Consider the following 59330-nt stretch of genomic DNA (forward strand, 5'->3'; position numbering starts at 1 on the left):
CGTTTGTCTGGCCTCACAAGAGATAGATCTCCACTGTGGTTGCACCTACGATATGGCTATGTGCGTCGCCATGGCACGCAAGCTACACCACCCACGGCAAGGTCCATGGTTCATGGGAGGAATTATCGCTATACTCATTTATAAATCTGACTGTAATATGAAAGGCCACGCCATCATAAATCCGGTTTTACTCGACTGTCGTAGTTTTCAGTACTGTTTCATTAGAGTGCTGTGGTAGATTTTGTGTATAAGATCTTTGTAACAACTACTGAAAAACGACGTGATCTCACAGTAACAGAACAAATATTTACAAGTTGTTTAAGAGAAATTAAATGCAGTCATATTTACACAAATGATGAACGATAATTAAATATAATTGAGAAATGAAATGATCATAGGTATTGTTGGCCGGAACGCTCCATCCGGGGAAGTTCGGCCGCCGGTTGCAAGTCTTGTTTCAGTCGACGCCACTCTGGGCGACTTGCTCGTCGGTGATGATGATGCAAGGACGATGATGATAACACAACACACAATTTATGAGCGGAGAAAATCTCCAGTCCGGTCGGGAATCGAACCCGGGCCTGCTGCATGGTTAGGAAACACGTTACCATTCAGCTAAGCATGCGGACATAATTGAGAAAAAAGACATGTATGCTCATTTAACAAATGTCTGTGAAATAATTACAATCTTCCTAGTGTTAAGTACGATAAAATTTTCGACCTTATATTTAAGGCTTTGCAAATGCTCGAAGACAATAAGCTCCTAAAATAAAGAAAAACTATTTCTATTTAGTGATAATTACACGCAGTCGTGGAAGTAAGGACGTACATGGCGTAATTTCCCATTAAAGAATCGTATATAAAGTATGTCATAATCAGTCTAGTATTTACTGAGATATGACTTATTCCTGTGTTAAAGCTGTAAGTGGTGCTAATGCATCCAATGTATAATGCTGACCTTTTAGATACCTAAGGCTGAAATTACACAATCCTACATGAAATAAAAGAGAATGGCAGTTGGAGGCATCACGAAATCACTCAAAAAATTCATCGCAGTTGCAGACCCTATCGCAGTAAAGATTATAGGACGAAATATTGTTTACTATAAATACTCGTATATTCCGATGTCTTCCTGATCATAGCCCAAATCTATGTGAGGGCTTGCTATTTATACTGCCTCTAGCTATCAGTTAACGAGGATAGGTCCATAAATGTTTTTGGTGATCTGAAAAATGCTCCAAAATTGATCACTTCCGGCTACCTACTGTTACCGTTCGCCTTTCATGTTGATGTTCTGAATATGTCTTCACAATTCTACTCTGAGATGGTGGATATAATCTGACTTGTGCCGAAGACAGCTGAAGAAATACACTTAAAATCCAAATAAATTGCCCTTTGTTTTGACGTACGAGAGACACACTCGAAGAACAGAAGTTTCACAATTAGTTCCTAATTGTTCACAAATGAACATAACAATTCATAAATACTCGAAGAACGAACACTTTGCAACTAGTTCCTAATTGTTCACAAATCAAAATAACAGTTCATACATGTGATATTATACAGTCTATCACAAAATTGTAGTTACACATCGAAAGTTACGGTTATGTTGATGAATGTATTTGCTCGCCTTAAAAAAAGGGGAACTTAGATGAAAATCTTCGACTAACAGAGACAACAAAATTATTTGACTTCGTTGCGGATTCTTATGGACGACACAGGACATACCTGAAAGCGTCTAGTTTCCTAAGAGGTAAGATCACATTCTCAATACGTTTAAGTTATTACCACCGCTCTACATGAAAACTTTTAAAATCCAATTATATATTCATTGCCTGAAAATTTAGCTCCACTTCACGAATAATTGCGGAAAAAAGGACACAGACATCCTAAAAAAGCATTCGCCAAAAAAAGACGGTAGAAGACGTACGTTGGGCGACTAAATAATGCTATACAGAGGTGGCGAAACTTACCCCACATGTGCAAGAATATGTTGGTCGTAGGCTATGAATATTGTATGTTTTCCAATGTTTCAAATTATTCGATTCTTACTGATATGAATGTGTATGGCGCTTGTCATTTGCGCTTGAAAAACTGTTGTTTGTATGATTTTGGTGGAACACTCGTGTGTAATCGTTTCTTCTGTTATCAACATATTATTGCAAACTGAGCGTGAGAGACATTACTCGTATAGTACACATTATATAAGACAATGTCTCAAAGATACATAAACAATTACAACCCTGAGTATAAGGTCACTATTCTTTTTTGCACTCATATGACGTGATAAATACCTAACGAAGAAAAAGGTATCCAGGATTAAGAAGATCAAAATTTTATCAGTAGTCTGTTTTGAACAAGAGCTACTGCTATATAATATTCTATCCATGACCCGAAGCCTGTGTACTCTTTCAGAATAAACAGAATTACTGCTTTTTAATTCCGAAATCAGTTGTTTGCACCACATAGTTTCAGCGAAATGTAAAATTTTTAATTTTTGTGGGTAATAGATAATTCCTGCAGTATTTTGTATTGTCGCCAAACGCAATCGTGTAGTTATCTCCCCGTGACACTTGACTGATTACTCACCAAGAAGTATGCTCAAATCTGGATGCTGGGCAATTATTAATTGCTGTTAGAACCAACTGTTAGCTACACCAATAAAGATTTAAGTTCGTACTGTTATGCGCTCTACGCTAACAGAAGGATAAAAAAAAAATTGTTGTTCACATCTAAGCTGTATGAAATTAAACGTTTGAAGTACTGTACAGTGAAAGCGCAAAGTGATGGTTGTAAAATAACGAAACATATTATTACAATAAAGAAACAAGGAGCTTTGATCTGCTGTTTCAGCTCTGATCTGATGAACGTGTCTCTTATAGGGATATTTAGAAAAAGAAATGACATCATACGTTCTATTGGTTTTATTAATAAGCTTTTTCTGCTGTACATAATGTACACTGCTTGAACATAATTTGTTGGATTTGTGTAATTTCAAGTTAATGTTTACAGGTTGCCGTATCACATAGAAACAGCGTACTTCAAATATCTTTTCTTCGTATCAAAGATTCATTTTTCTAGTTCCATTGGCTATAAGCTGTCCAAAACTAATGTACTGCACATCTTCCTTAAGCGATTCTCAGGTAACTTACAGTAATTAATAGTAACAGGCAGATGCTAATTTTGTTAAATGATTAACATCGTTAATTCATTGTTTGTAAATGTTCCTACAGAGGTGTTCACAGATTTATTGCATGTTAATTTCGTAATTAACTTAATGTTCAACTAATGAAACATACAGAAGTATCTTACAGTTCTGCCAGTTAAAATACATCGCCGCATCAAGTTTATATAAAGAAAACAGTGGGTGACGACCACTGTCGAATGCCCGTGAAGAACCTACAGATGGTTTAAAAACAAGTTGTATTGGGTCTAAACCGCTCTAATCAATACCGTTTTTTTTAAGAGACCAAGTTCAATGAATGAATTTCACGTCTGGTTTTGTAGATCTTCGGCGGTAATTTATTAATTATTATTACTGTAAGCACTACAAAACTAAGAGATTACCTGCACACAGACTTCGGGCACTGTCGAAGTTCTTCGTTTTGTGTTCGCTACAGGAACATCGTTTACACTACGAGCATTGAGGAGATGTTTGGCTGTGCATCCACGAAGTTTGAGTCTCTTTTTAACTTCTTGGGCACCGACGCACTTATGTGGAGCTCAGAGCCTATCAGCACCCGATGTCAATTCATACGGCTTCCGCAGTTGAGTCGCTGATGGGCGTTACGACACGTGCGCCGAGCAGGTACCAGAGCACCACACGAATTGTCCTCTGAGAGGGGCAGTGCAACGTGTGGTTGTACTTGTAAAATGCCAGCGTCGTGGCGCTAATCGTAGATGGGGAGATCGGTGACAGAGGCGATCCAGTCGAGGTTCTGGTAGACGTTGGTGAAGACGGACCGGTTACCAGAGAGATCGGTGCCGATGGCGACGCCCACCACCTTATAGCTGCCCACTCCAACGCCCGCCACCGTTAGGGGGCCACCGTAGTCACCCTGGAAACACACGTGTACAATACGTACCACTAAAGCCGTGGGCACAAAATGAAAAACTATACACAACTACGACAAAAAATGAAATTGCGACATTGAACGCATCGTGCTTTACAACGTATTTCAGATGTTTACAATCATCCTTTAAGACGCCTGGGAAAAGCTACGTGTATCGTTTTCATCTTTACAGTAATTCCAATGCCAAAGAATGCGGATGTTGATCGCTATGAAATACAGAACTATCCGTTTAATAGGTCATCGTTGCAAAATAATGAGACAATTTATTTGTGGAAGACTGGAAAGATTGGTAGAAGTAAACCTTGGGGAACATCAGTTTGAATTGCAGAGAAATGTAGGAATACGCGAGGAATTACTCACACTACGATTTACATTATGTGATCAAAAGTATCCGGACACTCCCAAAAACATACGTTTTTCATATAAGGTGCATTGTGCTGCCACCTGCTGCCGGGCGGTCCATATCAGCGACCTCAGTAGTCATTAGACATCGTGAGAAAGCAGAATGGGGCGCTCAGCGGAACTTACGGACTTCGAACGTGGTCAGGTGATTTGGTGTCACTTGCGTCATAGTGTGTATGCGAGATTTCCACACTTCTAAACATTCCTAGGTCCAGTGTTTCCGATGTGATAGTGAAGTGGAAAGGTGAAGGGACACGTACAGCGCAAAAGCGTACAGGCCAAACTTGTCTGTTGACTGACGGACACCGCCGAAAGTTGAAGAGGGTCTTAATGTGTAATAGGCAGACGTCTATCCAGACCATCAGACAGGAATTCCAAACTTCATCAGGATCCACTGCAAGTACTAAGATAGTTAGGCGGGACATGAGGAAACTTGGATTTCATGGTCGGACCGCTGATCATAAGCCACACATCACGCCGGTAAATGCCAAACTACGCCTCGCTTGGTGTAAGGAGCGTAAACATTGGACTATTGAACAGTGGAAAAACGTCGTGTGGAGTGACGAATCGCGGTACACAATATGGCGATCCGATGGCAGGGTGTGGGTATGGCGAATTCCCGGCGAACGTCATCTGCCAGCGTGTGTAGTGGCAACAGTAAAATTCGGAGGCTGTGGTGTTACGGTGTGGTCGTGTTTTTCATGGATGGGACTTGTACCCGTTGTCGTTTTGCGTGGCACTATCACAGTACAGTCATACATTGATGTTTAACCACCTTCTTGATTCCCACTGTTGAAGAGCAATTAGGGGATGGCGATTGCATCTCTCAACACTTTTGGGCACCTGTTCATAATGCACGGCCGGTGGCGGAGTTGTTACACGGCCTGAATCCTACAGAACACCTTTGGGATGTTTTGGAACGCCGACTTCGTGCCAGGCCTCACCGACCGACATCGATACCTCTCCTCAGTGCAGCACTCCGTGAAGAATGGGCTGCCATTTCCCAAGAAACCTTCCAGCACCTGACTGAACGTATGCCTGCGAGAGTGGAACTTGTCATCAAGGCTAAGAGTGGGCCAACACCATGTTGAATTCTAACATTAGCAATAGAGGGCGCCACGAACTTGTAAGTCATTTTCAGCGAGATGTCCGGATACCTTTGATCACATGGTGTATCTTAGAAGACAGGTTGAAGAAAACCTATATTCACAACATTTATAGTTTTTGAGAAGGCATTTGACAATGTTCCTCGATGAACGTTCACTGGACAGTGGACTGTGCGTTTATTTGAAACATCCTGGAAGATTAAAACTATATGCCCTTCCGGGACTCGGACTGTTTGCCAAAGGCAAAGAATTTGGGTTTGAGACCAAGTCTGGCACACAGGTTTCGTGCGGCAGGACGTTCTGGTGACATTGATGGAACACATTCTTTGAACTTCTGAAAGTAACAGAAATGAAATACACTTACAACTTGTGTAGAGGCCAAAAAACAGCTGAATAGTTGAAGAACATGAAACAGAAGCGGTAGTTGAAAAGGGAACGAGGTTTGAAGCGTATCTCCCATGTTATACAATCTGCTCGTCGAACAAGCAGTAAAGGAAACAAGGAGAATTGTGGAATCAGAATTGGAGTTGATGGCGGAGAAACAAAAACTTTGGAATTTTCAGATGACAGCGTAATTCAGTCACAGTCGGAATGGAATGGGCTGTGTCTTGAAAAGAGGATAGCCCTATATGGTGAGTATCAACAAAAGCAAAACTTGGATGATGACATGAAATGGTTGTATGGCACTGATGGTGGGGAGGCACCACCTGGGGAAGTTCGACCACCCCGCTGCAAATCTTTTTTAGTTGACGCCAGACTGGGCAACTTGTGTGACGATGGTAATGAAATTATGGTGAGCCCAGCATAACACCCAGATCCAAGTGGAGAAAATCTCCAACCCAGTCGGGAATCGAACCAGAATCCGCTGCGTCGCAACCCGACGTGCTGACCACTCAGCTGAGGGGGCGGACATGAAGGTAGTTTCTCTGGTGTTGTCTGAGAAAATTAGATTAGGAAACGAGACATTAAAAATAGTAGATGGATTTTGCTATTTGGGCATCAAAATAGCTGACGATGTTCGAGGTAAAGAAAGCAGACAATTAGACTGGCAGTAGTTCTCTGCTCAAGAGAGGTGTGGTAGATAAATGTAAAAAATGGTTTTAATTGGCTTGGAAATCTGTATAGAACTCGGCAGAAATCCAGTCTTGGGGTCTTAATAGGTTTTAACGATTTCACCCACTTTTCAGTACCATTATTTATATCAGTATCACTGTAGTAAAGGAGTGACAGAGCGTAGAAAAACATGTTCCTCTCTCGCGCAAGTACCGGATAACACTTAATACCAGAGACTGCAATAATTAATAATTTTGTCGTTTTAGTCAAATGGACACAGATTTATCCGGAAAGAGTAGTCTGTCCCTATGAATCGAACCACGCTAACTCTTTCATGTGTGTGTTCAAGACTTAGAAAGTATTATCTCAAGGCATTTGTATGGAGTTTAATCTTGTACGGACGTGAAGGTGTACGATAAACAGTTGAGAGAAGAAGAGAATAGAAACTTTTTAAATGCGGTGATGCAGAAGAATGGTGAAGGTCACTTGGGTAGATGAAATAAGTAACCGATAGGTAGTGAATCGAATTTGGTGAAAAACGTTGTGGGACTGCTTGACTTTGAGGAGGGATTGATTGATAGGACACATCACACTGTCAGTAGCTCAGAATGCAGATCCGAAAGCAGTAACGAAATTTTTTGATCGTATGCCCAGTAACATGCAATGGCTGACAGGTAGCAAAACAAGTTTAAAATTTAACCTCACATCATTTGTCCTGGACAACTCCTTCCATTCCATGGACGGATTTCTGTTTAAAAACTGGTAGCCTGTAGAAATAAATATAATAAAAATCTCTAGTTTTTCCGTAGAGTTGCATGAGTAGGGCAACAAAATAATGTGTTCGGTAATGTTGACAATGAACAGGCCCTGTAAAGTGGTTCGTTGCAAATCATGTCGATAAAAGAATCGCTAAGATGATCTGTGGAACATGTAACTAGCTTGATGTTGGGGCATCAAGGAATCGTCAGTTTCGTAACAGAAGGAAGTGTGTGTGTAATTTGGGGGTTTGGGGGGAGGGGGGTTAAAATTATATAGAGAGATCAAGGCTTGAGTATAGTAACTACGTTCATACCATGTAGGCAGCAGTAACTATGCAGAGATGAAGAGGCTTGCGGAAAATAGACTTGCATGCAAAGTTGTATGACATCAGTCGGAGATAACAGCAACACAATCGATGAAACTTCTTGGCAGATTAAAACTGTGTGCCGGGCCGAGACTCGAACTCGGGACCTTTGCCATTCGCGAGCAAGCGCTCTACCAACTGAGCTACCCAAGCACGACTCACGCCTCGTCCTCACAGCTTTACTTCTGCCAGTACCTCGTCTCCTACCTTCCAAACTTTACAGAAGCTCTCCTGCGAACCATGCAGAACTAGCACCCCTGAAAGAAAGGATATTGCGGAGACATGGCTTAGCCACAGCCTGGGGGATGTTTCGAGAATGAGATTTTCACTCTGCAGCGGAGTGTGCGCTGATATGAAACTTCCTGGCAGATTAAAACAGTTTTACTCTGCCAGTAAGTTTCATATCAGCGCACACTTCGCTGCAGAGTGAAAATCTCATTCTGGAAACACAATCGATGTCTTACTGGGTAAACTCTTGTGGTCAGCTGCAAAATTATGATTGACTTGCCCCTTATTTCAGGATTGTTTACATTACTTAATATGGGACTGCAGAGATGGACCACTTGGCACTTCAACATCTACGCTTCTAATGCATACATCGACAATGGCCCCTGCCTACAAGGGATTTCCCGCTGGTGTTCAGTCTTTGTGGTCAAGTCTTTCAACTTGCACAGCTTTATTTGCAACTGTCTCTCGGACCCTCTTGGTGTACCTCAGTTCCTTCGTGGCTGCGGCCAGCTACTCACCGTGGTGACGTCCACCTGGTTGTACGTGTAGATGCACACGTGGTAGCCAGCCCCGCACTCCCCGGCGAAGCTGCCGTTGGCGGTCTTCAGAGTCGTCTCTGTCGGCCCTCCTGCAACAGGCGACGCCTAGGCTAGCGGCAACTGGCTTCTGACTCACTGCAGCGGTGCTGCTGCTCCACGTGCAAACATTCATGGGGAGAAATACTGCCGCACCTCTCCTCTACGCAGAATTTTAACTACGATGAAAGCGTTGGCCTCCTCACTCCTAGTGGACAAACGCTTTAGTCTGCACGGAGAAGGCTCTAGTCAGCCCTTCGGACTTATTGCACATATGAGGAGCAGTAAACTTACACAACTCGACAAAGGCGAGCAGTTTCAGATTATTGATTAACTAAAGAAACAAGGCCACCGGAGTAGACAACATTCCATTAGAACTACTGACAGCCTGGGGAGAGCCAGTCCTGACAAAACTCTACCATCTGGTGAGCAAGATGTAAGAGACAGATTTCAAGAAGAATATAATAATTCCAATCCCAAAGAAAGCAGGTGTTGACAGATGTGAAAATTACCGAACTATCAGTTATATAAGTCACAGCTGCAAAATACTAACGCGAATTCTTTACAGACGAATGGAAAAACTGATAGAAGCTGACCTCGCGGAAGATTAGTTTGGATTCCGTAAAAATGTTGGAACACGCGAGGCAATACTGACCCTACGACTTATCTTAGAAGAACGATTAAGGAAAGGCAAACCTACGTTTCTAGCATATGCAGACTTAGAGAAAGCTTTTGACAATGTTGACGGGAATAAACTCTTGCAAATTCTAAAGATGGCAGGGGTAAAATACAGGGAGCGAAAGGCTATTTAAAATTTGTACAGAAATCAGATGGCAGTTATAAGAGTCGAGGGGTATGAAAGGGAAGCGGTGGTTGGGAAGGGAGTGAGACAGGGTTGTAGCCTATCCCCGATGTTATTTAATCTGCATATTGAGCAAGCAATAAAGGAAACAAAAGAAAAGTTCGGAGTAGGTATTAAAATCCATGGAGAAGAAATAAAAACTTTGAGGTTCACCGATGACATTGTAATTCTGTCAGAGACAGCAAAGGACCTGGAAGACCAGTTGAACGGAATGGACAGTGTCTTGAAAGGAGGATATAAGATGAACATCAACAAAAGCAAAACGAGGATAATGGAATGTACTCGAATTAAGTCGGGTGGTGCTGAGGGAATTAGATTAGGAAATGAGACACTTAAAGTAGTAAATGAGTTTTGCTATTTGGGGAGCAAAATAACTGATGATGGTCGAAGTAGAGAGGATATAAAATGTAGACTGGCAATGGGAAGGAAAGCGTTTCTGAAGAAGAGAAATTTGTTAACATCGAGTATAGATTTAAGTGTCAGGAAGTCGTTTCTGAAAGTATTTGTATGGAGTGTAGCCATGTATGGAAGTGAAACGTGGACGATAAATAGCTTAGACAAGAAGAAAATAGAACCTTTTGAAATGTGGTGCTACAGAAGAATGCTGAAGATTAGATGGGTAGATCACATAACTAATGAGGAGGTATTGAATAAAATTGGGGAGAGGAGGAGCTTGTGGCACAACTTGACTAGAAGAAGGGATCGGTTGGTAAGACATGTTCTGAGGCTTCAAGGGATCACCAGTTTAGTATTGGAGGGCAGCGTGGAGGGTAAAAATCGTAGAGGGAGACCAAGAGATGAATACACTAAGCAGATTCAGAAGGATGTAGGCTGCAGTAGGTACTGGGAGATGAAGAAGCTTGCACAGGATAGATTAGCATGGAGAGCTGCATCAAACCAGTCTCACGACTGAAGACCACAACAACAACAACAAAGAAACCATAGATGCGTAATCTTTTGTGTACTGTCATTCATAGGCTGAATGATAGCACAAAGAACGAAGTACAGCTAAAGGTATAAGCTGTCGTGCGACTTTTTACCTAGAAATGTAGTGAGATGAAGTATATAAAAAGGCAAAAGATATGATTGATTGAATAACTATCTTCACTTGTGATTTCGTCCTTCTGCCGGACCTGGACCATCAAGGCCAATTATAAAAATCGCATCGACTCTTCGTGGCGTTGTGTTGATGCGGAATGCTGTGCTTGTCTGAAACCGAAAGGAAAAATAATATTTCAATCACACAGTGATCGAACATAAGAAGATCTTTTTCTGCGTGTAGTACCAGCAGTCGTTTGGTCACGTGTTAATGGGACTTTGAGAGAAAATGAAAAAATTACTCAGCTGAAAGTTAATAGCAAAATATCGCGACGAAAAACGGAAAGAAAAATGTATAGCTCATTAAGTACTCGGAGAGTTTAATTCCACTTCTACTCTTGCGCACAGTGCTGTAGCTGAAATCTCAAGCAATATGCCTATTTATTACACACTTGAGATTAGGATAGCTTATCAAGTGATCCCGCACAGCTTTGCCCTTCACCAATCCCAAATGGTATAACAATATGCAGGATGTATTCTGAGGTGATAAAAGTAACAGTGTAGCGATTTGAACGTATGCAGAGGGTGCTAGTGTCCCGTAAGTAAGGCATAAAAGGGCAGTGCGTTGACGGAGTTGTCATTTGTACTTGGGCGATTCATGTAAAGTGTTTTCAATGCGATTACGACCGCACGGCGGGAATTAACAGACTTTGAACAAGGAATAGTAGTTGGAGCTAGATGCATGGGACATTCGATTCCGGAAATCGTTCAAGAACTCGATATTGCGAGATCCATAGCGCGAAGGGTGTGCCGAGAATAGCAAACTCCAGGCGTTAACTCTCACAACGGACAACGCATTGTCCGACGGTCTTCACTTAATGACCGAGAGCATCGACGATGACGTACGGTTGTCAGTGCTAACAGACAAGCAACTCGACGTGAAATAACCGCAGAAATCAATGTGTGAGGCACGACGAACATATCCGTTAGGACAGTTTGGCGAAATTTGGTGTTAACATGTAGACGCCCAACGCGAGTGTCTTTGCTAACAGCACGACATCGTCTGCAGCCATTCGACTGGGCTAGTCACTCTATGTGTTGTACCCTAGACTACTGAAAAACCGCGGCTTGCGTCAGACGAGCCCCGATTTTAGTATGTAAGAGCTGATGGTAGAACTCGAGTAAGGCGCAGACCCCACGAAGCGATGGGCCCTTGTCGTCAACAAGGCACCGTGCAATGTGGTGGTGGCCTCATATTGATGTGCGCTGAGTTTACATGGAATGGACTGGGTCCTCCGGTCCAGCTGAACCGATCGTTGACTGGAAATGGATATGTTCGGCTGCTTGGAGACCATTTGTAGCCGTTCATGGACTTCGTGTCCCAAACAACGATGGAATTTTTATGGATGACTATGAGTCATGTCATCAGGCCACTATTGTTCGCGATTGGTTTGAAGAACATTTTGGACAGTTCGAGTGAATGATTTGCTCACCCATCGAACACTTTTGGGACATAATAGAGAGGTCAGTTCGTGTACAAACTCCTGCACCGTCATCAATTTCGCAGTTATGGATGAATAGAGAGGGAGCGTGGTTCAATATTCTGCAAGGGATTTCCAACGACTTGCTGAAGCCATTCCAGGTCGAGTTGCTGCTCTATGTCGGCAAAATGTGGCCCGACACGACATTAGGAGATATTCAATAATTTTTGTTATCTCAGTGTATTTAATTTCTTTTTTCCTCCCATCCCTTAAATAGCCGCAATTGTCTGATCCCTCTCCATAAGTCGAAGGTATGTTATACACTACCTGTCGAAACGATATTTTTTGCGCGCATTTGTGTGTGTGTGTGTGTGTGTGTGTGTGTGTGTCAACGTAGTCTTCCTGTAAATTAAATGCCTTTGTTAACTTATTGCGTTGGGTACATAGTGTAATAAGACACAAAAATCTGCTACACTTCGATTTAAATGCCACTCTATAGCCTCTCAGCATATTTCTCCATGTGGATTCGCATGCATGATCTGTTCAATCGGTCCTTTCACTATATACCGGTCCATACATCGAGTTCTTTGTACGAATCCTTCCATTAACAATGTGGTCAATCAATGCATCCCGGAGTACAAGGCTAGTTGGTCAGTAGCACGACGTACTTCATGTGTTAACACTGCCGAGCGGTCTGCTATTTTCGACACATACAACACACATCACAAACTTTCACCATGTATTTTAAATGTGTAGCGTACACTGTCTCTCCAAAAAGCCCCGATACTGATTTTATTCCTGGAGTAGAAGCAACGTCGGCGCAGTAACTATGGTGACAGCTTAAACTACCAACTGTAAACAAAATATGTACGTTCGACTAGACGGTTGTGAGCAACTAGTGTCAAGTTGCGGGAGTGCGGCTGTAGTACGTTATCATTGTTGTGTCGATCGCAGCTCAGCAACATCTGTAAATGAAGTGCTCAAGACACTCTCCAGAATATCATCAAGAAACAAAAAGTGTGTGCAAAGTTTGTGTCGCATGCCTTGTCTTCTGAACAAAAACAACGACCTATGGGCACCTGCCACGACTTGATTAAAATGCAAACCCTTCGCCAACTTAACCGATATTCTAATCAATGTGATGCGCTTGTTGCACACTGTCCCAAAGAAGGATTCTTCTGACAGTTTCACATGGTTTTATGAATTTCTGCGCGTTGTATTCAAGTGGGGGAAGACTATATAACACACAGTTTTCTCTATTTCTTACGAATCCAATCTCGAAACGTTTCGGACCGATGGTGTATGTGTCAATAGACGTAAGTCAGCGCCCGCCTCGGCAGCTGCGCAATCAGCCCGGCGGATTGTTAACCGAAGGGGACTGGGTTAGATTCCTGGCCTCCAGGTATACGATTATCGCTTGCATTTTTAAGTCACCAGTCTTCTGACTCGCTTGATTTCAGCGTTCACTTACTGCTGCCTTGTACTAATTTCTGCTTATTTGCACACGTGTTACACTCAAAGTAGTCGATGATGAATTTGAATTTCGCGGTCTTATTTCGTGTTGTGCACCTTGTAGCATCAAGTTTAGAACTATCTTCCTCCAGAACGAATTTTCGCTCTGCAGCGGGTTGTTTGCTGATTTGAAACTTCCTGGCAGATTGAAACAGTGCCGGGCCAGGATTCGAACCTACAGCGTTTGCATTTCGAAGGCAATTGCTCTTGCCGACAGAGCTCAGCAAGCACGAATCACAACGCCCCCTCTCTCCCCTTCCGCCAGTACAAACAATAGCTCGCTGCAAACCTTGCTGGACTAGTACTCCTGGACGAAAGGATACTGCGAAGAAATGGTTCAGCCACAATCTAAGGGATTGTTTCGAGAATGAATTACCACTCTGCAGAGGTGTGTACGCTGATATTAAACTTCCTCCCGATCCAGAACACAGATTTAATCTTACAGAAAGTTTCAATATCTTCCTCAAATGCAAGTCTTTACTAAATTGCAGAAGAGTTCTTCTGTTGAAGCAATCTTTCTTTCTCTGTTACAGTCAGCTTCTTGTGTCCCTTACATCCGTTGTACTATGTAATTTAGCTTCATTAGAAAATATTTTTTTTCTGGTTTTGTATTGTCCTCCTCAGTTTTTACGTTTGAAAAGCTGCTGTAACGCTGTTTAATATCCGTCGTTAGAACGTCTGTTGCAGTTGTTAGTTGTACGACTTAGGTACCCCCTTTGCATTTTGTTGTCCGTATGACCTTACTAAATGGAACTTTTTTAACGGCACCGGAGATTAAAAAATTCACCTTCCTCCTGTGTTGCCTGTAATTTTCTATTTGAGATGAGAGAGTAGTACCCTGCACTTTTACGCAAGAGAATTTTTACGGTCACATGAGGTTATTTCTTGAATTGCCAATAAAAGAGCATCAAGAGACAGGAGAACATTAAAACTACAACGAGCACAAATAACTACTTAGCCAACTTACAAAAAACGATCTCTTTCAATAAATACTAGACTTCGGCATTACTCCTCTGTCGTTAAACCGGAGGTAAAGAACGCAAGTGAAACAAAATCTAAACTAAACACTCAAGCAATAACTGATAAATTGTAGAAAGTTGGTAGAAGAATACTCTGAACTATTATCAATATAAAACACGAAGTTAATGGTCGATGGAGATTCTTGCCCAGTACGGTGGTTTACCAAGAAAGCGAATCCACTGTTGATACGATGTGAAAAAGTAAGGTTGCAATTTTTGACCAAATTTCTTGCCTATTGAATACTAGACTCTTGAAACACCTTTTCGATTACAAGAAATAGCTGGTTTAAAGAAATAAAAATGGATCTAAATGAATTGAACATTACTAAACATCAAATTAAACATAGGGAAGAGAAGATACTGCTGAAGAACAAGTGCATACACTGATGATCCAGACAATTATGACCACCTGCTTAATACCTTGTTTGTCCGTCTTTGGAAGAAAATACGCCAGTGATTCTGTGTATCAAGGAACCGACAGTTTGCTGGTAGGTTTGTGGGGTGTTGGTATTAGATGCCTACGTGCAGGTCAAATAATTCGCTTAAATAACGGACCTCTGGTTTGCGTACGTGATGATGGCACCTAATAGCGATACAGATGGGTTCCATAGGATTTGCAACAGTGAGTTCACTACAGTGCTCCTCAAACCACTGCAGCATAATACTGGCACCGAGATACGGAAAACTGTACTGCTGAAAATGACATCGCCGTCGGGGGGGACACCAAGCATGGAGGGTGCATGTGGTTCGCAGCTGTCAGTGTGTCTTCGATTACTACCACAGGTCCCATGCAAGAGCAGGAGAATGTCTCCCATAGCGTAGTCTCAGCATTCTGCGTACTTGGCGCACTGCACGATTCGAGCCGCCGTTCACCTCGTTTACAGCGTTTGCCGAAACGACCATCGACCTAGTGTAGCAAAAATGTGATTCACCCGAAGAACCCAAACGTTTCCATTGATCGACAGTCGAATCCTATGGTCCCATGCCCACTGCAGTCGCAATTTACGATGTCGTTAGGTCAACATGTGACCACGTAGAGGCGGTCTGATGCGAATCTCGATGTTCAACAATGTACAATGAACAATGTGCTCTGAAACACTTGTGCGAGCACCAGCATTCTGCTCTTTCGTCAGAGACGCCACAGATACCACAGATCTATCTTATTTTACAGAGTAGACAAGCCTCCGAATGTTCTGTGGGCCGGCCGTTGCTCCGGTCGCAGGTTCGAATCCTGCCTCGGGCATGGATGTGTGTGATGTCCTTAGGTTAGTTAGGTTTAAGTAGCTCTAAGTCTAGGGGACTGATGACCTCAGATGTTAAGTCCTATAGTGCTTAGAGCCATTTGAACCACGTTCTGTGAAGAGTCGTGGACGACCAACCCTTTAGCACCTAGTGGTTGTTTCACTGTCCGTCCACCTCTTTCTGTAGATGCTCACTACAGTAGCATGTGGACATTTGACCAGCTTCTCCGTTTTCGAGATGCTCGTTCACAGGCTCTGCGTAATAATAATCTGCCTTTTGTTAAAATCGCTTATCTCAATGGATTCCCCCGTTTCCAGCCCATATCTTCGCTGTCCGTGCTGTTCCACTTACATACGTTAGTTACTGCGTCACGTGCTCGTAACACCACCACACAGCATCTAATCTCGCCGTGGGCAGTGGTCGTAATGTTTTGGCTTACCAGTATATGTCATACCCGCAGAAGACCGAGCCACCAGATCAATCCGAAAGGAAAAGTTTTGTGAAAGGAAGAAATTATTGAGTGCTAAACTTATTCATTGTAGGCGCTGTTGTATAATGTTTGATTCTAGTGCTCCAACGTGGGCGTAATCTATTTAAATAATTAATTAATTAATTAAATGCACGTAAGCGAATTGCATCTCATGCTCATAGGGGCAGTTTAATATGTTGTTAGTTTTGCAGCGTCAGTTTTGTGACCTGGAGGCACATACCTGCCACAGTGGCTCCCCAGCCCGTCATGACGGCCACCTCTCCGATGAGGCTGGCCGGCGTGTCAGAGCGAAACGGCAGGTCCGCTGGCGCGAGGTCTGCAACAAGAGACGACGACGACGGCGACGAGCAGCCGTTAGCTGCAGTCTCACTTTCTGGCTTTTCTCGGCATTCTCAAATTATTATTAGGCCTACTTAACAGTGATGTAGCAATATCATGCAGTATTACATCATCTGATTATGCAGGGGTGCTTCATTATTTCTGTTACGGGGTTCAACAGGTTGTCGAGGGAATATAGTAGATAAAGAATCCATATGTGGGAATGCACCGTTTGATTATAAAAAAAAAATGTATGAAGATCGGGCCACTTTCAAATCTCACGCTTCGCGGTACGGTGTGTAATGGCAGATCTGCACTTCGCGTATATCCGTAACGTTTTCCAGATCGCCTCAGTCCCTCACATACCATATTCGTCCGAATTCAACAGCGGCTGTGACAAATTGGTACGTTCGCAGCTAAGACTGTGGTGCTCCACAAGATTTAGGTTTTCCGTAATTTTACTAAGTCGTTCCAAGCAAATGTCGTGATATTTGAGTGTGGCGCTACGCAAGATTTAGGTTTCCCGTAATTTTCTGAAATCGTTCCAGGCAAGATTTAGGTTCTCCGTAGTCTACCTGAGTCGTTCCAGGCGAATATCGAGATGGCTGACTGTAGTGCTCCGTAAGCTTTTCCGTAATCCGTAATGTTCTTAAATCGTACCAGGCAAATGTCGTGATGGGTTTCTTTGAAAAGGGCATGGCTGATTTCCTTCCCAGTCCTTGAAACGCTCCGCGCCTCGCTCTCGACGGGGCGTTAAACTCTAATCTTCGTCCTGCACGTTTTTTTGTTGTTTTTTTTTTGTGCTGATCCAGCGACGTGCACTAGGGTTTGTGCAGCGTGTGTATGAAAATAGACACCACAGATAGACTTCCACAATGAACACATATGGCGCCACTGGAACACCCCCTGTAGGGCACACAACTCAGAGCTCACCGTCTCTGCTGTGTGAAGCGGGAGATTAGAAAGTAATCAGATGTTCAAACCCATTTTACATCCAAACGGTACATTTACGGACATGGGTTCCTGATCACAACTTTACAAGTGCCCTCTACAACCCCTAGAAGCCTGAAATAGGAATCTTAAAGCACCCTGTATGTATCGGCTGTAATTTTTTGAAATAAGCATGAAAAGTCTGAAGCCGGGGTGCGAGTTCGGAAACTTAGATACAAAATTATTAAAATTACAGCGACATTGGTATTCTTTACATTAAACGTATATTTATAGTTCATTTACTGTTCTGCAAAAAAGCAGTAAGTCTTTACTGATAATTCAGCTTTACGGTACAAGTAAAACACAACATCAGCTACAGTTATGAAATGCTTTTAGTTTCACTATCGGTTATGTGATAACACATCTGCAGGTAATAGGTGTTACCGAGTTTGATTAAGCATCTAGTGTGACTATTCTTCTCGCCGAACCCCACGATTTACTGACAAAAAGGCACTTTTAACGACCTGTTGTCAAAAATCGTAGAAGAGAAGATTCATTTAGTCCGTTTGGATTCATTCATACGTGAAGTGTTAAGAAAATTACGAGAATTTTTGTTTTTTATGAAGAACGTAATACATCTACATCAGTGTTGTCACCTCCAAAGCTTTGTTTTGAGTCCTCAGTCTTCTGACTAGTTTGATACGGCCCGCTACGAATTCCTCTCCTGTGCCAGCTTCTTCACTTCAGAGCAGCACTTGCAACTTACGTCCTTCAAAATAGGATCCATAAAATATCATACATTTATGTCAGCGTTTTTTTCAATATATACTATTTAGCTATATATAGTATTTAGGTCTCTCACAAACGCGTTTTTAATCTCATTTACGCTTGTAAATGGACGGCCTTTCAGGGCTTTGTTTATTTTTGGGAACAAGAAAATTACATTCGGCCATGTCTTTCGAACATGGAGACTTGGTCATCATTAAAGTATTGCTTTTGCCCAAAAAATTAACGAACAGAAACCGAAGTGTGAAGAGGTGCATTATCGTAGTGCAAAATCCAGGAATTGTTTCGCCAGAAGTCTGCGTGATTTTCCGCGTTGCTTCACGCAGATGAGGTTGAACTTGTAAGTAGTGCTCCTTGTTGATGTCTGACATTATGACAACGATTCCGTTCACGTTTTCCTTGATTTCATCAGTTGTCGATGTGCTAGGGAGTCCAGGAAGCTTGTCGTTTTCAGCTTTTTCAAGACTCTTGGTTTATTCATAGCAGATTCATCAAAAGTAATATACTGAGGTGACAAAATTTGTGGTATCGAGATACACACATATACAGATGGCGGCAGTATGGCGTACGCAAGGTACAAGAGCGCAGTGCATTGCTGGAGCAGCCGTTTGTAGTCACGTGACTCACTGAAAAGATTTCCGGCGTGATTATGGTCGCACAACAGACTCTGAACAGAGAATGGTAATTGGAGACAGACGATGGCACATTCCATTTAGGAAATCGGTGGGGCATTCAATATTCCGAGATCCACAGTGTGAAGAATGTGCCAAGAATAACAGAGTTCAGGCATTAACTCTCAACACGGTTAACGCAGTGGCCGACGGTCTTCATTTGACGACCGAGAGCAGCGAGTTGTCAGTGCTAACAGAGAGTAACTCTGCTTGAAATAACCGCAGAAATCAGTGTGGGACGCACGACGAACGTATCCGTTAGGACAATGCGGCAAAATGTGGCGTTAATGGCTATGACAGCAGGCGACCGACGCGAGTGCCTTTGCACGACATCGCCTGCAGCGCCTCTCCTGGGCTCATCACCAGATCGGTTGGCCCCTAGACACTAGAAAACCGCTGCCCGGTCAGATAAGTCCCAATTTCAGTTGAAAAGAGCTGATGGTAGGGTTCGAGTGTGGTGCAGACCCACCGAGCCATGGATCCAAGTTGTTAAATATGCACTGTGCATCTTGGTGGTGGCTCCAAAATGGAGTGGGTTGTGTTTACGTGCAATAGATTGGGTCCTCTGGTCCCACCGAAACTATAATTGACTGTAAAAGTTTATGTTCGGCTACCTGGAGACCATTTGTACCAATTCATGGACTTCTTGCTCCCAAACAACGATAGAATTTTTATGTATGACAATGCGCCATGTCACCGGGCCACAATTGTTCGCAGTTGGTTTGAAGAACATTCTGGACAGTTACAGCGGATGATTTGGCCACCCAGATGGCCCGAACTTTTACGAGACATAATCGAGAGGTCAGTCCCTACTCAAAATTCTGCACCGGCAGCACTTTTGCAATTACGGACGGCTATAGAGTCCCAAAAATTCTGTCACTTCAATGTATTCAGTTTTTCTAAGAGTTTGCAACAATTTATTCTGTTCTTATAGCACAAGCTTTTCTTTTTAAATGCCAAATACTACAGTGTGCCACATTGTGTCTTCTGACGTATGTAATAACAGTGATCTGACTAAGATTATGGTTGAAGAGAGATGCGGGTACTTACAGACTGCCTCGACGACGATGGTGTTGATAACGGCGATGTCGTAGTTGTTGCCGCTGTAGCTGGGGTTGGCGGTGGCGTTGTCGGACACGATGGTGATGCGACCAGGATCACCTCCCGCCAGACTCGTCACTCCCAGCCACACCTCCCAAATGGTGAATCTGCGACAGCAACACGCATATTAGTACGGGAACCAACACCGCAATCTCAGGGAAGCACGCACTTTTGTGGCTCTCTTCGTCAACGGTGTACAACGGACGTCCAATAAGTAATGCACTTTTTTCTCGGCGAATTTGGTTTGAAGAAATGCTGAATTTGCTTTTGGACATTGTGGAAATTTCCAGTTCAGCCCCTACAGTTTCATGAAATTGCGACACGTGATTGCGCTATATGTATTCTTCCAAATAGTGTCTGAAACAGAGGGACGTTCCAAGCAGAGAACTGTCATTGAATTTATTTTGGCTGAAAACCAGAGCATCACAGACATTCAGAGGCACTAGCAAAATGTCTACGGAGACCTAGCACTGAACAAAAGCACAGTGAGTAATTGCACGAGGCGTCTGTAGTCATCGCACTAGGTCACGCCAACCTGTCGGATCTCCCGCGTGCCTCCTGGCCCTTTACAGTAGTGACTCCTGCAGTGTTGGAACGTGCGGCCATTCTGGTTCGAGATTATCGATGTATCATAATCAAACACCACGCTAGACTTCTGTGTTGGTAGATACTCGTCTACCAGTCAGGGTACGCAAAGGCGTGTGGCCGCTGGATTCCTCGCCGCCTAATACACTACCGGCCATTAAAATTGCTACACTAAGAAGAAATGCAGATTGTGGTGTCACCGCCAGACACCACACTTGCTAGCTGGTAGCTTAAATCGGCCGCGGTCCATTTAGTACATGTCGGACCCGCGTGTCGCCACTGTGTGATCGCAGACCGAGCTCCACCACAAGGCAGGTCTCGAGATACGGAATAGCGCTCGCCCCAGTTGTACGACGACATTGCTAGCGACTATATTGACGAAGCCTTTCTCTCATTTGCCGAGAGATAGTTAGAATAGCCTTCAGCGAAGTCCATGGGTACGACCTAGCAAGGCGCCATTAGCCTTACATAGTTTGATAGTTATCGTATGAAATGTTTCATCAAGAATGCTGTATTCACATCAAAGAATAAAAGATAAGTATTCGAGGAGCTGCATACTTTTCTTATGAGAATTCACTACTTATCCTGTTCCAGAATTCACGCCCGTCTGCGTTAGATAGCGTGCATTTCGGCTTCCTCTATCTACAAGGTGTTGGCACATTTACCAACACATCACAGATGATGAACGGGTATCTGTTGGACAAATACATTATACTAGAACTGACACGTGGTTACATTTTCACGCAATTTGGGTGCATAGAGCCTGAGAAATCAGTACCCAGAACAACCACCTCTGGCCGTAATAACGACCTTGATACGCCTGGGCATTGAGTCAAACAGAGCCTGGATGGCGTGTACAGGTACAGCTTGCCCATGCAGCTTCAACACGATACCACAGTTCATCAAGAGTAGTGACTGGCGTATTGTGACGAGCCAGTTGCTGGGCCACCATTGACCAGACGTTGTCAATTGGTGAGAGGTCTGGAGAATGTGCTGGTCAGGGCAGCAGTCGAACATTTTCTGTATCCAGAAAGGCCCATACAGGACCTGCAACATGCGGTCGTGCATTATCCTGCTGAAATGTAGGGTTTCACAGGGATCGAATGAAGGGTAGAGCCACGGGTCGTAGCACATCTGAAATGTAACGTCCACTGTTCAAAGTGCCGTCAATACGAACAAGAGGTGACCGAGACGTGTAACCAATGGCACCCCATACCATCACGCCGGGTGATACGCCAGTATGGCGATGACGAATACACGCTTCCAATGTGCGTTCACCACGATGTCGCCAAACACGGATGCGACCATCATGATGCTGTAAACAGAACCTGGATTCATCCGAAAAAATGACGTTTTGCCATTCGTGCACCCAGGTTCGTCGTTGAGTACACCATCGCTGGCTCTCCTGTCTGTGATGCAGCGTCAAGGGTAACCGCAGCCATGGTCTCCGAGCTGATGGTCCATGCTGCTGCAAACGTCGTCGAACTGTTCGTGCAGATGGTTGTTGTCGTGCAAACATCCCCATCTGTTGACTCAGGGATCGAGACGTGGCTGCACGATCCGTTGCAGCCAATTCGGATAAGGTGCCTGTCATCTCGACTGCTAGTGATACGAGGCCGCTGGGATCCAGCACGGCGTTCCGTACTACCATCCTGAACCCACCGATTCCATATTCTGCTAACAGCCATTGGATCTCGACCAACAAGAACAGCAGTGTCGCGATACGATAAACCGCAATCGCGATAGGCTACAATCAGACCTTTATCAAACTCGGAAACGTGATAGTACGCATTACTCCTCCTTACACGAGGCATCACAATAACGTTTCACCAGGCAACGCCGGTCAGCTGCTGTTTTTGTATGAGAAATCGGTGGAAACTTTCCTCATATCAGCACGTTGTAGGTGTCGCCACCGGCGCCAACCTTGTGTGAATGCTCTGAAAAGCTAATCATTTGCATATCACAGCATCTTCTTCCTGTTGGTTAAATTTCGCGTCTGTAGCACGTCATCTTCGTGGTGTAGCAATTTTAATGGTCAGTAGTGTAGAACACCATGAAGAGAAACGAAGGCCCGTCTGTGCGGAATGCCTTGTGCGTTACATAGGCTGATCATAACAATTTTTTATTGAACTTCGTCACAGGCGATGAAATGTGGGTTCATCTCTTTGAATCGGAAACAAAATGAAAATCTACATCTACATCTACATCTATACTCCGCGAGCCACCTTACGGTGTGTGGCGGAGGGTACTTATTGTACCACTATCTGATCCCCCCTTCCCTGTTCCATTCACGAATTGTGCGTGGGAAGAACGACTGCTTGTAAGTCTCCGTATTTGCTCTAATTTCTCGGATCTTTTCGTTGTGATCATTACGCGAGATATATGTGGGCGGTAGTAATATGTTGCCCATCTCTTCCCGGAATGTGCTCTCTCGTAATTTCGATAATAAACCTCTCCGTATTGCGTAACGCCTTTCTTGAAGTGTCCGCCACTGGAGCTTGTTCAGCATCTCCGTAACGCTCTCGCGCTGACTAAATGTCCCCATGACGAATCGCGCTGCTTTTCGCTGGATCATGTCTATCTCTTCTATTAATCCAACCTGGTAAGGGTCCCATACTGATGAGCAATACTCAAGAATCGGACGAACAAGCGTTTTGTAAGCTACTTCTTTCGTCGATGAGTCACATTTTCTTAGAATTCTTCCTATGAATCTCAACCTGGCGCCTGCTTTTCCCACTATTTGTTTTATGTGATCATTCCACTTCAGATCGCTCCGGATAGTAACTCCTAAGTATTTTACGGTCGTTACCGCTTCCAATGATTTACCACCTATGGCATAATCGTACTGGAATGGATTTCTGCCCCTATGTATGCGCATTATATTACATTTATCTACGTTTAGGGAAAGCTGCCAGCTGTCGCACCATGCATTAATCCTCTGCAGGTCCTCCTGGAGTACGTACGAGTCTTCTGATGTTGCTACTTTCTTGTAGACAACCGTGTCATCTGCAAATAGCCTCACGGAGCTACCGATGTTGTCAACTAAGTCATTTATGTATATTGTAAACAATAAAGGTCCTATCACGCTTCCCTGCGGTACTCCCGAAATTACCTCTACATCTGCAGATTTTGAACCGTTAAGAATGACATGTTGTGTTCTTTCTTCTAGGAAATCCTGAATCCAATCACAAACCTGGTCCGATATTCCGTAAGCTCGTATTTTTTTCACTAAACGTAAGTGCGGAACCGTATCAAATGACTTCCTGAAGTCCAGGAATACGGCATCAATCTGCTCGCCAGTGTCTACGGCACTGTGAATTTCTTGGGCAAATAGGGCGAGCTGAGTTTCACATGATCTCTGTTTGCGGAATCCATGTTGGTTATGATGAAGGAGATTTGTATTATCTAAGAACGTCATAATACGAGAACACAAAACATGTTCCATTATTCTACAACAGATTGACGTAAGCGAAATAGGCCTATAATTATTCGCATCTGATTTATGACCCTTCTTGAAAATGGGAACGACCTGCGCTTTCTTCCAGTCGCTAGGTACTTTACGTTCTTCCAGCGATCTACGATAAATTGCTGATAGAAAGGGGGCAAGTTCTTTAGCATAATCACTGTAGAATCTTAAGGGTATCTCGTCTGGTCCGGATGCTTTTCCGCTACTAAGTGATAGCAGTTGTTTTTTCAATTCCGATATCGTTTATTTCAATATTTTCCATTTTGGCGTCCGTGCGACGGCTGAAGTCAGGGACCGTGTTACGATTTTCCGCAGTGAAACAGTTTCGGAACACTGAATTCAGTATTTCTGCCTTTCTTCGGTCGTCCTCTGTTTCGGTGCCATCGTGGTCAACGAGTGACTGAATAGGGGATTTAGATCCGCTTATCGATTTTACATATGACCAAAACTTTTTAGGGTTCTTGTTTAGATTGTTTGCCAATGTTTTATGTTCGAATTCGTTGAATGCTTCTCTCATTGCTCTCTTTACGCTCTTTTTCGCTTCGTTCAGCTTTTCCTTATCAGCTATGATTCGACTACTCTTAAACCTATGATGAAGCTTTCTTTGTTTCCGTAGTACCTTTCGTACATGATTGTTATACCACGGTGGATCTTTCCCCTCGCTTTGGACCTTAGTCGGTACGAACTTATCTAAGGCGTACTGGACGATGTTTCTGAATTTTTTCCATTTTTGTTCCACATCCTCTTCCTCAGAAATGAACGTTTGATGGTGGTCACTCAGATATTCTGCGATTTGTGCCCTATCACTCTTGTTAAGCAAATATATTTTCCTTCCTTTCTTGGCATTTCTTATTACACTTGTAGTCATTGATGCAACCACTGACTTATGATCACTGATACCCTCTTCTACATTCACGGAGTCGAAAAGTTCCGGTCTATTTGTTGCTATGAGGTCTAAAACGTTAGCTTCACGAGTTGGTTCTCTAACTATCTGCTCGAAGTAATTCTCGGACAAGGCAGTCAGGATAATGTCACAAGAGTCTCTGTCCCTGGCTCCAGTTCTGATTGTGTGACTATCCCATTCTATACCTGGTAGATTGAAGTCTCCCCCTATTACAATAGTATGATCACGAAACTTCTTCACGACGTTCTGCAGGTTCTCTCTGAGGCGCTCAACTACTACGGTTGCTGATGCAGGTGGTCTATAGAAGCATCCGACTATCATATCTGACCCACCTTTGATACTTAACTTAACCCAGATTATTTCACATTCGCATTCGCTAATAACTTCACTGGATATTATTGAATTCTTTACTGCTATAAATACTCCTCCACCATTGGCGTTTATCCTATCCTTGTGGTATATATTCCATTCTGTGTCTAGGATTTCGTTACTGTTCACTTCCGGTTTTAACCAACTTTCCGTTCCTAATACTATATGCGCACTATTTCCTTCAATAAGAGATACTAATTCAGGAACCTTGCCCTGGATACTCCTGCAGTTTACCAATATTACGTTAACTTTTCCTGTTTTTGGTCTCTGAGGACGGACGTTCTTTATCAACGATGATAATGTCCTCTCTGGTAAGCCGTCAGGTATTCTATCGTTTCGCCCAAGGGGGGGTCCCTCTAACCTAAAAAACCCCCGTGTGCACGCCACACGTACTCTGCTACCCTAGTAGCTGCTTCCGGTGTGTAGTGCACGCCTGACCTGTCTAGGGGGGCCCTACAGTTCTCCACCCAATAACGGAGGTCGATGAATTTGCAACCATTATAGTCGCAGAGTCGTCTGAGCCTCTGGTTTAGACCCTCCACACGGCTCCAAACCAGAGGACCGCGATCGACTCTGGGCACTATGCTGCAGATATTAAGCTCAGCTTGCACTCCGCGTGCGATGCTGGTTGTCTTCACCAAATCAGCCAGCCGCCGGAAGGAACCAAGGATGGCCTCAGAACCCAAGCGGCAGGCGTCATTCGTTCCGACATGTGCTACTATCTGCAGCCGGTCGCACCCAGTGCGTTCAATAGCTGCCGGAAGGGCCTCCTCCACATTACGGACGAGAGCCCCCGGCAAGCACACCGAGTGCACACTGGCATTCTTCCCCGACCTACCCGCTATTTTCCTGAGGGGCTCCATAACCCGCCTAACGTTGGAGCTCCCTATAACTAATAGGCCCGCCCTCTGTGACTGTCGGGACCTTGCCGGAGGATCGGCCACTGGCCCAACAGGCGAGGCATCCTGTGGTGGCTCGGAAACGATGTCATCACCACTAGGAAGCACCCCGTACCTGTTGGAAAGGGGTAAGGCAGCTGCCACGCGGCCAGATCCCACCTTCGCCTTTCGGCCAGGCACGCGCGAGCCCACCACTGTCCGCCATTCACCCTGGAGTGATGGCTGACCGGTAAGATGCTCACTGCCGGAAGACGCAGCGACATCAGGGGTTCCATGTGATTCCAAGGCCACCGAAGTAGGCATAGGTCTCACCACAGTTGCCCCAACGCCACTACGAGCCGACGCCTGCGCCTCGAGCTCGATGAGCCTAACAGACAAAGCCTCCACCTGCCCCCGAAGAGTGGCCAATTCTCCTTGCGTCATCTCACAACAACCACAGTCCCTACACATGACTATGTTTACCCTACTCTATACGGTGACAAATTCCCAAGATAATCTTCTGATGAGCTACTCTGATAATCAAGAAACACTCACTGAAATACGAGACGCGAAAACTACGCTAGGTTTTCCCAGAAAAACTATTTAAAAGCTAAGCGCAGCAAATAAGTACAAAAACGCTTTATACAAACAGTACTCGCTGCTGCTGGTGCTCTCGCTCTGGCTGTCACAAGACAACTGCTGATTCAAGTGACTAGTGGCTAACGGCCGCGAAACAAACAAAAGACGGTTTTAGGGCGCTTTCTGTTCTAAACGATCAAGAAAACACTAAGAAATCTAACACGAAAACTACGTAAAGTTTTATCAAGAACTGTTAGTTACTATGCAGAGCAGATAAACACAAACAGAATCCCTTCCTTAGTGGAAGGTCGTAAACAAAATGCAAAATAAACGCTTTATACAAACAGTACTCGCTGCTGCTGGTGCTCTCGCTCTGGCTGTCACAAGACAACTGCTGATTCAAGTGACTAGTGGCTAACGGCCGCGAAACAAACAAAAGACGGTTTTAGGGCGCTTTCTGTTCTAAACGATCAAGAAAACACTAAGAAATCTAACACGAAAACTACGTAAAGTTTTATCAAGAACTGTTAGTTACTATGCAGAGCAGATAAACACAAATAGAATCCCTTCCTTAGTGGAAGGTCGTAAACAAAATGCAAAATAAACGCTTTATACAAACAGTACTCGCTGCTGCTGGTGCTCTCGCTCTGGCTGTCACAAGACAACTGCTGATTCAAGTGACTAGTGGCTAACGGCCGCGAAACAAACAAAAGACGGTTTTAGGGCGCTTTCTGTTCTAAACGATCAAGAAAACACTAAGAAATCTAACACGAAAACTACGTAAAGTTTTATCAAGAACTGTTAGTTACTATGCAGAGCAGATAAACACAAATAGAATCCCTTCCTTAGTGGAAGGTCGTAAACAAAATGCAAAATAAACGCTTTATACAAACAGTACTCGCTGCTGCTGGTGCTCTCGCTCTGGCTGTCACAAGACAAAGACAGAGAAAAAGATTAAAGTCACACACTCAGCCGGTGAAGTCATGGCGACGGTCTTCTGAGACTGTGAAGGGGTTATTCAGTTTGATGTCCTCCCTCAAGGTGCCACGATTAAGTCTGAAGTTTGTTGCGCTACCCTCAGAAGAGGCCGTCGCAATGAACCAAGATTAAAAGTATTTTCTTGCATTCAGATGAGTAGGGAATAACATAATGTATTGGAAAACTGAATAAAACCAACCTGCTCGCAGAAAAAGTGCGTTGCATTACTTATTGTACGCCCCTCACGGTTGCCTTTGAAATGAGATGCCTTATGTTTATCGCTAGGCAGAGTGGATCACTTAGTCGCCTCATTCCACTCCCTCGGACACGTGAAGCGCAGCGCGCCCTTGAATTGGAGCTTCCAGCTTGAAGGCGAAGGTGAGGTGGGCGTCCGCTGATACCCACCCGACGACGCACTGCGCGGCGGTGAGGATCCAGCTGCGAGAGACGAACGTGCCGCCACACAGGGTCGCCCCGTCCGCGAAGACGGCCGCCATGTACAGGTACTCGTCGGGCGCGTCCACGCCGTTGATGATGCGCTCATCCCCTGTAAGACGTTAGCACGACAAATATACAAGGTATGGAGGGACTAGTAAAACTAATCCGGCCGTGATAGCAAAAGTGACAGTGCACTGACGATGACAGTCAGATATCCGATTCCTACTGTCCACCACAGTGTTTTAACTTGTCACAAATGCTTACCCACTATCAAGTGAGGCAGCAGTGTATGGTAGATATGCGTTAATAACTTCTGGAAAATGTGCCCTTCCATTCCGAAGCTACAGAAAATTCTGTTCGCTAACTATCAATGCGCTTGTGGGACGTCCATTAATTACGTGAAATCAAAATGGGGACGAGGGTTGGGCTGGGGGAGGGGTCCCGTAAAATCTCACTAAATCTCATTTAAAAGGGGGGAGGTGGCAATGAAAATCTCACATCAACTTTTTAATTTAGAGAAGGTACGTTATTATAACGAATAACATTTTGTTTTATATAATTAATCCAGAGGATAGACAATATCAGAGTTGTCCACCGATCTTTGTGGCCCACTTTGAACTGAATTCTTTACATGTGTGCTTCTCCGGGATTCACCGATTTGAAACAAGTGTCGCACAAGTGTTAGAATTTATTAGGGGAGTTTTCTGCTGCGATGGTCGAAATCACTTGGTTGAGGGAGTTAGTCGTGATATTCTGCAACGCGTATAGAGCTGATTTTATTGTGTTCAGTATGAATTTGTATTAAGACTTTTACAATGTGTCTGTTACGTGGCATGCCGACAAGTTGAAACACACATGCGAGCAAGAATATCGTTTGTTGAAGGAATCTAAGCTGATGTTCACCGACGAGAATTCTCTTAGTCGTCATATAAATCAAGAGATTGAAAACCTACGGAAACATACCGCCTGACGTTCTAAGGAAGGTACACACAATGTTGACTGTCGTCTGCAAAACATGTCAAGGTTCAATGACGCTGAAAGTGTATAATATACCAATAAAAGGTCACTCATTTAGGGATCCGTCAACACGGTTAATACAATTTTCCGTCTGTCTGTATCTGTCTGAATACTATTCAGGTTTGGCACGTGTAAAATAAAGTGATTTAATCACGTGTGAAAATCACTATTTAATACACTTTATAAACAAAACTTAAACCGTTTCAATAAATGTTTAATTAAATAAAAATTTCATTTTCACGTATTTTTACTCGGCTGCGGGGTACCTCACGAGAGGGAGAGGGGGAGAGGATTGGGGAGGCGGGGAGTAGGAGAACGGGGGAGGACAGGCAATGGAGGGGGGGGGGGAATCCAAGGTATAAAGAAGACGCCTCACGTATTCAGTAGTTGTCCCCTTACCTCTGTTGTTCTATACTGGTTCAATGGGGCACTTTGTTATGCGTCTTCCTGGGTACTACTCGAGAAAGACAACCGGTGTAAGCGGTTTCGCCATTTACACAGCAGCACAATCGACACTGACTGTTTTCTACTTTGTAACATTAATACTACTTTAGCGGTAGATGCGAATGACCTAAATAAAGGACACGTTCCGATACTAGCTGGTGAGCAGCTTCTCTTATCGCGGTATTAACATTACCCTACTCTAATATTCCAGAAGTAGAATTAAGGAGAGGCGGTCATATTATTTGTGTAGCACATGGTTCCGCTGTCGGTTGCCACGACCGCAGTGGCCGCAGCAAACACCTTAAGTGGTTAGGGTGTAGGGTTAAAGCAAAACCTATCCAAAACCTAAGAGGTACTGGTTGTCCATTCTAGGGTCATTGGCCAGAAATATCGTGGATCTTTACCATCTTTAACCTTAAATGGGACAAATATCAACTACTCTCCTTCAGCAAAGAGTGTAGGTGTAACAACAGATGACAATATAAATTGGACTGAGCATACAACTGTAATATGCAAGAAGCCATCAGCATCTCTCCACGCCCTACAAAAATATAAGAAGCTTTTCCCTCCTGTGAAAAAGAAACCTGTACACACACTTATACTTCTGGTTACTGATTACAGCGATATTATCATGTCAGGCCATTCTCAGGACAGCTTACAACTGATTATTAATGTACGTGTTCGTTACCTCTATGAAGTTTGACTCTTTTTTTCGTATTTCACCATCATATACACAGCTGTCCAGGTGCTTGAAGATATGTGCAGAGATTTCCATACCGTCTGTCTTCTGTACTGTCTTGTCATCTTATAGTGTCCCTCATATGTCCCCTCGGCCTTAATGGTCTTGTCTGAACAACATATCAGCAACAATCGTTCCCATCAGAGAAAAAAATCTTTCTGTCTCACTCCATCGATCAGCCACTTTCTCGAAGTCCTTCTTAGTAGAAGGAACCCGACTATAGAATAACCTCCCACAAAATATCAGAGAGCTGAATAACACCTCCAGCTTCAGAAGACACTTAATGACATCTATTAAAACAACAATAATAATACCAGATTTTTCTCATTTCCCAGTATTCTTAGCTGGCTCAGTCTCCTTAAATTTCGTTTCTCCACAACTCGCTACATCGGAATTTATCTACTTTGTACACCTATAAATTCACTTTACATCTGCCACAATCTTTGTTGTTATTATTGTCATAGTTATTGTTATCACTAGTAGTGACAGCAGCAGCGGTAGTACAAGTACTGCCAGTATTAACTTTATTAGTTCATACTCAGTATTATTTTCTCACATTGTCACTGTAGACAATCTAATCATTTCAATACTATTTGCCATATTAAAATTGTTATTTCTTAAGTAACTACGATCCGAAAAAGGTATTATGTGTGAAACCGTGGTCTCACGTATGATAGAGCTTGATGGCCATAATCAGATCAGGTAAATGAATAAATAAATAAAATTTTTCCACACCTACATCGTTCGTGGCAAAATATGCTTTGGTAGTGGTGGATTAAGGAGTGGAACGTTCTTTCAGATTATTCCTATTTTTGCTTCTACGTGCAATATTTCAGAACCACGTTTTCTATATCTGCAGTCATACAAGCACTCATCTAGAGTCACGCACAAGGAATAGAATGTTGTACGTTCTCAAGACGAAAAATACATCCCGTGGGCCTAAAGGTGAAGTGGAAAGAACAAAAAATAATACACTCACGCTAACTAAGTTAATAAAACACACGTACAAAACCACATTGCCATTACTGAGTACAAATCACGAGAAAGATATTCGTATTAAGAATAGCCGAGCGAGGGAAGGGGTCGCCAAAAGCACTGTGGAGAACTACTTAAATGCCATTTGTATTGGCTGCTGATCCATTGGCTGACCTCAAAGACACACCTCTAAAAGAAGTCAATGCTGATTTCTCTTTTCAGCAGTTACTGAGTACGCCGATACTCTGACAGTGCACTCATATGCACTGCAGAAGTAAACTCGAACCAAATGCTGATATGAGAAGGCAACTGCGTTTTTACTCATAGTAATTTAAATTTTTTAATTTGACATGCATTGATTTGACAAAATTTCATACAATAAACTTAACTGACGTTAAAAAATTGCTGCAAACAGAGAAGAGATGGAAATTCACTCTCAGTAGACTTCATAAAGGATGACAATGGTCTCCGTCAAAACAAGGCGCGGAATGATCTCTATAGTGCGATTACTGTGCCATGTAAATTACGTCCGGACTTGCCTAGAACTTAGGCAACCAGGTGATACGCAATGGCAGTACTTCTGGCAGTCATAGGGGTGTCCCTGGAGGAATGGTCAGTATTCAGGGATATGAGAGGATACTACCACCTCTCCAAATGTGGAGCGCAAAGAGCTTACAGTAAAAGAGATATGTTTCATAGTATCGAAGATGAAGTAACTGTTACGCCGAGGAGCCCTCAAAACCTAAAAACAGAATAACTCAAAATATGTAAAAGGGATGGGAAACTTGCTGGTCATGGAAAAATGGAAAGTGGCAGTAAGAGAGGAAAATCAAGTCAGCTGTTCTGAGAAAAAGAAATCCCTTGGGGGAAGTGGACTGAAGGGAAAAACGGTTTTTAGAATTCGTCGACAGGTTTCATTCGGTTGTAACACAAAAACTCTTCAAAAATATATTATGAGATCGAAAGTATTCGGACATCCCTGTGTAACGCGGAATTGACCACTGGATATCCCGAAACGCACAGGCAATGTTGTCGGAAGAGGAATAGTAACAGCAGAACTGGCCAGTCAGGAGAGCTCAGTAACTCCGAACGTGGACTAGCAACATTTCACCTAACAGATCAATCAGGACAATTCAACCCTTCTAAAACTACCCAAGTAGACTGAGGTAAGGTGCTTGTGAGATGGAAACGCGAAGGAAGAGCAATAACTAAACCAAGACAAGGCAGACCTCACTCAAATGCTGACGGACGAGGACCATCAGACATTGCGAAGAACAGTTGTAAAAAATTTCATGAAATGAGCTGAAGGAGTTACAAAATGCCATGAGCAATCCAGCTGTCACAATGGTTCTACTGAGGGAGTTAAAAAGAAGAGAATACAATGTTGGAGTAGTTACTCGTAACCACACATTTGAAACGCTACGCGATGCTTGAGGTGCGCCATTACGATGGCGCGTAATGGGGCCCCTTAGGGTAATGGCAGCAAGAGAGGGGAAGAAAACCAATGTGCACTCCGTGTGCATACCGGGGGGAGTCATTCCAGATGTGGAAAGGGTCCTTCCGGATGCCATGAAGGGTACAGGGTGCACCCATCTGCAGGTGGTCGCTCATGTCGGCACCAATGATGTGTGTCGCTATGGATCGGAGGAAATCCTCTCTGGCTTCCGGCGGCTATCTGATTTGGTGAAGACTGCCAGTCTCGCTAGCGGGATGAAAGCAGAGCTCACCATCTGCAGCATCGTCGACAGGACTGACTGCGGACTATTGGTACAGAGCCGAGTGGAGGGTCTGAATCAGAGGTTGAGACGGTTCTGCGACCGTGTGGGCTGCAGATTCCTCGACTTGCGCCATAGGGTGGTGGGGTTTCGGGTTCCGCTGGATAGGTCAGGAGTCCACTACACGCAACAAGCGGCTACACGGGTAGCAGGGGTTGTGTGGCGTGGGCTGGGCGGTTTTTTAGGTTAGATGGCCTTGGGCAAGTACAGAAAGGGCAACAGCCTCAAGGGGTTGGGGCAAAGTCAGGACATGCGGGGACCAAGCAGCAATCGGTATTGTAATTGTCAACTGTCGAAGCTGCGTTGGTAAAGTACCAGAACTTCAAGCGCTGATAGAAAGCACCGAAGCTGAAATCGTTATAGGTACAGAAAGCTGGCTTAAGCCAGAGATAAATTCTGCCGAAATTTTTACAAAGGTACAGACGGTGTTTAGAAAGGATAGATTGCATGCAACCGGTGGTGAAGTGTTCGTCGCTGTTAGTAGTAGTTTATCCTGTAGTGAAGTAGAAGTGGATAGTTCCTGTGAATTATTATGGGTGGAGGTTACACTCAACAACCGAACTAGGTTAATAATTGGCTCCTTTTACCGACCTCCCGACTCAGCAGCATTAGTGGCAGAACAACTGAGAGAAAATTTGGAATACATTTCACATAAATTTTCTCAGTATGTTATAGTCTTAGGTGGAGATTTCAATTTACCAGATATAGACTGGGACACTCAGATGTTTAGGACGGGTGGTAGGGACAGAGCATCGAGTGACATTATACTGAGTGCACTATCCGAAAATTACTCGAGCAATTAAACAGAGAACCGACTCGTGGAGATAACATCTTGGACCTACTGATAACAAACAGACCCGAACTTTTCGACTCTGTATGTACAGAACAGGGAATCAGTGATCATAAGGCCGTTGCAGCACCTCTGAATATGGAAGTTAATAGGAATATAAAAAAAGGGAGGAAGGTTTATCTGTTTAGCAAGAGTAATAGAAGGCAGATTTCAGACTACCTAACAGTACGCGAAAGAACTTGCCCCCCTTCTAACAGCCGTGTACCGCAAGTCTCTAGAGGAACGGAGGGTTCCAAATGATTGGAAAAGAGCACATATAGTCCCAGTCTTCAAGAAGGGTCGTCGAGCAGATGCGCAAAACTATAGACCTATATCTCTGACGTCGATCTGTTGTAGAATTTTAGAACATGTTTTTTGCTCGAGTATCATGTCGTTTTTGGAAACCCAGAATCTACTATGTAGGAATCAACATGGATTCCGGAAACAGCGATCGTGTGAGACCCAACTCGCTTTATTTGTTCATGAGACCCAGAAAATATTAGATACAGGCTCCCAGGTAGATGCTATTTTTCTTGACTTCCGGAAGGCGTTCGATACAGTTCCGCACTGTCGCCCGATAAACAAAGTAAGAGCCTACGGAATATCAGACCAGCTGTGTGGCTGGATTGAAGAGTTTTTAGCAAACAGAACACAGCATGTTGTTATCAATGGAGAGACGTCTACAGACGTTAAAGTAACCTCTGGCGTGCCACAGGGGAGTGTTATGGGACCATTGCTTTTCACAATATATATAAATGACCTAGTAGGTAGTGTCGGAAGTTCCATGCGGCTTTTCGCGGATGATGCTGTAGTATATAGAGAAGTTGCAGCATTAGAAAATTGTAGCGAAATGCAGGAAGATCTGCAGCGGATAGGCACTTGGTGCAGGGAGTGGCAACTGACCCTTAACATAGACAAATGTAATGTATTGCGAATACATAGAAAGAAGGATCCTTTATTCTATGATTATATGATAGCGGAACAAACACTGGTAGCAGTTACTTCTGTAAAATATCTGGGAGTATGCGTGCAGAACGATTTGAAGTGGAATGATCATATAAAATTAATTGTTGGTAAGGCGGGTACCAGGTTGAGATTCATTGGGAGAGTGCTTAGAAAATGTAGTCCATCAACAAAGGAGGTGGCTTACAAAACACTCGTTCGACCTATACTTGAGTATTGCTCATCAGTGTGGGATCCGTACCAGATCGGTCTGACGGAGGAGATAGAGAAGATCCAAAGAAGAGCGGCGCGTTTCGTCACAGGGTTATTTGGTAACCGTGATAGCGTTACGGAGATGTTTAATAAACTCAAGTGGCAGACTGTGCAAGAGAGGCGCTCTGCATCGCGGTGTAGCTTGCTCGCCAGGTTTCGAGAGGGTGCGTTCCTGGATGAGGTATCGAATATATTGCTTCCCCCTACTTATACCTCCCGAGGAGATCACGAATGTAAAATTAGAGAGATTAGAGCACGCACGGAGGCTTTCAGACAGTCGTTCTTCCCGCGAACCATACGCGACTGGAACAGGAAAGGGATGTAATGACAGTGGCACGTAAAGTGCCCTCCGCCACACACCGTTGGGTGGCTTGCGGAGTATAAATGTAGATGTAGATGTAGATGTAGACAGTGGCTGACTCGAAACAAATGATATGAAGTGATGAATCACGCTATACATTACGGCAATTCGATGAAAGAGTATGGATTTGGCGAAACCCTGGAGAACGTTATCTGCTGTTACGTGTAGTCGCAGCAGTCAAGTACGGAAGAGGGAGTCTTACAATATGAGGATGTTTTTCGTGATTACGGGTGTTCCTCTTATCGCGCTTAAGAAAACGCTAAATGTGGAAGGATATGAATACATTTTACAGTATTGTGTACCGCTACTACAGTAGAGGAACCATTCTGAGACGATGACTGTATGAGCATGACAATGCACCCACTCATGGACTAGCCTGCGAGAGTCCCTTCCTGAATCTAATGGAACAACTTTGGATGACTTAGAATGTCAACGTCGCTCCAGACCGCAGCGCCCAACATCACTACTTGTCTGGTCTCGGCTCTTGAGGAATAATGCGCTGTCCATCCACCACATACACTCACATATGTCATGAAAAGTACTTCCAGCGGAGAACGACCCAACATAAGGGCAACGGGTGGATACAGGCGATATTAATGTCGTCTAATAGGTATCCGAATCTTTTTGATAAGATAGTGGACGTAAGCCCTGACGTATCTGTAACTGTTAAGTTACACAAGCAGCAGTTTATTTGCCGGACCCGTTCAGCCGGTCGCTGTGGCTGAGCGGTTCTAGGTGCTTCAGTCCGGAACCGCGCTGATGCTACGGTCGCAGGTTCGAGTCCTGCCGCGGGCATGGATGTGTGTGATGTGCTTAGGTTAGTTAGGTTTAAGTAGTTCTAAGTCTAGGGGACTGATGGCCTCAGATGGTAAGTCACATAGTGCCTGGAGCCATTTGAATCACCCGTTCGAGAGTTTCACAAGGTATAAATATACTGGCTGATGCAGAGGAACCCAACACGCTGCCTATGCGTCTCATGGACCTTCGTCGCTAGACCAAAACGGAAGTAAGATTTTAGAATAAAAGTTAGAAAACAGTTATCTTTTCATCAGAAGGCGAAATAAGTTGCCACAATATTTTATGAGGCACTCAACATTGGTTAAAGGAGTACAGATAAAGGCACCATGAAGACTGGAATATTCCTCACAGATTTTTAAAGCTATTGACTGTAGAAACTATTTAGAACTGGAAAGATTCATTGTTGAAGGATACATAGCTTCAAACAAGTCGAGAGCTTAGTGAACAAAAGTAGTTTACTAAGAAAGAAAGGCGGACGCAGACATGAGGTCTCGTCTGCCCTAAAAAAGGAAAGTGTTACACCTTCAGTAAGATTTACTTCGCTAGTGACGAAACCAAAGTGTACTTACTGTTCGCTTTTGTGAGCGATGCCGTATTTGCCTGTTGTCTGGCTGGCGGCGGTTTCGCGACCTGTGAACAAGAAAAGAATCTAATATCACTTTTCTTTCTTTTCAAGAGTTGCTGTGCAAGGTAACTAGCTTGGTTTTGGTATTCAAGAAAAGTAATATAAGCTTCATTTTCTTCGGTGTGTCAGACTTCTTACCTATGTACTGGATATTTTACAATCAGAGGTTTTCAGTAGTCGGTAGGTTACGTCACAGAGGTTCTGAGCATAAGCAACGTGATCTTGGTTGCTATTACCATCTCGTGCCTGTAGTGTCCTAAGAGAAGATGGTGAATGAGTCGGATGTTGGTTATACCACCGATTGGTCTGGAAATAGCTTTCAGAAACAAAGTTACAGAGGATAGTGAATTTTGGAAATATGATTTGGTAAGGATTAATTTGAGAAACGAAGATTTTCAGGTAGTGTTGTTGCTCCAGTGCTTGCCTGTGCGTAATTTAGTCGATGTGTTTGGATAACGAAAAGTTTAGTAGGAGTTAACTTTATTGGTCTGAATCAGCTAGTTCGTGGTTGAGGCGTGATTAAACACGTTGTCTGTTCACATGTATGCACTGAGAAGTCATAGATTTACCAACGCTTTACTATTTCAATAACTAATCTCATGCCGCAGTAATATTTATTAAAAATTATATTTTGTAAAGAACATTATAATTGTCTAGGGATAATTTTGTTTTAGGAATACTACTTTTTAAAGCTTAGTTTGTTTCCAGTCATTTAGCAAGTTTAAATTGTTGAGTGTCTCCTTACTAAAGAATTTCATTTTTTTGATTATGTGAGTCACCCCATTGCACTCTGCGAAACAAAGTGCCTGAAGTCAAAGCATGAGATATTTAGAATAGTTGCATGGCGAAATGCATTGCACTGCGCAAAGTTTCCTATCCTTTTACCTGGTTTGCTGCTCCGCTGTATTTTTTTATGTTCATCACTTCGAGCAGTACTGAGCTTCCGTTGCCACAGGTAAACTACATGAAAAATGTATTTAAGGCCAGTTTAACATCACAGCCAGAACATAGCAAGATCATAACAATTATCTTTTCGTTTCAAATTTGTTATCAGGTTCAGTTTATGTAGTGTTCAATTCAGGTTATATTTGTTATGCCCAAGTTTTTTCTTACTGTGCAGTGTTACAGTTGCGTGTGCATTATTTAATGTTTGGAATTTTATTTGGTCAGTTTGCACACTTAAATTTACAGGGAATTTAATAGAAATATTTCGGTTCTTTAATCTTTCAAAATTTTGTTGGTAATTTTATGTAGCACTTTTTTCTGTTAGTTCTGTGTGTTGAAAGTGCAAATCACGTATTCTGACATCACGCACCGTAGCACTGTTCACTGTACTACATAATACAGAATTACGTAGGTTACAGTTTTGGTTTTCTAATTATTTTGGTAGAAGTTAATTGCAAAGCGAGTATACAGTTATAAAGCTTCAGATAGTTTGCCGACTAATCTTTATCAGATAACATTTCGTCATTTCACCACTTGCATTATTCAGGACGACTACACAGCACGCGAAGTTGGATAAGAGTTCAGACCCGATATAGTTCACAACAAATAAACAATTGTTATTCTGAAAAGTTACAACTGTACGCATATTATTTTTCATGCAACACTTCAGTGCTGCGGGAATGGACCACTGATGAGCAATAAACTAAAATATTGTACCACGATGTTCTCTTTTTCATGCTGTGACGGTTCTGCGCACATTTAGAACTTGACAATGGCCTGACAGTCTGAGGGATGTTTGCACCCCGCTGTGCCGAGAACACTGTAGGTACTCGAAGGTCGCAATTTGGAGCGACGCGCCCAGGCTGAGAACAGGGTAAGAGGTTAGTGGGTCTCCGGAATGTACTGTAGTCACTATGCAACCTCAGATCTTATTTATGTACCTTTCGGAATACCTGCTAAGTGTGCACTGCTTCGTGTTATAAAATGCTGGGCTGTAAATACTCTTTCTAAGTCTAATTAGTTTACTCTTCGACCAGGATTTCGCAATAAATAATTTTTCAGACTCAAGGCATGATGTACAAATCTCAGATACGTCAAATGCCCACAGCGAGACTTCACCACTGATTTTCGTTACTATAAATTAAATTTGGTTCTGCTCATTCCAAGATTTAGGAAACACATTTCGAAAACTTTTTATGATAGTTTTGAGGGTGACAGTTGAAACTTCCTGTGGCTCTCACTAATGTTCACACTGGAGATGATGGGACCGGCCAGTATATGAAAGAAGAGGTTATAATTCGGAGTTTATTGACTGGCCCATTGACTGCATTTGGAGCCGAAGTGAAACAACGTGGAGGCCCGTACTGATTGTGGTTGTTGTTCTAAGGACTGTGGGTCAGACTGCAGTGAATGTACTGGGCTTTCTTTTCGTGAGATCTGTGTCTTGAACTGTGTTACGAATTACTGACGTTGACGGCAATGGTTAGAAGTTTGTCGTGTTCATAATACAGGCAGTGAAACATACCACGGACTTGGCTTGCGTTGCTATCTGTTATTCGGACTCTTCTGGTTGCCGTCCATTCCGGTACGTATCGTGAGCCACAGGACTGATTTACTGCATAGATTTTATTTTGTAGAGCAGGTTCCCATTAATCACTTATTACGTACTCCTCAATTTCCTGAGCGTATTTGCTCTTGACCATTTTGAGAGCTTCTGGTACCATTGAATGACAGTCATGGCGTGTGACTGCTCTGCTTATTTGACAATAAATAGGCACCTTAGTCTCTCTGCGGTAGCCCTAAGTACAGTGTCTGTGTATTTGAGTTTCTAAGTTCTTATATTAAGTCGGCCTTAGTCGATAGTTCCTACTAGTTTTTTGAATGTATTGGCTGAAGGTGACTTGAGCTGTATGCGCTACAGGTTCTAACCCAGCTACTGCTTAAATTTTGAATAAAAATTATCAGCAATGGCATCCGAAGACTTCCGGCATAAGAAGTCACCCTCGTTCTGTCAATGGGCTTGTGAGGTAGGCAGAGGAGCGGACGGAGGTTCAGGGCACTCACATGCCCTTGGGGTGGGAAACTTCGCGTAAAAGACGGTAGAGTCAGCTATGACAACGGTATGAGGTTACAGAAGGCAAAGAAAACCATTGCATTAAAGGTACAGAATGTATATCCACGGGACACGTGGCCTGTACCTGAAAAAATGCCATAATGTTTTTCTCCATTGGCAAAAGATTCCTGATTAGTCCTCCATTCGGTTGTCGGGAGGGAACTGCCAAAGGCGAGGTGGCCACGAGTAAGATATGGAATTGTCAATGACAGAATAACATTTGCCGATTCGGAGCTTGGAATGTCAGAAGTTTTGAAGTAGTAGGAAAGATACAAAGTACATATGAATGGGAAATGTAAAGACTCACCCCAAATACACTAGGGACCGTTGAAGTGAAATGATAAGAACTTCTAGTTAGATGAATATTGGGAACTATCAGCGGCAGCAGAAATTGGTATAACAGGAATAGGACTCATTTTCAATAGGAAATTAGGTTAGAGGGCAAGCTACTGTGAACAGTTCACTGACAGGGACTCATCAGATCCGACAGCAAACCAAAGCCAACCACAATAGTGCAGTTGTACACGCGATCGTCATAAGCAGAAGATGAAGTTACGGAGAAAGTATTTATGAATGCTGAACAGCTAATTCAGTATGTCGTGTGAGATTAAAATCTAGCAATCCTAGAGGATTGGAATGCAGCTGTAGGGAAAGGAAAAGAAGAAAGGATTCCGGGAGAATACGGCCGTGGCGATAGGAGGGAGAGAGGATAATGACTGATTTAACACTGCAGTAAATTTCAGACGGTAATAGCGAATGCTCTGTTCAAAAATCACAACAGAGGAAATATGCTTCGAAAAGAACAGGAGACACGTGAAGAATTCAGCTAGATTACATTATGATCAGACAGAGATTCAGAAAATGGCTCTGAGCACTATGGGACTTAACATCTGAGGTCATCAGTCCCCTAGAACTTAGAACTACTTAAACCTAACTAATCTAAGGACATCGCACACATCCACGCCCGAGGCAGGATTCGAACCTTCGACCGCAGCGGTCGCGCGGTTCCAGACTGAAGCGCCTAGAACCGATCGGTCACACCGGCCGGCTGATTCAGAAATCAGGTTTTGGATTATAAGATGTAACTAGGCGCAGGTATAGACTCAGGTCACAATTTAATAAGCAATGATAGAGAGTAGATTGAAGTTTAGACTGAAGTTTAAGAGATCCTCCGGAAAAATCCGTGTGGAAGGAAAAGGGAAACTGAAGTAATGACGAATGATGAGATGCGTTTGAAGTTCGCTACGATTGTCGATACTGCGATAAGGCACACCACAGTAGGCACTTCAGCTGCAGAGGTGTGGACATCTGTAAAAAGAGCGATCACAGATGTTGGACAGACAAACATCGGTAAATTGAAGGTAATTGTGAAGCAATCTGGGTAACAGAAGAAATACTTCAACTTATCAATGAAAGAAGGAAGTACAAACATATTCAGGAAAAAGATTAGAATACAACAATGTAAATCCCATAGGAATGAAACAAATAGGAAGAGGGGGGCAGCGAAGGCGAAGATGCTGTAGGAGAGATGTTAAGAAATAGAAAAAGAAATGATTGTCAGGAGGATTAACACAGATATACAAAATTCAGAAGAATTAAAAGCAACGGTAGCAACATTATGAGTAAAATGGTAATTCTGGTTTTAAACGAAAAGGAGAGAGCAGATGTTTGGAACGACTACATTGGAGGTCTTTACGAGGGGCAGGACTTATTTGAGGACGCGACAGAAGAAGAAATTGGAGTCGATATGCAAGAAGTAGGGGATCCAGTATTAGTCAGAATTTAAAAGGGCCCTGGAAGACTTGAGATCAAATAAGGCAGAAGGGATAGATAACATTCCATCGGAATTTCTAAAATCGTTGGGTGAAGGGGCAACTAAACGATTATTTTCCGTGTAAGATATATGAGACGCGATGTACCATCAATCTTTCGGAAAAGTGTCATCCACACAATTCCGAAGACATCAATAGCAGATAAGCGCGAGAACTATCGCACAATCAGTTTAACAGCCCATGCATCCAATTGATAACAAGAATAATATATAGAAGAATGAAAAAACGAACCGTGCAAGGCGCTTGAGACCGCACGGCTACCCCGCGCGGCGCGCAAATAAAGAATCGTACATGTTAAATCGCATGAACGTGCCAGGAGTTCCTGATCATTGTCCTTATGCAGAATATGATGGGAGACATCTCTGTTGGTTTTTCGCTTCCATTTCGCCTTCGTCACACAAATTCTTCATCGGATCATTGATTTTCCCATACCTGTCATTCTCAATGAACGCCTAGGTACACCCAGGACATCAGATTCCAGCAGTATCATTATTTCCCGATTAGTCTCCCGTCCTGTTACTCTGTCGTGCTTGAACTTGTACATTGTGTCCACCGTATAGCGGTACACGGAATATCCTCTCCCTAGGAAATCTTAACACATGTCCAATGCCAGCCCATAGAACCTGCCGCGACGTTTATTCCTCTTACCTTCTCTAACTTATTCCCTCTCATAGTTACTTCACATTCCTTTGCTCAACTTCTCCACTCCATTGACCAAATTCTTCCTTCTTCCCATACAAAACACTGTATCTTCCCAAAACCTGTAGCTCCTTCGTTGTAATCTATCGATATTCCACACATCACACCAGCTCAGAAACAATTTGCCATTCCCCTCCTTATCTATCCTTGGTCCGCAGTTCGTGCTTTTGCGGTAGCGTTCTCGATTTCCGCGCACGGGGTCCAGGTTCAAAAAGGGTTCAAATGGCTCTGACAAGGGAACCTCCCCACCGCAACCCCCTCAGATTTAGTTATAAGTTGGCATAGTGGATAGGCCTTGAAAAACTGAACACGGATCAATCGAGAAAACAGGAAGAAGTTGTGTGGAACTATGAAAAAAATAAGCAAAATAGACAAACTGAGTAGTCCATGCGTAAGATAGGCAACATCAAGGATATGATCGGCTCAGTAGCGCCGTGGTGCCGTGGTTAGCGTGAGCAGCTGTGGGACGGAAGGTCCTTGGTTCAAGTCTTCCCTTGAGTGATAAATTTAATTTTTTATTTTGAAACAATTATTAAAGTTCAGGTACTCACACATAATCAACTTCGCTCTCCCAAATTCAAGGACATGTTCAGATTTGCTTGGACATATGCAGGATTTGACAGTCTACACACGAAAAATTTGAAAACGTTAAAAACATATGTTTTGACAGAGCACAGGGAAACTGTGTGACTGTGAGACTGTTGCATTTATTTGTTGCAGTTTATGTGACAAACTCTTATGTTTTCATCACTTTTTTGGGAGTGATTATGACATCCACAAGAAAACCTAAATCGGGCAAGGTAGAAGAATCTTTTCACCCATTCGCCAAGTGTACAAGTTAGGTGGGTCGACAACATATTCCTGTCATGTGGCGCACATGCCGTCACCAGTGTCGTATAGAATATACCAGAGGCGTTTCCCTGTGGTGGAATCGGTTGACCTATGACCTTGCGATCAAATGTTTTCGGTTCCCATTGGAGAGGCACGTCCTTTAGTCTACTAATCGCACGGATTTGCGGTGTGGTCGCAAAACAAGGACTTCAAATTTACTACAGTGAACAGAGACGTCAATGAACGAACGGACAGATCATAACTTTGCGAAAATAAAGAAAGTAAAAATCTTCACCCGAGGGAAGGCTTGAAGCAAGGATCTTTCGTTCCACAGCTGCTCACGTTAACCACCGGACCACGACGACACTGAGCTTGAATATCCTTGATGTTGCCTATCTTGCGCATGGACTACTCAGTTTGTATATTTTGCTTATTTTTTTTCATAGTTCCACACAACTTCTTCCTGTTTTCTCGATAGATCTGTGTTCAGTTTCTGAAGGCCTATCCACTGTGCCAACTTATAGCTAAATCTGAGGGGGATGCGATGGGGAGGTTGCCTTGTGAGCACTATGGGACTTAACTGCTGAGGTCATCAGTCCCCTAGAACTTACAACTACTTAAACCTAACTAACCTAAGGACATCACACACATCCATACCCGAGGCAGGATTCGAACCTGCGACCGTAGCGGTCGCGCGGTTCCAGACTGTAGCGCCTAGAACCGCTTGGCCACTCCAGCCGGCCATGGGTCCGGGTTCGATTCCCGGCGGGGTCAGGGATTTTCCCCTGCCCCGAGATGACTGGGTGTTGTTGTGTCGTCTTCATCATCACCATTCATTACCATTACAGTTGGAGTAAGGCAATGGCAAACCACCTCCGCTAGGGACCTTGCCTAGTCAGCGGTGCGGATCTCCCGCATCGTCCCCTACTCTCCTCGGAGCATGGGATCTCATCATCACCATCTATCCTTGGCTGGTGCAGCTCCTTCGCGCGCATTGTTGTGATCGTTTTCAAGAAAGACAACAATGTCCGTATGTAAAGCTCATCAGTTCACATCAGCATTTTAAGGGAAGGTTGGGGGGGGGGGGGGACGTTCACGAAATTGACCGAGAACGTCAATTTTCAGTTTATTTGTTACTTTTAAGTAGAACTCATGGACTATAAGTTCCCAGAGTTTCAATGGTGAAATCGCATCCTAAGTGCCTGAAAAACAGTAAAATGTGTGACATTACCTTCCTGCCACACCCAGTTTTTCAAGCAACACTTCATTACTAGCTCGGCGAACAACGATTCCGTGAATTACATACACAAGGAGATGCTTCCAAACTGTATCCTGGATTTTGTCAAGCCCACTTACAGCTTTCTGGCCCATCCCGAACTTCTAAAAAAGTGTGTTTGTGCCAAAACTCAGAATACAAATGAGTCCCTAAATTCACTCATATGGAAACGATGACCCTTAAACCATATTTTCGTCTGCCACAGTTGTTAGAAGTGCAACTTATGATGCACTTCTTGTATTTAATGACGGAAACGTAAAGAGAACGGACGTTCTAGAGAGAACGGGCTCTAAGATAGGAAATTTCGCTCAAGACATCTCGAGAAAAATGGGTTTACAGCGCCTCTCCGCAGCTGAAAAGTCAGTAAGACCTGGTAAATGAACCAAAAGAGAAGCCTTGACGGGAAAGAGGAGCCTGAGTACAAATCTAAGGCCTTCTAAAGAGGTGACATAAAAATACCGCTAGGTTGAACTATAAAAATGGTTCAAATGGCTCTGAGCACTATGGGACTTAACATCTGTGGTCATCAGTCCTCTAGAACTACTTAAACCTAACTAACCTAAGGACATCACACAACACCCAGGCATCACGAGGCAGAGAAAATCCCTGACCCCGCCGGGAATCGAACCCGGGAACCCGGGCGCAGGAAGCGAGAACGCTACCGCACGACCACGAGCTGCGGCCGGTTGAATTATAAATTGCTTTTCCTGAAAATTATGTTTCTTAAAGTTTATGTTCCTTTTTGTCTGAATATACGATGGTTAGGATTATATAATTTTGTATACTTATTTCTATAAATCCAATAAACGTTGTCTCAAGAGTAAATTCTGAAATTCTGAGTGTAAGCTGAGATATGGGGCAAAGTGCTCGGAGGTTTGCATGAATTTTATATTATGCTTACAGAATTATAATTAACAGTTATTAAAATTCTCCTATCTGATATACTCAGGAAACCTCATGCGGGAAGGTTACAGTAAGAAAAGAAATTAAACAGAGAACATTTTGTAGAAATCTCTAGAAAAGTTTATGAGAAAAATATACATGTATTATTATTTGAAAACTTTTAAATTCCATACAAAAGTTAAATATATATAATACAAAGAACTTAACAGTAAATATGTTAGTTTAATGTAAAACATGATCCAAAATTTCATTGCCATATCTTCAAAATTGTGGATTTCGTGCATCTTTAAATTGTATGTGTTTTTCGTGAACGTCGTCCCTTAATAGTTTTAAGAGGCATTGTAAATACGAATAATTTTTAAATTATAATATCAGTTTTTGTTGTATTTAAAGCTATTTGGCGGAAGAGTGGAATACTGAACTGCTATCAACACATAATCGCTATTTAGCGCTAAGAAAGACGAATGACAGCAGCAAAAAGTTATTTGTTTCGCTGATGACGAATGGGCTCTACTGCTAAACCTCCTAAATATGGAGAGCCTCTGGCAGTCACATAGAGCAGTCACCGTCAAATGTAAATGTCGTGTGACTAGGGCCTCCCGGCGGGTAGACCGTTCGCCGGGTGCAAGTCTTTCGATTTGACGTCACTTCTGCGACTTGCGCGTCTGTGGGGATCAAATGATAATGATTAGGACAACACAACACCCAATCCCTGAGCTGATAAAATCTCCGACCCAGCCGGGAGTCTAACCCGGACCCTGAGGATTGACATTCTGCCTCGCTGATCACTCACAAAGGAACCCCCCTCAGATTTAGTTATAAGTTGTCACAGTGGATAGGCCTTGAAAAACTGAACACAGATCTATCGAGAAAACAGGAAGAAGTTGTGTTGAACTATGAAAAAAATAGGCAAAATATACAAACTGAGTAGTCCATGCGCAAGATATGCAACATTAAGGAGAGTGTGAGCATACGAGCGCCGTGGTCCTGTGGTTAGCGTGAACAGCTGCGGAACGAGAGGTTCAAGTCTTCCCTCAAGTGAAAAGTTTAATTTTTTATTTTCAGACAATTATTAGCTGTCCGCCCGTCCGTCCGATCCGAGGTAACTGCGCCGTAGTATGGGGACGCTACACCTAAACAAACATCGAAACGCACTGCGTCAGTTGACTACAGCGCAGGGAAGAGAGAGTATTCCTGCTAACGAGGCTCCCTGGCTGGCAGATGACTGTTCGCTACTTCGGACGAGAGTGCATTAAATACGTGAGATGTATTCCGTGGGGTTTTGCGGTGCGGTCGCAAAACAAAGACACTAATTACAGTGAACAGAGACGTCAATGAACGAACGGACAGATCATAACTTTGCGAAAATGAAGAATGTAAACTTTTTACTCGCGGGAAGACTTGAACCAAGGACCTCTCGTTCCGCAGCTGTTCACGCTAACCACGGGACCACGGCGCTTCTAAGCTCACACTCTCCTTGATGTTGCCTATCTTGCGCATGGACTACTCAGTTTGTATAGTTTGCTTTTTTTTTCATAGTTCCACACAACTTCTTCCTGTTTTCTCGATTGATCTGTGTTCAGTTTTTCAAGGCCTATCCACTATGCCAACTTATAACTAAATCTGAGGGGGACTCAACACAAGATTAATAAAGGCAGAGCGGAACCCGATGCATTGTGCGATAGACTGCCTATTCTGATGTGGATTTCCTCTTTAATCCGTCTAATCCAACTCGGAATGAGTGTCCGGTATTACCTTTGAGTGTTTCAAGCAGAAATGTCTTTCCGTGAGACCAGTAAAAATATGGAAGAATTATTACACAGTGCAGCCGCACACGATGTTCGCTTGAGGACCCACCTGGGCTGCCGCGGCAGTGGCGACGAGAACAAAAGCCGGCAGCAGCAGCATGGCGACGCAGTCCGCGGGGCGGCCGGCGCGCCGCCACATATACCCAGCCGGTCACGCGACGCAGCACGCTCGCCCACCACTTATCTTAATCCCGGCTTCCACGGCGCGAGAACGCTTTCATTCTTCAGCAGTCTCGCTGATCATCTTGAGCCTCCTTCATTTAGATACCAGAGATTACAGTCGGTACTGTGCAAGACTTTATTATGTCTAGAGGATTAACTTTCAATCGACAGCAAAACTACTGAATTTCTCCTCAAATAGCGATATAGTAAATCTTGGTGACCAGGGCAGTAGTGTAAACTCATGTTGGCGTTTTTTGAACCACACACGTACACTAAGAGCTGTGAGAAACGTTGCATTGTGCTTCTGGTAGACGAAATCGGGCCGAGGAGAAACAAACTGCATGTAGAGGTGGTCGTGGTCTCCAGGGATAGATACATATTTGTGTTGATCCACAGAGTTTTTCAGAATGACGAGATCACGAAAACATTTCCCAGACCATACCAATTGTCGCAGGGTGTTTACCTTGGTACTTTTCACGCTGTACATGTCAGAAGCCATCTGTCCGATGGGGAATAAAACAAGGTTCATTTGAAAAGGCCACCTGTTGCCTTTCAGTGGACGTCAAATTGCGGTGCTGACGTGCAAATTCCAAATGGTTCAAATGGCTCTGAGCACTATGGTACGTAACATCTCAGGTCATCAGTCCCCTAGAACTTAGAACTACTTAGACCTAACTAACCTAAGGACATCAACACACATCCATGCCCGAGGCGGGATTCGAACCTGCGACCGTAGCAATCGCGCGGTTCCAGACTGTAGCGCCTAGAACCGCTCTGTCACCCCGGCCGGCTGCAAATACCACCCTTCGTCGCCATGAATAGCAATCAGCATGAGTCCATGAACAGGCACCTGCTGCGGAAGCATACACGCAGCATCGTTCGGTGAACGGTCATTGAGGAGACACTGTTCGTACGTAGCCCCTTGGTTCACCTGGGTGGGCAGTTGCTCAACAGTTGTGTGTCTGTTTGCCAGTAGACTTCTCCGCAGCCGTCGTTCACCTCTGTCATCTATGGCCTGTGGGGCACTACAGCTTCCTCGGTGCCGGTTTTGGACAGTACTATTTTGTAATGTACGTCATTGTCCGGGAGGCCTCTTACGGGGCAGGTCCGGCTGCATTGGTGTAGGTCTTATTACATTCGACGCCACACTGGGCGACCTGCGCGCCGGATGGGGATGAAATGATGATGAAGACAACACAACACCCAGTCCCTGAGCGGAGAAAATCCTCGACCCAGCCGGGAATCGAACCCGGGCCCCTTAGGACGGCAGTCCGTCACGCTGACCATTCAGCTATCGGGGTGGACTTAATGTACGATGCACTCCAACCACGGCGGCATGCAAGTAGTTGACAAACTCAGCTATTTCGGAAATGCCTCCATCCTTGGCTCGAAACCCAATCATCAAGCCATTTGGCCGGCTGTTGTGGCCGAGAGGTTCTAGGCGCTTCAGTCCGGTACCGCGCTGCTGCTACGGTCCGAGGTTCGAATCCTGCCTCGGGCATTGATGTTTCTGGTGTCCTTAGGTTAGTTAGGTTTAAGTAGTTCCAAGTCTAGAGGAGTGATGATCTCAGATGTTAAGTCCCATAGTGCTCAGAGCCGTCAAAATGTTCAAATGTGTGTGAATTCCTAAGAGACCAAACTGCTGAGGTCATCGCTCCCTAGACTTACACACTACTTAAACTAACTTATGCTAAGAACAACACACACACCCATGCCCGAGGGAGGACTCGAACCTCCGACGGGAGAGGCCGCGTAATCACTGACATAGCCCCTCTAACCGCGCGACCACTCCGCGCGGCGCTCAGAGCCATCAAGGCATTTTGGACGTCAGATAAATTGCTCCGTTTCTACATCACGATGACGACAGTACTGTTTATTGCGACCCCCCGACATGCTTTACATATCCTCCACTGCTAATGTTGTCACTAGCCGTCTGTGAGTGGTTGTTGCACATTGACGTCGTACATAGGCGTTGTTCACGTTGCTGTTTATTTGCCACTGTGAGTCAAGGAACTTCCATCTCAAATCTGACTATTGCTGTCGCCGTCTCATTGGAGCACAAGTTTATGGGGTAGGTGTTTCAGAACGATAAAAGCACGTAAGTTTATGTGTGTTCCTGAAATTGCCAGTTTTGTTTTTGGAGGAGAGAGTGGGTGAATGAGTGTGTGTGTGTGTGTGTGTGTAGAGAGAGAGAGAGAGAGACTGACAGCGGCTTTGTGACGCCCCTGGACTGTTAGTGTTTGTATTTGTCTTCGGTTGGGTTGGGTTCTTTGGGGGATGAGACCAAACAGCGAGGTCATCGGTCTCATCGGATTAGGGAAGGATGGGGAAGGAAGTCGGCCGTGTCCTTTCAAAGGAACCATCCCGGAATTTGCCTGGAGCGATTTAGGGAAATCACGGATGGCCGAACGCGGGATTGAACCGTCGTCCTCCCGAATGCGAGTCCAGTGTTGTTAGTCTGCTATTGGTTATACAGGTTGAGCTTGAATTCCAAAATAGTTAAGAATTATCTTCTATTTTCGTACAAGGGACGCGTAGTCTTCGGTGGATCGTTACAAAGTAATTACATTTCATGTGATTTCTTAACCTTATTTACCTTTTAATTCGGATTCAACTGGAAACATCTACACAACAGTGCAAGTGTCGACGGTATGCGCTATGTGTCCTGTTTCTGAACGAACGTGTTCCACTCTTTCACGGTGTCTACTGTTGTAACAGTAATTCCCACTGCACTCTTGGCCCTCAAGCTTGAATTCATTACTGCTTGGTTCTAGGTTAGGGTTTGTTTTTCCTGAAGTGTTAGTTATACGTTAGCTGTGATACGGGGCATTATGGTTTAGGTTCTAGTCGCTAAGCAGCTCTTGCATGAATTCACTGAATGCGATGGAAGCGCGGCATATCGACGCTATGCTGAACTGTTCCCTCAGCGACCGCACCCACATCACAGTATTTTTACATCTGTCTACAGGTTGTTGCATTATTCTGTGTTTTGTGATTGGTGATTGCGGAATACAGACTTCTTTAATTGTTGTGAAGGCATTTACTCTCTACAAAGATAATATATTACTATTCTATAAGGAGTCATATCAGACCAAAGGACTCATAGACGGTGCCCACATTAATGTGACTGAAACGTGTATTTGACGTTGTGAGTGAAGGAACTTCCATCTGAAATATTGCTAAAATATTCAGAAAATATCCCTGCACAATCTCTGAAATTTTTTTGCTTAAAGTTCCGATTCATCCCGTAAATCAGTTGCTTCAAAATGCATGTGTACAACTAAATGTGGGACTGTATGCTGACACCTTCGCAAGTTTATGGGCTATTCTTGAATGAGGTGGCTTCCTCATGACCTAGCGTCCAGCGCTTTGGAAAGTCAGTGGTACCGTTTTGTCTTCATGATATCGCCTACTGCAATAGGCGCAGTGGTAAAATACCTAAATCTTGGCATGCTCTACATTTAGAAAATGGACGCTAATGGACGTGGCAGAGGAGGCAGTTATTGGGCAACTTCAGCAACAGTCAAATTAACAACAAGATCGTTGAGTCAACATGGCCGTAGTCTTATATAGTCTTCTGCTTTTTAAGGCGGCATAACGTTTGCATCCTCTACCTAAAAAGTAGATATTCAACAGTCTTTTGTATACATGTTGGTCGTGAATTCCCGTAACAAACTTTCAGGACTTGTAGAGGGGAATGAATAGATAATATTTTCAACAGGAACCCATGTTCGGAAACGTACAATTTCCGATCTACAACGGTTTCAGTTCAGATTTTTAACTCGTCCACTTCTCCTTGAGGAATTGAATTAGCCGTGGCGCTGTTCAATTATTAGATAACGATTCGAAGGGAAACATAACGAAACATCCATTTATCACTTAAGCACGTTCGTTTGTATTAACATTTAAACATTACGTGTTTACGTTATTCCAAAACATAAAAGAACCCATCATACTGTATGTACAGAACAGTACTGATGCACGACAACAGCGGCTCGATGTGGCGACCACCAACGTTGTTTCAGGAATTGTCCCTACAAAGCATGTTCTGGTAAATACTCTCCATCCCACCTGGTGTCTCTTCAGTTTCTAGTGCTGCGGTCAGAACTCCTACTGGAAGATCTTCCTCTGTCTCTATAGGAGTCTCATAAAGTAAAACTGACATTAGGTGACCGTGCGACGTAGAGCACGTCATACTGTCTAATGGACAGCATACGAGGACAAGCAAGTCTCTCACTCCGCAGACGTGGACGTGTTACACATCTGAACTGAAAGCGTAGTAGAACAGACATAGGTTTCTATTCAAAATATTACGTTCTCTCCATCTTCTACAAGTCCTAGAAGTTTGTAACAGGAATTTCCGAAAATCCTGTGTAACGTCTTTGTAAACACGAAATAATGCCATATTAACCGATAAACTCAATATTTATCAACTGGTCTCACTTGAAATTGCCAACCTTTCCTAAATGGTGGTTTCGCTGAAATATGAAAAACGATAAAAAGTAGACTCAAGCACAGAGTTACGGGTCCCAGCAGTAGTTACACTATGTGCTCAAAAGTATCCGGACACCCCCAAAACATACGTTTTTCATATTGTGTGCATTGTGCTGCCACCTACTGCCAGGTACTCCCTATCAGCGACCTCGGTAGTCATTAGATATCGTGAAAGAGAAGAATAGTACTCTCCTCGGAACTCACGGACTTCGAACGTGGTCAGGTGACTGGGTGTCACTTGTGCCATACGTCTGTACGCGAGATTTCCACACACCTAAACATCCCTAGGTCTACTGTTTCCGATGAGACAGTGAAGTGGAAAGGTGAAGGGACACGTACAGCACAAAAGCGTACAGGCCTACCTCGTCTGTTGACTGACAGAGACTGCTGACAGTTGAAGAGGGTCGTAATGTGTAATAAGCAGACATCTATCCATACCATCACACAGGAATTCCTAGCTGCATCAGGATTCACTGCAATTACTATGACAGTTAGGCGGGGGGTGAGAAAACTTGGATGTCATGATCGAACGGCTGTTCTTAAGCCACACATCATGCCGGTAAATGCCAAACAACGCCTCGTTTGGTGTAAGGAACGTAAACGTTGGACTATTGAACAGTGGAAAAACGTTGTGTGGAGTGACGGTACGCAATGTGGCGATGCGATGGCAGGGTGTGGGTATGGCGAATGCCCGGTGAACGTCATCTGCCAGCGTGTGTAGTGGCAAAAGTAAAATTCGGAGGCGATAGTGTTATGGTGTGGTCGAGTTTTTCATGGAGGAGGCTTGCACCCCTTGTTGTTTTGCATGACACAATCACAGCACAGGCCTACATTGATGTTTTAAGCACCTTCTTGCTTCCCACTGTTGAACAGCAGTTCGGGGATGGCGATTGCATCTTCCAACACGATAATAATGAACGGCCTGTGGCTGAGTGGCTACACGACAATAACATCCCCGTAATGGACTGGCCTACACAGAGTCCTGATCTGAATCCTATAGAACACGTTTGGGATGTTTTGGAACTCCGAATTCGTGCCAGGCTTCACCGATCGACACCGATACCTCTACTCAGTGCAGCACTCCGTGAAGAATGGGGTGCCATTCCCCAAGAAACCTTCCAGCACCCGATTGAACGTATGCCTGCGAGGATGGAACCTGTATTAAAGGCTAACACCATATTGAATTCCAGAATTGCCAATGAAGGGCGCCATGAACTTTTAAGTTATTTTGTGCCAGGTGTCCGGATACTTTTGATCACATACTGTATGTTTACGTACTGTGTGACTTAATTCTCCGTCTGTCGCATGCTGACGCCTAGGAAGTCCTTCGGTTGCTATTATAGCCTGCGATCTTTAGGGATGGTTTCACATCACGTTCTACTGTTCTACAGATATTACTGGTTGTTGCGCAGTTCCCGGTGAATCGATACTGCATGGATACTTTCTGATCACAATGCTATCTGCTTCAACTCATAACGTGTGTTTGGAAAGATCAGTCGAGCAAATTCACCTGTTTTTCTTCGAACTTCGTGGGCGTTGGCATCCTTCCGTTCTCCTCAGAGTGTGCTAAGATTCTGTAGGCGCCCTCCTACGTAGGAAGGAATAATCGTCATAAAAAAAAGAGAAATCAGAACTCGCACAAAAATATTTGGGTATTAGCTTTTCCCGCATGCTGTTCGAAAGTGGAACTGTAGAGAAATAGTTTGAAGGTGGTTGTATGGAACTCTGCCAGGCACTTAATTGCGAATTCTAGAGTAATCGTGTAGATGTAGATGTAGATGCATATAAGCAAAAGTCTAATATTTTCTCATCGGTACCTGCGTTTATTTTTCCATCAAACTCAACCAACGGCCATGATATGGAACCAGGAAAAACGGGTTCAAAGCGCTAAATAAACCAAACAATCCTGTCGAAGGAACATCCGCAACCGAGCATTACACCAGAGGTTGAAAATACCGCTAAAGTTGCAAGGTTCATTTATTATCACACTCCCATCTTCAGGTGTCTGAAAACAGCAAGAGAAGGGAGATAATTTTTACACGCAGCAATACACATAAAAAACAAAAAAATTCATAAAATTTTTTAAAAACATTTCAAAACCGTCAGTCGGGCTAGGTGCTGTGAAACCTATGTCAATGCGAAAGTGACACCAGACAATACTACGGACGACTGCCAGGGTAAAGAAATATGCAAAGAACACCAGGACACTTACACTTGGTGCTGTGACCCCCGAGCGCTGCGGTGGGACGCGGTGTGCTGCATACGAGCGGAGAGCATGGAGTAGCGGGAGTGAAGGAGCAAGCAAACTGGTAAACCTTAGTGGCAGAAGTGCTGCCCTCTGTTGATGGGGAGAAGGATGCGGGGCCACTAGCCCGGTCGTTCAGGACTTGAATTAGTGGTTTACATTTAAAAAGAAGAAGAAAACAAAAAAATACATAAAAAACACACGAAAAATGTAAACGTGCATTAAGCTTAGTAATGGAACATGTTGAACGGTGGAGTACAGGACTATAGTAAAAGTTAGTGGAAGCTGCGATTTAAAATTTACGTATAAACCGTAAAACGCAATGAAACTCCCTTTACGTGAGAGGCAAGCAAGTATTTAATTTATTGGGGATATACAGGGTGTTACAAAAAGGTACGGCCAAACTTTCAGGAAACATTCCTCACACACAAATAAAGAAAAGATGTTATGTGGACATGTGTCCGGAAACGCTTAATTTCCATGTTAGAGCACATTTTAGTTTGCTCAGTATGTACTACACTTCCTCGATTCACCGCCAGTTGGCCCAATTAAAGGAAGGTAATGTTGACTTCGGTGCTTGTGTTGACATGCGACTCATTGCTCTACAGTACTAGCATCAAGCACATCTTGTCAATGAAATGAACCTGTGCTTGAGGGCATCTGATTTTTTTCCGGCAGTGTATATACTCGGACACGTAGGATGGTGTTACACAGAGCATGTCCACCTATATTTCCTGAGAGTGCTGAGCGTGCAGTGTAGGATCCTGATATTGATATTCAGTCATATAAATTTCTTTAGATAGCAAAACTTAATATAACAGCAGAAATATATCATGGTCTTGATTTTCAATGTAAGAGGATCATTCACCGTGAGTATACAATCTTGCTAAGTTGACTTTAGATAAAATAATTACTGTAATAAATGAAGGAAATACACTCCTGGAAATGGAAAAAAGAACACATTGACACCGGTGTGTCAGACCCACCATACTTGCTCCGGACACTGCGAGAGGGCTGTACAAGCAATGATCACACGCACGGCACAGCGGACACCCCAGGAACCGCGGTGTTGGCCGTCGAATGGCGCTAGCTGCGCAGCATTTGTGCACCGCCGCCCTCAGTGTCAGCCAGTTTGCCGTGGCATAAGGAGCTCCATCGCAGTCTTTAACACTGGTAGCATGCCGCGACAGCGTGGACGTGAACCGTATGTGCAGTTGACGGACTTTGAGCGAGGGCGTATAGTGGGCATGCGGGAGGCCGGGTGGACGTACCGCCGAATTGCTCAACACGTGGGGCGTGAGGTCTCCACAGTACATCGATGTTGTCGCCAGTGGTCGGCGGAAGGTGCACGTGCCCGTCGACCTGGGACCGGACCGCAGCGACGCACGGATGCACGCCAAGACCGTAGGATCCTACGCAGTGCCGTAGGGGACCGCACCGTCACTTCCCAGCAAATTAGGGACACTGTTGCTCCTGGGGTATCGGCGAGGACCATTCGCAACCATCTCCATGAAGCTGGGCTACGGTCCCGCACACCGTTAGGCCGTCTTCCGCTCACGCCCCAACATCGTGCAGACCGCCTCCAGTGGTGTCGCGACAGGCGTGAATGGAGGGACGAATGGAGACGTGTCGTCTTCAGCGATGAGAGTCGCTTCTGCCTTGGTGCCAATGATGGTCGTACGCGTGTTTGGCGCCGTGCAGGTGAGCGCCACAATCAGGACTGCATACGACCGAGGCACACAGGGCCAACACCCGGCATCATGGTGTGGGGAGCGATCTCCTTCAACTGGCCGTACACCACCGGTGATCGTCGAGGGGACACTGAATAGTGCACGGTACATCCAAACCGTCATCGAACCCATCGTTGTACCATTCCTAGACCGGCAAGGGAACTTGCTGTTCCAACAGGACAATGCACGTCCGCATGTATCCCGTGCCACCCAACGTGCTCTAGAAGGTGTAAGTCAACTACCCTGGCCAGCAAGATCTCCGGATCTGTCCCCCATTGAACATGTTTGGGACTGGATGAAGCGTCGTCTCACGCGGTCTGCACGTCCAGCACGAACGCTGGTCCAACTGAGGCGCCAGGTGGAAATGGCATGGCAAGCCGTTCCACAGGACTACATCCAGCATCTCTACGATCGTCTCCATGGGAGAATAGCAGCCTGCATTGCTGCGAAAGGTGGATATACACTGTACTAGTGCCGACATTGTGCATGCTCTGTTGCCTGTGTCTATGTGCCTGTGGTTCTGTCAGTGTGATCATGTGATGTATCTGACCCCAGGAATGTGTCAATAAAGTTTCCCCTTCCCTGGACAATGAATTCACGGTGTTCTTATTTCAATTTCCAGGAGTGTACATTGTTTCTGATAAGTAGCTGACTCTGAATGCGTAGCTGCCATAATAATAACAATAATAATAATAATACCCGTGGAGGCCCGGGAAAAGAATAGGCCTCCGGTATGTTCTGCCAGTCGTAAAAGCTGCTATACATGGATGAACTAAAACTACTGGCAGCAACAAATGAACAACTCAACCAATTACTAAAGATAACAGAAGTATTCAACAATGATATAAATATGGCTTTTGGAACAGACAAATGTAAGAAAAACAGCATAGTCAAGGGAAAACACACTAAACAAGAAGATTACACATTGGATAACCACAGTGACTGCATAGAAGCGATGGAAAAGACCGGATGCCTATAAATATCTAGGATACAGACAAAAAATAGGAATAGATAATACGAATATTAAAAAAGAACTAAAAGAAACATATAGACAAAGACTAACAAAAATACTGAAAACAGAATTGACAGCAAGAAACAAGACAAAAGCTATAAATACTTATGCTATACCAATATTGACCTATTCATTTGGAGTAGTGAAATGGAGTAACACAGACCTAGAAGCACTCAATACACATACACGATCACAATGCCACAAATACAGAATACATCACATACATTCAGCAACAGAAAGGTTCACATTAAGCAGAAAGGAAGGAGGAAGGGGATTTATCGACATAAAAAACATGGACAGGTAGACAATTTAAGAAAATTCTTTATAGACCGAGTAGAAACTAGCAAAATACACAAAGCAATCACTCATATGAATACATTGGCTACACCACTGCAATTTCATAACCACTTCTACAACCCTTTAGATCACGTAACATCAACAGATACGAAGAAAGTAAATTGGAAAAAGAAAACATTACATGGCAAGCACCCATATCATCTAACACAGCCACACATCGATCAAGATGCATCCAACACATGGCTAAGAAAAGGCAATATATTCAGTGAGACGGAAGAATTCATGATTGCAATACAGGATCAAACAATAAACACCAGATGTTACAGCAAGCATATTACTAAAAATCCCAATACCACAACAGATAAATGCAGACTTTGCAAACAACAAATAGAAACAGTATATCACATCACAAGCGGATGTACAATACTAGCAAATACTGAATACACCAGAAGACATGACAATGTAGCAAAAATAATACATCAACAACTTGCCATGCAACATAAACTAATAAAACAACACGTTCCCACATACAAGTATGCACCACAAAATGTACTGGAGAATGATGAATACAAATTATACTGGAACAGAACCATTATAACATATAAAACAACTCCACATAACAAACGTGACATCATACTCATCAACAAAAAGAAGAAATTAACACAACTAATCGAAATATCCATACCCAATACAACAAATATACAGAAGTAAACAGGAGAAAAAATTGAAAAATACATCCAACTTGCTGAGGAAGTCAAAGACATGTGGCATCAGGATAAAGTTGACATTATGACAATTGTACTATCAACTACAGGAGTCATACCACACAATATCCACCAGTACATGAACGCAATACAGTTACATCAAAACGTATATAGACAACTACAGAAATCTGTAATTATTGATACATGTTCAATTACCCGAAAGTTCCTAAATGCAGTGTAACATATACCTTACAGTTAAAAGGAAGTCACGCTTGATCAAGGTCCGCGTCACTTTCCATTTTTAACCAGACATAACGTCTGAGAAAGGAAAGCCAATAATAATAATAATAACGAAAACTATCGCATAAAGAACAGAACAAATGGAAAAGTAAACAGAACAAAGCAAAATAACAAAAATACGTACTACGAGGGCCAAAACAACAGATTTATTATCCATTCGCAGGAGATTTCACAATGGACTCCTTGAGAATGTATACTATGTAACGGCCATTTATAGAGTGTTAAGAAAAATAATCTAATCAATACGAGAAGCAGTATAAATGGTTTCAACCGATATCTGTCAATTCCTTTACCCAGAACACTTTCTTAAATTCGTGCTACAGTGTAACAGAAATCATAATTGTTGTTGTAGGTGAACAACGTAATAAGCAAAAAACACTTTTCAATTTGTCAGTCTTAATTTTCTAACTACATATTATTTATGTTGTAATTTAAAACGTTATGTCCCTCTAGAATTAAAAAGCTATGTTAATATTAGTATTTTCTGGTCCTTAAGTGTTGATAAAGTCTTTACTTGAGATTCATGTTGAAAAACAACAATTATGTGTTCATAAAATTCGTCAGAGATTTCTTTGGTAATGCATCAAACCGTGCTCTAACCCAATTAATATGTTCCAACTTTGAACATTGCAGTAATGAAGTAACGTTCTGTTGGCTGCTGAGTTAATTGCGATTTGAATAACTTTGTTTTTTATTGTAAATTGGTTTCAGGATTGTTGCCCATTTCATAAGATTTTGATTGGCGACTGGGCGCGATCTCTAATTGGCAAAGATGATAGACAGCGTACTATTACGATTTTGGTACTGACGCGGACATATTTTCAGGATAGAGGCAGTTTATTGACTGTTACAGAAAAGTAATTTGGTACTCTTATTTGAAAGAGATAATCTATGCCGTTTCAGGTTTTCCTTTTACTTCGTTAAATTTGGTTCCCTGCAGAGGAAGAATTTAGAGTTATGGTTGACGCTAAACGTCAATGTATTCGTATTATGA

General features: G+C 43.5%; 1 protein-coding gene across 1 annotated transcript; it reads right to left on the bottom strand.

Moving 5' to 3' along the window:
- Positions 1–3890: 3890 nt before the first annotated feature.
- Positions 3891–47531, bottom strand: LOC124775620 (brachyurin-like). The gene is made up of 6 exons (XM_047250449.1): positions 47442–47531; positions 36930–36990; positions 28113–28316; positions 16425–16595; positions 8504–8613; positions 3891–4058 (listed from the first exon to the last, which is right to left on the bottom strand). The coding sequence occupies exons 1-6, from the start codon at positions 47529–47531 to the stop codon at positions 3891–3893; spliced, it is 804 nt and encodes a 267-aa protein (XP_047106405.1).
- Positions 47532–59330: the final 11799 nt, after the last annotated feature.

The sequence above is a fragment of the Schistocerca piceifrons genome, chromosome 2 (assembly GCF_021461385.2).
Source record: "Schistocerca piceifrons isolate TAMUIC-IGC-003096 chromosome 2, iqSchPice1.1, whole genome shotgun sequence".
In the NCBI taxonomy this organism is placed as follows: Eukaryota; Metazoa; Arthropoda; class Insecta; order Orthoptera; family Acrididae; genus Schistocerca; species Schistocerca piceifrons.

Coding starts and splice junctions, on each gene's coding strand:
- LOC124775620 (XM_047250449.1), bottom strand. CDS start 47,531: ATGTGGCGGCGCGCCGGCCGCCCCGCGGACTGCGTCGCCATGCTGCTG. Junction 28,317..36,929: donor ATCGCTCACAAAAGCGAACA/GTAAGTACACTT, acceptor AACGTCTTACAG/GGGATGAGCGCATCATCAAC. Junction 8,614..16,424: donor CTGGGGAGCCACTGTGGCAG/GTATGTGCCTCC, acceptor CGCCTGTTGCAG/GAGGGCCGACAGAGACGACT.